Raw genomic sequence first — 60,948 nt, forward strand, 5'->3', positions numbered from 1 at the left:
TTTGACAAAGTTACCAAGAATGTGAATTGTTTTCCCAAGTCATTTCTCAGTTGTTTTCCCAAGATTTTCTGGTTACGGTGCTGTTGGCTGTGTATTGGTGTTGTATTGAGGCTCTAAGTTTATTTTTTTGATGGAGAAATTCCTCCAAAAGCTTTCTGGGAGTAAGAAGTGAATGAGGAGTTGGGTACAGGCACATAGAATTCCTTGTGTGCCTACCTTAAAATGTTGAGAGGTTTCAGAACAGAGAAGAAAGTAGCTGCTTTAAAGATCAAGCATTTTTAACAGCAGTGTTAAGTAGTTCTATTTCCTTCTGCATCACTGGGAAATACTTGTAGCATCACCTTAACTGTGAGAATCAAAGTCAGTGACTTAAGTGAGTTAAAAAGAGATATGCTTGACTGTGACTGCACTGCAAACAGAATTGATGTTTGTTTTCTTAAATGAAATTCTCTTTTGTTACTTGTAGTGGCAGCTCGCGGCGACGGGATTACTATGACAGAGGATATGATAGAGGATATGATGATCGTGACTATTACAGCAGATCATACAGGTGAGGCAATGTTTGTAGTGCTGAACTACTTCAACTGTGTTCTACGTATGTGTGCCAGAATATTTCTGTGCTCAGTCTAATTGTGGAATCTCGGTATACCTATACAAAAATGGCCGGTCAGGACAAACGAGGTTGGTCAGATATGAGAAATACTTTGTGCTGTTTCACTGGAGCATGGTTTATTCTCTAATGCTTTTTTAAATTTATGAAAAACAAAGTACCATTCTGAGTACTCACGTTTCTTGTTTCTCTCCCAGCATTAACATGATGGGAGTACAGGTGACAATCTGATATTTGAGTTTGCATTTTGATGCCAAATTAGTTTTTGAATGTAATAGGCAACAAATAGGATGTTTCAGTGGTCACCATTGAACACTTATGACATCTCAAATGTTGTCAAAGCAAAGAATCAGATACCAGAGGATTACTTGTTCTGTACTGGAAGTTTGTATGGCAAGGCTTTTGTAGCTTACTTTTATCAGCTTGGATGAGGATATTCACCTGCAGGGACTTGTGCTTTTTATTTGTCTGCAGTCTTAGGTTTTCAACAGTACAGTGGTTAGCTTCCCTGAAAGTGCTGAATATCCCAGTGGCAGCATAGGTTGTTGGAGGGCTAGTAAAGCTGATAGAAAATGTGCTTGAAAACTCAGTTGGCACTTAATTGGTTTTGGTGGCACAGCTAGCTCTATATTGTGTTCTGTTATGACTGCCCGGAGGAGTTGTGTCATGTGAAATTCCCAGAATTTGACTCAAACACGTTAAATTGGACACAAAGATGACACATTTCATTATTATTTTTTTAATCTAATTGCCCAATGTACCTTTGGTTGCAGAATCACAGAGCCGTTCTGAGTTGTTTGCTGTGCTTTAATGCATCAGCACTGGGTACATCTGTGACGGTTGCTTGATGACAATGTTTGGAGAAGCATGAGTTTGAATTCTGTTGTTCTCTTATAGCTCACAGACAATGAACAATCTAAATCCCGCAATCTGTGCTTGCAGTGTGCTTTTCTGGATGTTTACATTTGTATGGTCTTTCTCAGTCACTGAGGGCAACTGTTTCCTCTTTCCTGTCCTGCTACTTGCAGGCACTTGTTTTTTCCAGCCTGTCATCAAGGATTTGGTCTGTTTCTCTCTTCCTTGCCTATCTGTGCTTCAGCACTGCAGGGGCTGGAGGAGAATTAAGGTGCCTCTACATCACAACAGTGAATGCTAGAGACACAAGTGCTTTGCTCATAGTTCTGGGAAAGAGTATTTTCTGCCTTTAAAACAATCCATTTCCCTGCTACGTCAGTGGCTTTGAACGTCAGGGTTAAGCTGCTACAAGGACAAGTTATATTAGTTTTCATCTTGCCAGGAATTGTACGTAGGCTTCCACATGAAGTAGGTGAGACCTGAAAGTAGCAATTTGACCAAGCTTTCTGCACAAGGTACAAAAGCTTGCTCAGAATAGTGACAATTATCCTCGTTTTGCTTAATGTCCTAAAGATAATGAAGTGAAATCTAGCAGACAAAACAGCTGAAGCAGCTCCCAAAATTGTTGGGGAGCAGAGAAGTCTTGCAACATTATCAAAGCAGTCTAAGTGGTGCTTCTAGCTTGTTTTTCTCCTTTATTCTTCCTTCTAGGAAGGATTGTGGTAAACTTATAAAAATGGCAAAAGCATACAGAGGCCAGCAAAAAAAACACAGGGCTCTGGAATGTTTGAGTAGAGTTTTATATTGTCTGTTTTTCTTCTTGAACTTGCTTATGGTACAAATCTTCTTTTACACTGGGTTTATCAAGATTTTCTGGCTGTCCTTGCTTGTTTGTTTTTAATATGTAACTTATTCCTCAGTTGAGGTTGTGGTATGACATATGTCTTTACTTTTTGTGGCTCTTGATGGTGAGCTGTGGCTCAGATCTTTTTGTAAAACATTATCAGAAGTTTACATTTTTTTCACCTCTGAATGCATGCTACTGAGAATAGATGCAGAGACTGATATTGACTGTGCATAAAGAAGAGTACATGAATTAGAGAAGGAAGGAGTGAACTGCTTCAGTTAGGAGTGCTGGTTTTAGCGTTACCAGAATTCATAGCCATGCTTTAGTTCAGCTCTTGCAAGCAGATGTGCTCCAGGCCATGTTCTGACCTTCCTGTGTGCTCTCCCATTCTGTCTCTGTCATGTGATATTTAGGGCTTTGGGGTAGAAGTATTCAGAGTATTGACAGTTCCAGCAAGAATGATTCCCATCCCCTAAAATAACAAACCTTTGTGAGGCTCACTGAATAACCTTTCTAATGTCTTTTCAGCTACTGATATTGCAAATATGGAAAAATAGCAGGTAGAGCAGATGCAGAAAGACTGAAAGTCACAGATGTCTGCGTGTGTCTGCTTTACAAATATCATGGTCTTTACTAGTTAAATACTTAGTAATTATCCTGCAGGTATGGGTTGTTTGATGGAGAGAACAGAATAGTGTTGCGTATGCTGTGGGTTCTTCCTTGAATAAGGGAAGTGGCTTATATAAGTTCTAAATCCTGAGTGGCAAGTGTTACACACTGGTACTTGTCCCTAGAAAGTCAATGAGAAATAATTATTTTACATTTTCTTCCTTATTTGCTTTCTTATTTGCTTCAGGCAGTGATATACAATGCAGGATGGAATTGTCATGCTGAAATTCTCCTCATGTTGCTGTAGAATACTTAGCCTGCAAAACAGGGATGCAAAATATGCACACTGCATAAGCTACCAAATGGAGAAGACTTCTTTGGGGGGGGAAGTAAAAGAGGAGTCTGTTGGTTAGAAGTGTAGTGGATTTTTTTGATTGTTGTATGATTGCTGCCTTTTTGAGCTGTGAGAGCTCTGTGGTAGTCACACCTGTTCCTCAATCCAAACTTGATTCAGCAGTGCTTTTCTATATCTGAGTCTGTGGAAGTAGTAGATCAGCTACTGCATATTGTTTCAGTATTATAATCTGTTGCTAGGTGACTTCTGTATAAGTTGTACCACTGTTCTGAAGATGCCTTTGTTGAAGCATGATGAAGTGTTATGGGTGTCTGCCTCAACTGTGGCATCAACTTGGTCATCTTTCCTTAGGACAGCAGTCTGATCTCACTGCTTAAAAAACAAATAAGATTGTATGCTTTCAATGGTCAAGCATCTGAAAATAGAAATGCCCTTAAAAGCAGGGGCTTTGTACTGCTCTGAAATCACTGCTTCTTGAAGAGTATGATGTAAAATAGAGTATTAGCCTCTAAAGCTGCATCTTGCCACTGTACTCAGCTAACTAATTCCTGGGAATCAAAAATGAAGGTAGTAGGGAAGTAACAAAGCACTTATCTAGTTAAGCAACCAGATGTTTTCTTATCTTTATCATATGTTTGAGCATGTTTTTCACTTGTATGGTGAATTTCTTTGTGAAGTTTTCAAAACTGCTCTGCTTCTGTATTCACAGAGGAGGCGGTGGTGGTGGAGGAGGAGGATGGAGAGCTGTTCAAGACAGAGATCAGTTTTACAGGTATGCCAGGAGATCATCTGGTGTCGGGTAAAAAATAAATGGAAACGTTCTTCTACGTGGCATCTTTGGGATGTTTGAATCAAGTTTGAGGATATCTTCAAATGCAGGAAGAGCAACAGGGCAACTGTTGAATGCTTGAGAATCTTGGATGAGCAGTGGAATTTATTTCAAAGGCTTCCTCGTTATGTGAAGGGGTGAGGTTAGTATGGAGGCAGGTTAGTGCAGCTTTACACAAGAAAAACCTGTGATCTGTGCCAAGAAGTTAATGTCCTGAGTAGTTTTTGGGAATTACTGTTAAAGGGATTAGAGAAATGAGGTAAAGAACTGAAAAACTTGTGGTTGGATTGAAAAGCTATCTCAGAATTTTGAGGGTGGGATTTGTTGGCAGCAGTGGCTGCTGTTCAGATTGATTCTTCATCTAGACAAGTATTTCAAATTCAAAGTTAAAGTGTGATTGGGCTTTTGCTGCTTCTTTGGGATGCTCTTGGCTTGGAACAGAAAATTTGTCCATAGCCAAGTGTGAGTGTAGGAGAGCTTATTTCCTTTATTAGTCCAATGCAATGGCCCTCTATTCATAAAAAGACTTCAATAAAACTCAAATGTCGTCTTTGCTCTCCAGTAGAAACATTGATCAGGTCTTCATAATCATGTTAGCTTTCCTGAGTACATTATTGATTGAGATAACAGTATCTACATAGAGCTGCTGCCATTCATCACCCATGGGATTTAACAGAGGGATTGTTTCTGTTGCCTTCTTTTGCAGGAGGAGATCACCATCCCCATATTACAGCCGAGGGGGCTACAGATCTCGATCCAGATCTCGATCCTATTCACCTCGTAAGTAATGTTAGAGTTCTTGTGTCAAAAGCTGATTTTCACTTCACCTGAACTTCTTCCTTTGAGCTTTCCCATCCCTAATGACTTCAGTGTGGTTGTGTTTATGTTGTTAGAAGTTTCCCTTTAAAGTTGCACTGAGCATGTGGCAACCTTGAGGGTAGAGCAAATATTTAGTTTGCAACAAAATAAACTAGGTAATACTGCTTTTTTTTTCTATCTCTGAGGTGGCACTTCTCTCTTGGGAGTTGGACAGTAGTTTGTAGCGCATTGAGAGCTTGGTTAAGTGTAGACCAGTAAGGCTGAACTTTCAAGTCTCAGAGGTTCTGGTATTGGATCTAAATTTCCTGATGCAGTGTAGAAAAGGGGAGGCTAACTTAATCCAGGATCTGAGTGGTGATTTTCTTCAAAATAGCTTATTTGCATGACAGATAAAGCTGTATTTTGGCAGAAAGTTAATAAGAATGCAGTGGCATTCCTAGCATATTCCCCTCATAATGGATAGAATGAATGTGCTGTGCTCTCAGCATTCTCATATTTACCTTTTGTGTCTGAAGGAAAAAAGGTGGAACTGTGCTTTTAGTGGTAGTAGGGAAACTGGCTTCAGCCCCAGCTATAGTTGCACATACCTGCTGTGTGCTGAAACGTCAGCCCTGAGTCTATCTGACGTGACTGGAATTTACTGACGGAATCGTGCTGATGTTAGGGAGATCAGTGGGCACTTAGGAAGCAATCTGAAGCAGACTCGGTGTGCAAGTGAAATCTTTTAAGATCTACTAGTATTTGGAAGTCTAATTCTGTGTATTTCTTTTTCTTTCAGGTCGCTATTAAAGCATGGCATGTAGAGGAATTTCTAGCTACAGCCTTTGAGTTGAAATTGCAAGTTTGTGGACAATATTTTTATTGTCTCTTCTGTTTAAACAAGTGAACAGTGCCTAGTGAATAGGTGACTTTTACACCTTTTATGAAGAATACTTCTGTGATGCTGTTTCATCCTGCATATTTGTGTAGTTTGGTGCTTTGTTCCAAGTTGTGTTTTGAAAGGAGTATGTTTTGCATGTATTTTTTTAGTCTCAATTTTGACTCCTGAAAGGTTTCTATTGTAAAAACAAACTGTTCAGTTAGTTTTTTTCTACTGATTCCAAGGTATTGAAGATCAAAACCTGTGTAAAGTGCTTTCAAAAAGTGAAAAATAAAATAAAAAAGTTTGATTTTTTTTTTTTTCCAATGCTTTTGACAAGTATAAATGATGGGTTGAAAAGGGACTCCCACATGTACATGATATTCCGTAATCTATGGCACAGAGTTCATAAGTAAAGTTCACACTCAGATTGTGTTGTTGGGTAATTGTTTTCTAATTGTAATACCTTCAGGTATATAAATCCAGTGCATAGAGAAGTCCTGTAGCATGTACAGTAGCAGGAGGAAGGAACATCACTCAGTGACGGTGTACACATGGAGCAGGACATCTTAGAAACTTACGGTAATGCTGCTCAGCTTTGGTTGGGGGGGAGGACGGTGAGCTCCTAGCAGATGCTTTATCCCATATAAGATGTAATCCTTTAAGGAGAGCTCAAAAGGGGGCAGAGGGTTTCCTAGGAAGTAGATATCTACACGCTTATGAAAGGCAATGTAATAATTCTTAGGCTATGTTGATTTCACTTTTTTCTTTTTGGAAGTACATCTTTACCTGCATAAGAGGCTGAAATGCTGGAGGCAGTATGATTCAAATAATGCTTTCCTTTCACTTTTCTACTTAAAGCAGTCAGAAGTACCATTTTTGCTGACTTAGATTCATGAATATCATACACTTAGATATTATTTGCAAGATTTGGGAACAGTGTGGAACTATGTCTAACTAGAGCAGCCTCTCGCCTGGTAGCATAGTTGATCTGTATCTTGCAGTAGGTCTGGAGTAAGTGCAATTTAGTACTAGTAAGTCAGAGAGTTTCTTCCATTAGGTTGCACCAGAGGGAGAGGATCAGTGATTGGAAACTTGGGGCTGCAGTCTTACTTTTGAGAATACAAATCCTGGTTCTATGGTCTGCTGTGCAGACTGTCAGCAATAGAGGGTGCCACCAAGGTCATCGCAAGTTGGGATTTAAGTGGTGAGACATCAGTGTGAGCTTGCTTCCTTCCCCTCTCCAAATGCTTTAATTTAGCAAGTGCTTATCAACCGATGTAGCGTCTGAGCTACAACCCAGTTCTTTTCAGAGGCAGTCATTTGACCCTGGATCTGTTAGATGTCTAGAAGACTGGGCACATACCATCTTACTGCACAGTGAGTCTACGTAGTTGGATCCACAAGGTAATTATTTTTACTACATAGTAGAAAACACATTGAGTTTTCCATGTTGGTTTACAGTGAGTATATGTCGTGTAGATTTAGCAGTATATTCATTTCTGAAGTCAATTATATTCTGTACTGATGTAGGAAAAAAACTTGCTTTCCCCTTTTGCTCTCTGAAGCACATTTCTGCACATTCTGTGCCAATGCATGAAGTAAGAGATGGTATTCTAGGGCCTGAAGAAATGAGCCCTACCTGCAGCATCTTTGCAGAGGCCAGCAATACTGACATCAGTGTGCCAAACATCTTGCAAAGGGAAGTTTCTACAGCTACTGAGGTATTCTTTTATTTCAGTTTTTATTGTATCTGTAAGAATTGTTAACAAGTTTTCAGCACTGATTATTTTTAATGGAAGTTAGTAATAACCTCTCTAACCCAGCCTATATCTCCATTCAAACCTATAGCAGCGTTCTGTGCTGGAAGATGGCAGACAGCCCTTTACCCATTGCAGCTTGAATCCTTGAACATTGTTTCTGATTAATGCAATTTCTAGGGCTGTGGTTACAGACACAAGAATGGGTTTTCCACCTAAAGGTGGAGTTGCTGTGTGGTGTGGCCTTTATGCTTTGCAGAGCAGGGAAGCTGTTTATTCTTTGGACCACATTTCATTAGTCACTATCTTGTACATCCTTTGACTCATGAAACTGGGATTGACGAATGCAGAGTCAGGAACTTGTGTCCTCCGGTAAGCTTTTTTGTATTATAGTAAAATGAGGGTTTCACAATCTGCAGCGTGCCTGTTGCTGCCGGAAGGCATCCACCTACTCCTACCCCATATTTTTATACCTGGTAATTCTCAGAAGTCCTAAATCCATGCTAGTAAGATCAACTGCATCCAGAACTGGTCAAGATGCATCTCAGAATAGCCTCTTGTCTGGGTGTTTCCTGCTGCTGAATCACTCGAGCTGCTTGTCAAGCCCAGAAACAGCCCCTGGTGAGATGCCCCCCAGTGTGTGTAATGCTGCCCTGTTGGGTAGGAGTGACAGATTGCTGTGGTATGTGATGCACTTCTGAAACACGCCTGAATCACTGTGGGATATCCTCATGCTCTGCCAGCACTGAGCACAGGGACAAGCTTATCCTTAACTTCAGGAGAAGCTGGATAGTGGCAATGCATTTATGTACCAGAGACTGCAGGGAAGGATGGAAACACATCACAGAAAGGCTGCATAAGATAGTCCTGACCTCTACCATAGTGGGGGCTGCAGAATGTAGGCACTTCTCTGTGCAGTTAGCTGAGAAGAGGCCTTCAAGCCCTGCTCAGGAGATGCCACCAGTGACACTGAGTCACACTGCTATAGCATAATCAAAGCAACATCTGTCGGGTGGTTGCGAAGCGCCCTGCGTTGACCCTCTTTCCTGCAGACACTGCAGCAAACAAAGTCTTATAAGTGCGTGGGAAACAAAACAATGGAAAGGTTACAGGAAAAGCTGATAGGTAGCTGTGATTATGTGAGTCAAGGTCTGCACTGGGGGCTGGACAAAGAGCTGCAGAGCCAAGATGCCAGTTGGGTGAGGAGCTGCCAGGCTTTTGGGTTCTAAGGAAACCAGGTGATGTTTGTGCTGTTGCATCTAACCCTGTGAGGATTAGGCAGTTTCACAGAGTCAGTGTGGTTCAGCTTGGATGGGACCTCGAGAGACTCAGCCCTCTGCTGTGAGCAAGGCTATCTGTGCTAAGGGGGGGTGCAAAGTATCTGCTCTCACTTGGATGTGAGGAGGGGACGGGGTTCTTGTGCTGGCCTGACTGTTCAAGCTGCACCTTCACGTGTGCGGTGTTACATCACAGCTCCCTAATTCAGCTTTGGGTAATTTTGTCATTTGTGTATTGGTTCCAGTAACTGCAGCAGAAAAAATAGAGGTTTGTGTGAATGTCCTGGGTCTGCATCTTGGGATATGGCTTTTGCTTCAGAGACTTGATCCCCGATGCTCATGCCTTTAAGGTCATGTTAGGACAGCCATCAAAACCCTTTGGACTGTTGTGAAAGAGCTGTTAGTGCATCCCTACCGAATCTCTGCTGTGTTTGGGTCACGCGCAGCCCTGGAGGAGGTGTAATTCCTGGAGACCATCGCAGTCCTCCTCTAGGATTTTTCCATGCTCTTTTGTTACAGCCAGGAAAGCAGCTTGATAAATCTTCACTCATGTCCTCGCAAACAGTGGGCAAAAGTACTATATGTATCTTCCAACCAAATTGTCCGCTGCCTTCTCAAAACAGGACTAACAACGCTCTCCGGATGCTGTAGTGCTCAGTGCTGGTGACTGCAGCTCTTCTCCCTCCCTCTCTCCATAGCAGCTGCTCATTTTCTTGCTAGATTTCTTAAAGCCCAAAGGATGGTTTCGGGGAAGCTCACCGATGAGATCTGAGAGTTTGCAGGCTGCTCCCTTAACAGCAGAGTGCCAACATTACTATCACCTTCCTGCTCCTTGATACTGTGCAACTTGGCTAGGAGTGGATACACACAGAGTTGGGAAGAGGAGATGTTTGTATCACAGTTCCTGAAAATCCATCCCTTGTTAGGAGCTCTGGCAGGACCAACAACAGTTTATTCTGTGAAACTGATGCTGTGTTTCTCAGACTGCCCGTGGTTGTGCTGGATTTGCTCTACCTTGAGCCTGTGGGTCCTTGACACGTGTCTCAGGCATATCACTGCAGCATATTGTGGCACCTACAGTCACCGCTGCTGCTTGACCAGGAAGAGAAAATAAGTGAGTGTGCAAAGGAACCAAGTCAGTTTGGAGGATGGAAGGATTATTTGGGGGCTATTTGATGCCTTCTGTTTGGCACTGCCCCTCTGGCAGATGTTTGCCTGCCCGCTCCCAGCATCTCCAGCCAAGGAATGTCCCCAGCTCCTCTCCTGTATCAGACCAACCACGAGCTCCCTTCTCCCCCAGATTTTCCCTGTTTTTTCAGAGCAGCCCTTGACACACAATACAAGCCTGCTATCTCCTCCTCCAGACTAAACAATCCCTCCTTCCACCTTCCTTTCCTCTCACCTTTTTTTTTCCTCCTTCTTTTTGTCTCTCTGCTGCCTCCCAGATGTGTTACACAACCTATGTCTTCTTAGAGAGGCACGATCTTATTGCATCCCTACCTGCACCGCTCTTGGAACAAAACCTGAGCCCTGTGCCTCCTCCTAAGGTCCATCACAACACTGGGATGGCATCAGAAAGAAAGCAGCGAGCTCCTTCTGCAAAGCCCAAAATGGTGGGCAGGGGGATGAGCTCGTGTGGGAGCTGTGCGTGAAGTGTTTGGGCAGGATGAGCTGAATATAGGCACGCAGCATCGTTATTTTTCAGTTCAATGGAGGCACGAAGCCGGCAGCTGCCTTGTGCCCACGGGATGGGAAGCACCAGCTCTTACCACCTTCCCTCCCCACAAGGCTCCTAGCCCTACAAGCACCCCCAAAACGTGGCTCCCAATGCTAAGACTGGCAGGAGCTGCGCCGGGAGCGAAGAAGAAGAAATTGGAGGAGAAAGGATTCTTCTGGCTTTGCATCATCGCAGTCTGACCACATCTATTTTTGCTGTATGCATGGCATCAAGCACCCGTCACCGCTATTCCTACCCGGTCGCACCGCCGCATGACGGCCACGAGCAAGGAAGGGGCTTTGCTCTCGTTGGCTTTGCTGCACACCCAGGGAATCCACTCACTGCCCCGCGGCCACCGGCTAAGGACAGCTGGCAGCAGGCACTGCGCTGCCCTCCAAGGACACTTGTTCCATCCAGCCAGGCTGGACTCAACCACTTTAATTTAGGCTCCACTCTCAGCCGCTTTCATAGAGATCCGGCCTTGTTGTCACAGGAGCAGTGGGAACTCCTGGTTCCTTGGGGTGCCCACGGAGCATCCACACTCACCAGGGCAGCCCATGGCATTGGGCTGAGGACAGGAGCTGCTTGTTGCAGGGGTGCCTGGCCTGGGGGCTTTGCCAGCAGCATCGGGGATGTGCTGGGCTATTAGCCCCTTGGCTAGAGGTGTGCATGGCAGCAGCATCCAAAGCAGCACGCTGACTGTGGGCTTCCTTAGCTCTCCTTCCTTTATTTTCCCTTTTCATTTATTTCTTTAGTTTCCCCCTCTTTCACCTCTTTTCTTTTGTTTTTGATTTTTTTCCCATTTGTTTTCCCTTTTAATCAATCCTTTTTCCCCTTTTCTTCTATATTTTTTTAACCTTTACTTTCACTTTAATTTCCCTTTTTGCTTTTCTTCATTATTTACTTTTCCTTCTTTCATCTTCCTTTTTCCATTTCAATTCATCTTTTCCATCCCTTTCTCTGCCCCCTTTCATTTTTTCCTTCCCTTTTCCACCTCTTTTCCTTCCTTTTCATTTCTCCTTTTCCTCTCCCCTTTCCCTTTTTTCTGTTCCCTTTTTCCCTTCTCAATTTGCCTCTCTTCTTTTCCCTTTCCATCCTTTCTTCTTTTCCCTTTTCTTCTTTTCCTTCCCTTTCCCCTTATAAATCTCCCTTTCTTCCTTCCATCCCTTCTCCCTTTCCCTCTTCTCACTTACACTTTTTTCCCTTTCCTTATCCTTTTTCCCTTTCCCTTCCAACGTACCTCTCCCTTATTTCCTTGTACCTTTCTTTTCATTCTTCATTCTGTTCTCTGTCCACCGTTTTCTTTCCCTTTCCTCTTCTGTTTTTTCTTCCACTTTTCCCCCTTTTCTTCTCATTTCCCATTTTTCTCTTGCCCTTCCATTTTTCTTTCCCTTTCCAATATATTTCCCTTCTCTCTTTATTACTCCCTCTTCTCTTTCACCTTTCCCTTTCCTTTTTCTTTCCCTGTTTTCCTTTTCCTTCCCTTTTCCTTTTTGCTGTCCCTTTTCCTTTATTTCTTTCCATCTTTTCCTATTTTTCCCCTTTTCTTTCTTCCCCCCCCCCCCCCCCCCCACCTCTGTCTCCCCCTTCCATTCCACCTCCCCTCTCTCCCAGCTCCCCACTTTCCCTCTATCTCCCCCGCTCCCCATCCCCGCACTCATCCCCTGCCCGCTCCCTCCCCGAGGCGGGGACAGCACGGCCCATCCCCGCCGGGGGGGCCGAGGCTCCACGTGCGGCTGTGGGTCTGGGGGCGGCGGGGCAGCGCCGGGGTTCGCCGCGCTGCTGGGGAGGCGGCTCGGGCCGGGCTCGGCTCGGCTCGGCGCGGCTCCGCCCGCTGCCCGGCGGCGGGGCGCTGTTGCAGGGCTGCCGCGGGCTCGGCCGGGCGGGTGGCGCAGCGCCGTGCCGTGCCCGACGCTCATCTCCGGCCGCCGGGGCGGGAGGAGCCGCGGGGCTCCCCATGAAGCGCCGGAGGATGAACAAGCTCTACATCGGCAACCTCAGCCCCGCCGCCACCGCCGACGACCTCCGGCAGCTCTTCGGCGACAGGAAGCTGCCCCTGGCCGGCCAGGTCCTGCTCAAGTCCGGCTACGCCTTCGTGGATTACCCGGACCAGAACTGGGCCATCCGCGCCATCGAGACCCTCTCGGGTGAGCAGCCCCGCGCGGCCCCCATCCCACCCCCCGTTCCCCGTTCGGGCTCCCGGTCCCCCCCCGGGCCGCCCCTCTCCTCCCCGCTCCCCCCCACCCGGTTTCTCCGGCCCCTACGAATTTTTCGCTGATTTTTTTCTTCGATTTTATTGAGGGGCGACCGAACGACGGAGCCCGGAGCCGGCCGCCCCCCCGGCACCCCCCCGGCCCCGAGCACCATTTTACGAGGTGCGCTGCCCCAACTCGCCGGGGGCGCGGAGCGGGAGGCGGCCGAAGGGGCGGCAGGGGGGGGGGGGGCGGCGCGGCGAGGCGGCCGCGGGCGTAGGGGGGGGAAAGCAGCGCCGTGGGGCCGCGTTCCGCGGGGTGGGGGGGATGAACTGGGGATGGGGGATAAGCGGCGAAGGGGTGCCCAGGGAAAGGCTTCGCCTGGGGGCGGCCCGGGGCGAGGGGTCGGGGGGTGCGGCGGAGGCGAGGTGCTGAGCGCGTTTTCCCCGCAGGTAAAGCGGAGCTGCACGGCAAAGTGCTGGAGGTGGATTACTCCGTGCCCAAAAAGCTCAGGTGAGCGAGGAGCTGCGGGGAGAGGGGGCGCGGGGCCGTGCATATGCACACACGCGCACACGCGTGGGGGGGGCGCGGGAGCGGCGCCCGCTTTTACTTTCGCTCCGCGAAGCGCCGCGCTGGGAGGAGGGAGCGGGGGAAGGACGGTTCGGGCAGCAGCACGCGGGAGCGGGGTGGGGGTGTCCCCGTCGTTCTCCCCACGTTCCACCCGCGGGGAACATCTCTCCTGCCCCGGGTGGGCCGCAGCGCTCCGCTCCCCTAACGAGCCCGAAAGCGAGCGCCGTGTGTCCCGGAGCGCGGCGCGGCATCGCAGCATCGCGGCTCCAAGCCACGTTTTCCCCACCCGACGTGCGAAGCGAGGGCTGCAGGCTGAGCCTCGCGTGTGCCTGCGTGGGTTGTGCCTGCCTGGTTTGTGCCGTGGGCTCGGGGGGCAGCGGCACTCCGGGGGCGAGACGCGGCGATGGGTGCTCGCTGTCGCATCCGCACCTCCCTATACCTCAGTTCGTGGTTTGCGAGTTGCAAATCGGTGGTTGTGCCGTCGGGATGGGTTTGTGTGCGTCTGTGCTGAGTGTCAGCGGGTTAAATGGTGTGTTACAAAACTTTTTGTTTTCTTTTTGGGGGAGTATTTGGGAACGCGAGGTGCGATTTGGTTTCTGCAGGGTAATGCAGCTCTGCTTACCGGCACCGTCGGGGTGCGCTGTTGGTGTGCCCCTAAGGGTGGGCTGAGCATCCCGCTAATGGGGGGGAGATGGGAAAGAACAGGATTATAGTGACAGCGTTAATAATTGTGATATTAATAGTAATGATAGCAATGATAATGATGTCGATGATAGTAAAACACCCGGAGTCCAGCCTGGGCACCACAGCACAGCCTGTGTCCCAGTGCTCTGTGTGGGGGCACAGCCCCACTGCAGCTCCCACTGCAGGCTGGGGAGCCTTTCCTTTTCTGCCCCCACCAACTGAACTGTTTTTAAAGGGTGGGGGGGGGCTCCATGCTGGGGGTCGCTGGGATCCCTTGAGCATCCCTGATCTTTCATTCCATTTGAATCCATTTTATGTTACTTTATTTTTCCATCCTTTCTGAGCTGCAGCACCTTTTGGAAGGTGGATTATTTCTTCTCACTGGCGCAGGGCAGAGCTCGGTGCTCCATGCCCCCAGCCCCATATTACCACTGTCACAGCTTGGCAGTGGCTGCGGTGTTCCTTTGGGGCAGAGCTTTGCGGGCAGAGCCTCGAGCAGCACTACACACGTGCTGAGAGCAGGACAGTGTGCTGCCAACCATAAATCCAGGGCAGAAAAAAAGCAAGATTTTCAGCTCATTTGGCCACCAATAGCTTTGCTCCGGGTTCAGAACGGAATTCAGAGCGAATCAGTGGGAGGTGATGCTGCAGTGGGGACCCACACGCCGATCCTGGTGCATTGCTCTTGTGCGGTATTCAGTCTTTTTGGTGGTGCAGGACTTAGATTGCAAAGCCCCATGTTGTACCTGTGGGCTCTGCTTCCAGTGCCACTGTCCCTCCCCAAGGCACAGCATGTGGCCACCGCTGGGGCTGGGAAAAAACACTGTGGAGGAAAGGGATAACATGGAGGGTGTGTGTTTGTTTTCTTTTTCCTCCTCCCCCTTCTCCCCCCCCTTTTTAATCTGGAAAAACCGTGGCAGATGGACACAGCAGCGCTCAGCCCCACGCTTATGCGTCCCCAGGGCTGTGCTGTCACATGTGCAGGGGGGACCTTAATGCCTTCAGAGCATCGGGAGCAGCCCCGGGCACTGTGCTGGTGGATGTGGGGCAGTGCAGTGATGCCCCTCCCCATGCAAACCTCGTATCCAAATGGGAACCCCAAAGCAGGAGGGGGGAACCTGCAGACCTCAGCATCTGGGGTCAGTGCAGGTGGGTGTCACCCTGAGTGCCCGTGGCTTTGGTTCCTGTTGCCAGCGCTTGCTTGGTTGGTTGTTTTTTATTTCTCCTCATGTGTTTGTGATTTGTTTGAGCAAAGCTGTGGCAAACAAGCAGGCTTTGCTTGTGTGCCCGTGCAAAGGATTTACCCGTTCCCCCAAGCTGAGGGTAGTAGCTCGCTGCTGTGGGGCTGGCAGTGCTTGTCAGGTGCTTGTCCTTAAACCATCGTTAGTGATGATGGCTATTATTGTAATTGGTTCCTCCCAGCCTACTGCAAAGCAGGAGGGGTGCAGGTGTATTCATCGTGAGGTCTGCTGTTAGAGTTTGAGGGGGCTTAAATTAGCCTGAGGTGCTCCCAGAGATGGGAATTAATACAAATAATGATGATTATTAATTAATTAACCCTCTGATCTGTAGCAGTGGCTATCATGATCCAGCACTGCTTCAAGCAGAGGTCTGATGTACAGACTAAGTGGAAGTAATACTGGGATGGGGTGGGGTGGGCTGTAATTTACTGTAGGGATCCTGTTTTAGCAGGGGGTTGCACTGTATGTTCTCCAGAGGTCCCTTCCAACCTCTGCAAGTCTGATTCTGTGGGTGGGATGAATCAGGATGAGATGAGTTGAGGTGTGGTGGGGCGGGTGGGATGCTGTGGGACAGGATGAGTGCAGTGGGATGGGGTGATTGAGACAGGATGGGTGGGGTGAGATGGAATGTGTGGGGTAAAGTGGAATTAGGTGGGATAATGTGGAACAAGATGAGTGTGATGAGATGGGGTAGAGTGGGATGAAGCGAGATGGGTGGATTGGGGAAGGATAGGATGGGTGGGATGAAGAGGATGTGGTGGGATGAATCTTTCTCCTTGCCATGGAAGGATCTTGCAGCTGTGCACCCAACCCTGAAATCCCCCTGGTGACAGCTGGGACAGGAGTCTATGGCCACTTGAGGGATCAGGGTTTGGTAATGCTGCAGCAGATGGTGTGTTCTTTGACTCTGGCTTCCCCATATCTTTCAGTGCTCCATTTCTCCTATTGGCAGAGCCTCCTTTGGAGGAACCTGCAATGTAAAGAGGGTCACCAAAAGAGGCTGTATATTAATGGTGTTTTGCAGAAGTATTTTGGGAACAGTGACCTAAAGCACTGCATCCCCAGCACGCCTCCACCTGGAGCAAGGGCAAAGCTTTGAAAAACCTCTGGCTGCTGGTGAGTCCCCAGAGCAGGCTATGGATTCCCTGCACCGGCCTGAGCACTCATGCAGCCACAGGGAAAGGCGGCTCTGTGAGGTTCTCTGAGCTGAAAAAGGCAGCAAAAAGGGGAAAAAAGAACGCCTGTTAAAACACTTTGAGGTGCAGGTGACCCAAAGGGAGAAGTGCAGGGATGCAGGGCTGTGTGGCAACAGCACCTGGGCTGCACAGGCAGGTGTGTGCCTGCATCCTGCACTGCTGTGGTGCGCGGAGGCTGTGCCGAGAGGTTTCCTTGGAAACACATCGTCTCTGTGGGGATGGAGCTTTCCTGAGATGGCTTCAGGCCTGGCAGGAGGTGGCCGGGGCTGGACTTGGGGCTGTTCCCCAGGGCTCTCTGGACAGCGAGGTGCTTTAGTGGGCTGTTGCTGTCTCCTTCCCAGAAAGCCCCCGTTATGGCTGCCTACCCGCCACCACAACTCAGGGCTTTCTCTTTGCAGGAGCAGAAAGATCCAGATCCGAAACATCCCCCCGCACCTGCAGTGGGAGGTGAGAAGTGCCACGCTCGCTCTGTGCCCCCTCAAAGCACCCATGTGGTCTTCCATTTACCTTCCAGTAATCCCAGCTGGGAGGTGGGAAGGGCTGGGCTCCCTCCTGTGGTCACTCCGGAGTGATGGGGTTTGTTTGGGTGAAGGTGGTGGAGCTTTTGGGTGGAGGTGGCTTAGAAACAGCTCTGAGGAGCAGAGGAGTCCCCCCAAAAATGGCTCATCCTGAAACTGACTTTGGGAGGAGGTGGGGGGTGAGGCAGGATCTGAGCCTAACTGGTTCCTGCCCCACTCTTCCCACTCGCTGCTCTCTCCCCAGGTGCTGGATGGCCTCTTGGCTCAGTATGGGACAGTGGAGAATGTAGAGCAAGGTAAGGTGTTTTCAGGTTCTGTCCATAGGGTTTGGATTTTGGATGGTCCTGTGTGGAGCCAGGAGCTGGGCTCGTTGATCCCCTTTGGTGCCTTTCAGGGTACTCTGATTCCATGGTTTTCTTCTTAGCATGGTCCCCATCTGTGCAAAAGCCCCAGTGCTGACCCCAAGCACAGCCCATGCTGGAAGAGCCGCCTCTTAGCAAATGTAAATGTGGTTTTCCCAGTGACTGAGAGATGGTTTGCCTTCTGCTGCAGTCATAGGGTACCAAGGGATGGGCTGCTGGTGCTGGCCATCTCTTGCTATGCACTGACACTCCCTGTCTTGCTTTTCCCCCAGTTAACACAGACACAGAAACTGCAGTTGTCAACGTCACATATGCAACGAAAGAAGAAGCAAAAGTGTAAGTGGCTTCTTTTTTTTTTTTCTTTTTTTCTTTTGTCTGTGTTTTCTTTGTGTCCTGGGAACGTGGTGAAGCACCGTGCGTGGGCAGGGGTTTGCCCCATCAGCCACGTTTGTTTCTATCCATGAGCCATAGAGCTGGTGGAGGCTGGTGCATCTCCATGTGAGGGGGACAGGTTTTGTCCTCATTGCTGTGGCACTTCCCATGGAGAGCGGTAGCCCTGCAGCATCAAGGGAGGGGAGATCTGAGATACCAGCCCCATTGCCCTCACTGAAGACCTTCCAGGCAAGACAGATCTTCAGACAACCATGTGAATTCTCACAGCAAAGCCCAGTTACATTTTCCAAGCCCTCAGCCTCCTTGGGTTGTTTTTCATCTCATAGATCTTCATATACCTTCAGGGCTGCCCCATGGCCCTGTGCTTGTCCCCTCTGTGCCTTCTCCTGTCCCCAGGCAGTGCTCAGCTGCGTCCACTTGCAGTGCCCTCCACACCCTGTCTTTCCTACAACCCTACAGGTCTCTGTGGGTATCAGCTCAAGGAACTCTCTTCCCAGCTTGGAAGTCTAGACCTGAACTGGGAATGAGCTGTGTTACCACCAGTACAACCAGCCTCAGCTGCTGGGAAGGAGGAACACTGAGAGGAAGGTGGGGAGAGGTGCTGAAGAACCACAGTGGTGGTGGGAGTCCTACATGTACCTCTCGGCATCTGGGGACAAAGTCAAGTTGGAGACCCAAGCTGGCAAAAGCTCCACTTCTGCTCCCTGGAGTCATGGGAAGCATCTGACTGACTTATAGAAGGCATCCCTTTCACCATCCCCTTCCTTCTCTGCCTTGCAGAGCAATTGAGAAACTCAGCGGCCATGAGCTTGAGAGCTATTCCTTCAAGGTTTCCTACATCCCGGATGAAGAGGTGAGCTCCCCTCCGCCCCCACAGCGATCCCGCCGCGGGGGCCACGCTGCCAGGGAGCAGGGCTCCTCCCCGGGGGGCTCCTCGCAGCCCAAACAGCTCGATTTCCCACTGCGGATGCTGGTGCCCACGCAGTTTGTTGGTGCGATCATAGGAAAGGAGGGCTTGACCATAAAGAACCTAACTAAGCAAACCCAGTCCAAGTAAGTACCTCAAATTGTTTTCTTTCCTTCCACAGGACTCTGTAGGTTCCCTTGCTTTTGACTGTTGGCAAATGTTGTATTTTTGGGGTGTAGCTTCAACGGAGGGCAGTGAGCCTGTCCCATTGTCATGGAGTCCCATGGGGTCGGCCAGATCAACCCCACACCCCAGATACATCCTTGCTGGCCCGGGGGGAGTCTGCTTCCAGCAGGGCTCTCAGAGGGGAGCTTGTACTATAAATAGACAAAAATGGAGATTTCAAAGCTTGGTGCTTTACAAAGCAGGAGAGCACTGCCAGCTCCAGTGCAGCCCCAATATGGATGCGCTCACTGCAGTCAGCCAGCCAGCATCACTTGGGTCACAGAACTCTCACTCTGAGAATATGGTTTAGGCTGAGCACTGGGAGAAAATAGGCAAATCTGGGGATAAAATGGGGATCTGAGAGTTGGTGACTGTCTGTGCTCAGGGGATTTGCTCCTTATTGGTGCTCTGTAATGATAAGAGGTGTCAGATAGGGGTAAATGGGGTGATGCACAAGTGTTGCGTGAAGGTTGGGCTTTTTGTAGCAATTGAAGTCTTTTTTTTTCCCCTGCAATCTGGTATTTTTGCTTTTGAAGAAAAAGGGAAAGCAACAGAAGAACTGTCTTGTTGAAGTTTCCCATGTTTCTCATGTCGATGTTTACATTGATTGCATGGTTTTCCTGCACGCTTTGTTTCTGCCCAGATTTGTTTGTGTTTCACCCAAAGCTGTCTTCTCCCATGTTCATCATCCTGAACCCGTTGATCCCACAGGATATGAGCCTCCTGTATCAGAACATCCTCCAGAGCACCCTATTTCTCAGAGAAGCTTTTAGAGGAAATTATTTAAACCTTAATAGTGCATCTGCTTGAGCTGAATTCCTTCCGACACCAGCTGGTGCTCAGCTGTCTCTGAAACGTGCTGACCGCTGCAGATCTCTGTAATATGTTCTCCTGTGTTTGTGGCCTCGTGGTCTGCAGAGCAGAGTGGTGTAGTGCTTGCCATAGCTCAGGAGGATGCTCTTTTTGCTGGTGCTCACTCCTGCCAGCAGTAGGCAAAGACTGGTGCCCATCCTGCCCATTCTGGTATGAAAAGTTAACCTCCAGCCTGGGTAAGAGAAATGTTTGAAGGTCTGTGTGCATGTGTCCCTTGGGCTGAACTTAGAGCTTGAGCTCTGCTCATCTTGTTTGCCACCATCCCCTGCTCCCAGAGCTCATGGGCGCTGGTTTTTAGAGTTGTTCTGGTGGACAAAAAGAGGTTTGTATGGAGAGGGGGCAGCACCATAAGGAGGGAAGCATGGCCACCTCGTAGCTGTGAAGGCACCTGCTGCCCTCCCAGCTGCAACGTGTGCTGCATTTTGGCTCATCACAGCCCTTCTTCTCCAGGTGAGTCCCTGAGTGTGTTTAGCAGTGGGTGTGCCCTCACCCTTGCCACCTGAGACTGGAAAGTTTTCCTCTGCAAGCCCTGATTTCTGCCCCAAGATGTTTGCTGCTGTGTGGGCAGTTTCTACTGCAAAGTTGTAGGCTTCTCATGCTTGCTTCCATGCTTAGCAGTGGCCAGAGATGCTTCCTGAGCTCAGGGGACAAAACCAACCCCAGGGTGAATCATTCTCTTCCATGGCCATCCCCTTCTCCATCCTCCCACTGGACTTGACCTGTGCACGGTCAGTACTGGGTTGTGCTGGGATGCCCGGAGCGCTCTGGCTGTATGGGGAGGACATACCTGGATGCAGCAGCCTGTTCCTGGTGTCCCATCTCCTCTCGGCTCATCCTCACTCATCAACATTTGGGATGGATTGTAGGCAGGCAGGAAATCTGGCCTATGTTTCTCTTGGATTCTCATTGTTTTGGAGCCTCCACTCAGCTCATTCGTGGCTCTCAGCTCTGCTTTGAGACCAGGGCACAGCCACGTGCCCCATCTCCACCAGCCTCAGTGGCCTGTGAGGTCAAGAAGGTGCCCAGCTCCATTCTCTTTGCAGTGGCCACAGGTTCTTCCTTGTATCCCCCCAGCAGTCACACCAAGCTGGTGTAACACAGCACCACCATGCTGAAGTACAGACCTGTTACCCCTTCTGGTATCACTTCGTGATCCTTTTGCTACCCCAACTGTGTCACAGGATGGCAGGGGACGTCCCCATGCTTGCTGAGCACTGCCTCGGGCCTCTGAAGGAACAAGTTCTCCAAGTCAACCTGATGGAGCTCCACAGCCTGGAGCAGCTTGGAAGGTGTCTCATGTGAGTGACAGCGAGCAGCTTGGTCACTGTGTGCCATAGACATAACTGAAGCAGAGATGAAATCAACCAGTGCTTCTTTGTGTACGGTCCAAGCAGGACCTGTGTCCTCCCTGAGCAGTTCTAGCCAGAGCTATAGGAGATACGCTGAAGCAACACAGTCTGCCAAGCCACCAGACTCTGCTTTTCCACTTCAGTGCTTGGCTGAGAGCACCCTCAGGTTCGTTCCAAAGCTGCTGTAGTCCAGACCTTTAGCTCAGGGAAGGCTTGCCCAGCTGCTTCCCCTCCCTATAGATGAAGCCTTCGTGGTCCTGTGTGCAGGTTGGTGGGCTCCTGGAGGAGATGACCCATGTAAACCTGCCGTGACCCCCCATCAACCAGGCACTGTGCTGGGGGACACTCTTCACACTACAACACTTGGCCTTGCTTACCCTGCGGCACCCACAAACAGTCCTGTTTGGGACATGGACCTCATAGAAAAGCAAGAACTTGGCTTTTCCGATGGAGCTCAACATGTGATGCTGGTGACATTTGCTTAACAGCAAGTACGGCACCTTCCAAGGAGGTCAAGGCTGGCTGCAAGATGGTGGCCTCACAGCCAGCAAGATGGCTGCACCGAGTTGCCCTCTGGGGGGACAACGATGCGTTGGAAAAGGAGGAAAGCTGTTCTTCGAGATGTGTGGTTCGTGCCCGGGAATCTCCTACCCTGCTTTCCTCTCTCCTCTCTCTCAGGGCCCTTGCCAGGCACGGTGAGGCCCGTGCCTCCTTCCTGCCACCTGCCGAGGGAGGAGCGAGGAGATAAGAGCACAGGCTCGGCCAGTGTGCAGGGGAAAGCTTTCTGGTCTCACATGGAAGGGCGTGAGTACAAGAGCTGTTGTTAACGTGCGTGTGTGACTCCAGGCCCTGGAAACCACGGGTAAGTCGTCCCTCCATCTTGGAGGCCGTGGCGGTACTGCACGGCCTCAGGTGTTGTGCAAAGAGATTGAGGTTGGCTGGAGGGCTCTGAGCCGATCCCTGCTCCAGCAGGATGAGCCGCAGGGTCAGAGCTGGCTGCTGAGGGCTGTGTCCAGCAGAGATCTGTTCAGCCCCATCTCGGTGCGTTGTTGGATGGGGGTTGACGTCCCGCCGTTCCCAGGCAGATGGCAGAGGCACATGCAGGCCAGATGCAATCTAATCAGTGGAAGCAAAACGCTGCTTCCAAGGGGCAGTAGATGTACATCAGCTTTGCCCAAAGACGGATCAGATGTTGATATGAGCCTGTTTGTGTTTAGCAAGCTGAATACTATACTCTCAGGTACCTTCTTGCAACACCAGCCTCGTCTCAGGGCCTTCTCTCTGCTGGTTGTTTCACTGTAGGGTTGACATCCATCGGAAGGAGAATGCTGGTGCTGCTGAGAAGCCCATCACCATCCATGCCACACCAGAGGGCTGCTCCGAGGCGTGCCGCATGATTCTTGATATCATGCAGAAGGAAGCTGATGAAACCAAATCGTAAGTGCCCCTGTCTGAGTCACGTCATGTCAGTGGGTTTGGTGGGCGATGTCGTGGGGTCCAGAAGCTCAGGTGGCTCTAGAGGGTGTGTGTAGGTGAACTTGGAGAGCAAAACCCTTCCAGTTGAAACAAGTCTGCTATTCCAAACCATGTGAAACACAGAAGTGCCATTAGGTTTGAGAAGCCCCCAAACTCCTGTTCCCCAGAAGCTGAGGAGATGCAGTGATCTGTTCCTTCCACAGGTTGCTGCTGCCCTTTGCTGGAGAATGGTCTCTGGGCCAACTGGGCCATGAGATTTTGTTTTTCTTCCATGTTTTAGAGCAGAAGAGATCCCCTTGAAAATCTTAGCACATAACAGCCTGGTGGGGAGGCTGATTGGCAAGGAGGGCCGCAACCTCAAGAAGATTGAGCAGGACACCGGCACAAAGATCACCATCTCACCGTAAGTGCTGGGTAATGCCGGGTGGTTCCCCACGTCCAACACACCATTGAACCCCACAGCTACGTCCTCCCATGTACATTCCTTGTCAGGGATCCATGGGGGTGGTGGGGAGGAGCATCGCACCTAGTCCTGTGCTGTCCAGAGGGTGATCCCTATTTTCTGCTTTGGAAGTTTTCCTTTCTTTTTTGGCATGAAATGTAACAGCATCTCCTGTTCTGTCTGAATGTGGGCTAGTTTGCAGGATTTAACTATTTATAACCCTGAGAGGACCATCACGGTGAAGGGCAGCACAGAGGCTTGCTCCAATGCTGAAGTGGAGATCATGAAGAAGCTGCGAGAGGCCTATGAGAATGACATTGTGGCCGTCAGTGTAAGTTCCCAGCCCACCCCTCTGACTGCTTCAGAGCCACTGCTGAGGCAACCAGAAAACAAATGGAGCTGTGGGGGACAATCTGTTATGGGCAGGGCTTTGCTATTGGTTAAAAGCCTCAAAAGCCCACTCAACCATTTGCCCATTTCTATGTGTCTTTACTTTTCTAGCAGCAGGCCAACCTGATCCCAGGACTGAACCTTAGCGCTTTGGGGATCTTCTCGACAGGGCTGTCCATGCTCCCATCCTCAGCCGGGGCTCGAGGTGCTGCTGCAGCCACCCCTTACCACCCTTTTACAGTAAGTGCATGAGAATTTGGGGTGTGGAGATTCATTCTGTGGGAGCCCTCATAGCTCTTGGGGTTGGGTTGATGCTGTAGCTGTGGGAGGCATGGCCTGGGGAGCCTTGAGCAAGAGCTCCAGCTCTTGGCTGCTTTGGGAAGATGCTTATCTCTAGGTGGAGAGGATGGTGAATGCCTTTGGCTTGTCCCACTTTGGCTTTCGCTCCCTGGGTAGATGAGCTGTGTCCTGGTGTTGTGCTGAGCTCAGTCTCACCTCTACCTAGGACTTGCCGTGTCTTGAAGGTGCTTTTAACCCACACTATCCACATCCTGTGTGTCACAGCCAGGTGGTGCCCTGCAAATGTGGGCACACCTCCTCCTGAGGGGGGCTGAACTGTGGCAGGATCTGTGGGCATTGCTGCCAGCATGCTGAGTATGGCTGGGATGGGGAGGAGCAGTAGTGACTCCTGCTCGCCCTAACACTCAGAGGGTTGTGCTTACTGAGGGTGTATCTTCAGAGAGAAACACCACTAGGAGCATTTCTTGTTGACATGACACAGGTCCTTCTGGCTTTTCCTGAGGTCTTGTAACTGGTAAATGCAGGTACAGCCTTAGGAAGGAGATGTATCCAGATGAGTTCAGGTATCTGGGCTGTATTGCCTACTGTAGTAGAAATGCTAAGCCATAGCCTGAAGCAGTGATTGAGCACCAGGGGAGCTCAGTTGCATGCAATGCAAGGGTGCAGCCAGGATCCAGCCCTTCCCACACTTTGTTTAGGGGTTGGCAGCAGAGGCAGGGGTATCTCTCTTGAGGTCCCTGCCTAGCTGAGGCATTCTAAAGGTAAGCAGCGTCTGTCCTTCATTTCTGCATCCATGGCTGCTGCGTTTGGGCTTGTCCTCATGTACTGTAGCGAAAGACTTTGCCACCCCACTATTATCGCTGTACTTCCCATCACATTATAGTGTTACATCTATATGTGTCCCTGTTGAGCTGCACAGACACACACCAGGACATGTGGAAGCCAAAAACCCACAAGGATGGTGGGCAGGGAGGACACCAGGCCCCTGTAGCAGTGGTGAACATCCTCTTGTCCCCCAGCACCTGTAGGGTGCAAACCTGCAAAGCCAGCCCAGCTCCCTGTCTGTATCTCTCTCTGTGTGTTTGCTCAGATGCTTTAAGTGCAGGGAAGATGCCTCGCTGCATGTTCATTTACTTTTGTACTGTTTTCTTTTTCTGGCAACGCCAGCAGCAGAGTGGCAGGAGGAGAACGGTGAGTGCTGAGCCCATGCTGGGCTTGTGGTGCAGAGAGGTGGCTGAATGTGACCCTGGGGCTTGTGGCCATGTGTTGGTGACACCCAGAGGAGTCCCTGTCCCCTGGGCATTGCTGAATTCTGGGCTAAGGAGCATTGGAGCAGGTTGAAAGCAAAGGGAACCCCTTTGTTTCTTTCCTGCTTTCAGCCTCTGGAGCAGCAGGGGGGTGTCTCAGCACACTTCATGTCTATGGGGTGCTTAGTCAGTCTGTGTGTCCATGCATCCCTGGGAGAGGATGGGAAATACAGATTGGTGCCTTTGGGAAATGCAGGTTGGAGCATCTAATTTGGCAGCAGCATTTCTTGCTTCATGGGCTGGAGCAGCTGTCAGTTCTCCTTCCAGGCAGGCTCCTGGGCTCCTTTACCCAAAGCCATGTATTTCCCAGAGCAAACCAACACTTAAGTAGGGAGTTGGCTCCCAGGCAGTTTGTTGCCCCCATATAACCTGTTTCACATGGAATCATAGAAGTCATTACAATTGGAAAAGATACCCAAGATCCCCAGGTCCAACCCCAGCCCGCCCCACTGTGCCCGCTGCCCATGACCCTCAGTGCCACATCTCCACAGCTCTGAACACATGCAGGGATGTTGAGTCCCCCATCTCCCTGTTCAGCACCTCGCTGCTCTTTCTGAGATGAAATGGTTCCTAATATTGCATCCATGTCAGTGTCAGAGTGGTGATTGTGGTGGCTGGAGCTCAAGTCCTGAGCTTTGGAGAAGTGTGTGGAGCACAAGGAAGGAGGTTCATGGTGTGAGTTGGAAATAGGGAAGTGCTGAACTCCTCGTGCCCCTGGGGCTGGGCAGGGTGTTGTAGTGCGGGAGATGATGCCTGTGGCTGGAGCGCAAGCTTGATATAACCTTTATCTCCTCTGACACTGAGAAACATGTCATGAATCTGTGACATAAAATGGTCACAGATCCAATTGAAACCCAATCTTCACCAAGGACCACTGTTGGTCACAGCATTGTTTTGGTGTTGGTTTGCAGACTGAGGGACATCCCCATGTCCCTGTCATGGGGTTTGGGGACACCCCTGACTTTTCTCCCTGTCCCCTTGCAGAGCTCCTCGGCGTACCTCTCAGGGCTGTATGGAGCCTCCCCAGTTGGCGCCTTCCCACATCAGCACCCCGTAAGTGCTCCCACATCCCCACAGGTCCCCCTTTGCTGTCCCAGGGGCAGAGATGCGGCTTTGGGCAGCGCTTGTCCCCACAGAGCACTGTGCTGCTGCTTGGGAGGCTCTGGATGGGACAGTTTTGGGGGTCTTATGCCAACCAGCTTCAGTATCAGGGGAGGCAAATGGAAAAACACGGGAGCTGAGGATAAATCTTTGTGCTCTCTCCAGCAGCTCCCGGAGCAGGAGGTTGTGAACTTGTTCATCCCGACGCAGGCAGTGGGGGCCATCATTGGGAAGAAGGGGCAGCACATCAAGCAGCTGGCACGCTTCGCAGGGGCTTCCATCAAGGTGAGCAGCGGCCTCACATCCGGCTTTCTCCTCCATGGGGATGGGGGAAGGGGCTCCTCCAAAGAGGTTGTGCCCACCGTGGGGTGGTGGTCCTATCCTTGTAGCTCTCTGTGTGGCTCCCCATGCCTGGGGCATGCTGCAGCACCCTGATGTTCTCCAGGCACACGTGGGTGGCAATGGCTGGATGTGCACCAGAAGTGCCAAGGAGCTGAATCACCCCCTCCTTGGAGGGGATGGGGGTTTAAGTAGTGTCTGCAATCCCAGGCATCCCCATGGAGTGCAGGGAAAGCACCCCCCAGGTGGGTCTTTCCAAAGCAGAACCTGCTCGCACACTTATGTCCCCCTCCCCTATTTTACAGATAGCCCCAGCAGAAGGTCCTGATGCCACTGAGCGGATGGTCATCATCACAGGGCCACCTGAGGCGCAGTTCAAGGTGTGCTCAGTGCTGGGAATGGGAGCACAACTCAGGGGCATCCCCTGGGTCCCTGTTGTGCTGGGCCTGGGGGGCTCTGCTTGTTGGTGCTGGGGTGCGGGCTACTGCTTTCCTGTGTTTCACACCATCCTCCCACAGGCCCAGGGGCGAATATTTGGGAAGCTGAAAGAAGAGAACTTCTTCAACCCGAAAGAAGAGGTGAAGCTTGAAGCCCACATCAAGGTGCCTTCGTTTGCAGCTGGCCGTGTGATTGGCAAAGGTGGCAAAACGGTACGGCAGGCGCAGCAGCAGGGCTGGGTCCTCCTGGGTATGGCCACCCCAGCAACACAGACTGACTCTGCCTTCTGCTGCTGCAGGTGAATGAGCTGCAAAACTTAACGAGCGCGGAGGTCATCGTGCCCCGAGACCAAACCCCGGATGAGAACGAGGAGGTCATCGTTAAGATCATCGGGCATTTCTTTGCCAGCCAGGTGAGGCTTTTCCTGTGTCTTCTCTCGCCTCCCCAGGTTCAGCCTTCCAGATGCCTACCGTATGGAGCATCCTTTCCCCGGTGGCTCTGGGAGGCACTATCAGTGTCTCAGCAGCTCTCCCCAGTGGCGGAAGTGTTGAAATTAAAGACGAGCTCCAGCCGGGTAAAGCACACATGTGGGCACCCTGTGCTCCCCTGACGCCACCTCTCACTTTCTCCCCAGACTGCACAACGCAAGATCAGGGAAATCGTCCAGCAGGTGAAGCAGCAGGAGCAGAAACACGCTCAGGGAGCCCCTGCCTCGCAGCACAGCAAGTGAGGCTCCCTCCCGGCACGCTGATGAATGTAAACCCTGCCACTGTGGGCAGGGAACAACCAAAGAGCACCCTGGGGTGAGGGGATGGCGTGGGGACGGCCCCCTGCACCCTGCAGCGCCCGGCCCCTCCATCCCACAGCCTCCACCTGACTCGATACCCGACACTATCCCTTGAGTTGGACTAACATAGGCAGAGGGGTTTGGGATTTTCTTGTTTTGTTTGTTTAGTTTTGGTGGTTTATTTTATTTTTTTCTAATCATTTCTATCATTTTCCCCCCAAATGCCCCATTTTGGAACCATTCCCTGGCCAGGTGTGGCTGGAGGATCCCATCCGGCACCCGGTGTGGGTCGTATCTTTTAGGATTAATATATCAATAACAAAACGTAACACCGGTTTTTAATTTTTTGTAAGAATTTTTTTAATCATTTTTCTTTTTTTTTTTTAATTGTCAGAGGGGTTGGGCTGTTTGTTTTTTAGTCAAAGCAGGCTTTTCTAGGCTGGTTCTCTCACGCATCATAGCGCAGAGTTGTAGGATTGCCAGCAAGAGCAACAACAATTAAACAGGTGTTAACGAGCGGCTTCTGAAGGGCTGTGAGAGCAGGGCTGTGAGAGCAGTGCCGCAGGGACTGCCTGTATGAGCCAACAGAAGGGATACCGTCTCCTACCAGAGAAATCTCTCCCTTCCACCCGCCCTTTCCTCTTTGCTTCACAGAGTCCATAACTGGGTTTTGCATCTATTCTGCCCCCCTCTCCCCCCAGCCCCATCCATCTCTTTGTCTCCATCACTGCCAGGCAAAGCTGTGCTCAACCTCAGCACCCCAAAACCAGCCCGCAGAGAACAACCCCCCCACCACCACCCTCCTCCACCTCCATCCCTCTTTTGGGGGATAAATTGCTTTTTTGGGGGGCTTTATTTTTGTTCATAACGGAGGGAGAAAGAAGGGGAAAAAATACCTTCAAAGCGTTGTTGGCCCAGGGCTTGAAGAAAGAACAAAGACCTTGCAAGAGTCTTTACAAGAACACAACACACACACAAAGAACTACCTCAGGTTTTCGTACCTCAGCACCTTGCGCTTGTGTTTCCCTTTGAGAGGTTTTTTTGTATGCCTTGTAAAACTGAGAGTTGGAGCTTTTTTCTTTTTTCTTTTTTTTTCTGCTTTTTTTTTTTTTTAATTATTATTATTTTTGTAATAAAAACAAAAGTTGGAAAACTCTTTCGACCAAAGTCAGCTGCGAGGCGGGAGGAGGAAAACCAGCCCAACGTGTCCCAGAGCTCTTCTGTAATCTGCGTTTAGCCCAGAGCCCGTTGGCCGTTCCTTCGGAGAAAGCTTGGAGAACCGTTCAACAGATGAGATTAAGAAAGCACAAAAGGTAAAAAAAAAAAGCCAAAAAAATATAGAGCATAAGGCCAGGAAAGCCAAAAGGCCATGAAAGCCAAAAGGCCATGAAAGCCAACCGGCAAGAGGAAGGACCAGGGCCAAGCGCCCGGCGAGGTGCTGAAGGCTGAGCTGAGTGCCAGCGATGTACCGACAGACTGCAAGGCCAGTTTTTGTCTGCTGCAAAGTGTTCTGTGAGAAAAGCCGCCGATGACGAAAAAATGCCCACAAAATATATCCAGCTAACAAGAGCCCTGAGCTTGCTCTGCGTTGCTTTCTTTCCAGTGCCCTGTGATGGCTGTGCTGAGCATAAGGGTGGGCGCACAGGCCCTGGGTGGGGAAGGGTTGGACAGCAGGGCTGCAGTTGGGGATTCGGGGGTTTTGTTGTAAAGCCAGCAATACGGAGGCCCTGATGGCTGAAGGAAGAGGTGTGTTGTCCCAGTCAGCCTGCATTGCATTGTGCAGTGTCTTTGCTGCTGGCTTTGGGGCTGGATGTTGACCCCATGGACTCGGGTTGAAGCCCAGTCTCCCACATCCCACCCTCTCAGGCTGCAGCAGCCTCACCACGGCCAAATTTCACCTCCCAGATGAGCTCTTTGGCTCGTCTTTTGAGGAGGGGGTTGCAGACAGTGGCAGCAGTTTTACAGACTTCCAGAGATGTCACCACCATTAAAGCCTCTTCTTTTTGCGCTGAAACCACCGCCATGCCTCTCCAGTTGGCAAAGCCAAAATGAGGCTTCATCATGTTTTCTGATGGACCACCAGTTGTGCTTATGCAGCCATGGCAATATCTCTTGCTAAGCAAAAGTATCAGCTCTCAGGAGCAGAGAGCAGCCCGGCTCTGGGCATTGGTATGCAGTCAGTACCAAATGGGGAATGGCCCTAAATGGGGCTCAAGCTGCCCCTTGTATGAAAATGGGGAGCAGAAGCATCAGTGGGAGCTGTGTGCATCTGTGATTTACTGCTAGTGGGAGGTGTGTGCCTGGGCAGCAAGGCTGGTGTCAAAAAGACAAAGCCCAACTCACAGGACCGGGCTCCTTCCTCTGGTGCACCCATCACCAGCAGCTCCTAACACCAAAGCATGGTGCTCGTGCCCACGTGCTCTGTAGAAGCAGCCTCCATCTTCGTGTTGCAGCAGCAATCCCCAGGTCTGTCCCCTGGCCCCCAGCTGGCCCGTAGTCAGCCGTGACCTCTCCCACCCCCACGGATCACCCACACTAACCTCGGTGACGGGTTTGATCCTGACGCATGGGCTGAGCCCTCCCGAGGTCCTCCCTGCCTGTAAGGACTGCATCACGTCACAGCTGACCGCATCAGCAGAGCTCGTGGCAGGATGAGAGCAGCCCCCTCTCCCTCCCCCCTCCTCACCCAGGGAGCTCTTGGTGTGACTCACACTGCATCACAGACCCCAGGCACGCTCTCAAGGCAGCACAGAAGATATAAGAGATGATTTCCCACCAGAGGACGTTCTTAGAGCATCTTAACAGGGACATAAGGGCAACAGTCCACAGGCAAACTGGAAAAGGATGCTTCAAGCAGTCAGCTACTAACAGTAATCAACAGCTGAAATCCCTCACATCCTCAGGGAATCCACAGAAGATTAAGTATCTCATGTAAGGACAAACCACAACAGATTGCCTTTGTAATAGTTGCCTCTTCAGGGAACCTCCTCTGATTTGTGATGGATTAAGCTAATCAGTTTAGAGGCAAAGACTGATCCAGCTCCTGGCCACAGCACAGATAAATCCACTCCCCTAGGAAAGCAGCCCCATTGGCAAGCAGCAGCCTGAAAGCAGATCATTTCACTCGAGCACAGAGGGGACATCCCCAAACATCAGCATCTTCACCCCAGAGCTGAGGGAACTCCTTGTCACTGGTCAGGAACCGCCTCCCAGCCACCATCTGACATGGTTCTTAATAGCACCATTCCAACAGGCAGCGCAACAGCCTCCCCTCTGCAATAGTACACAGGGAACTCAAAGACCCCCAAACTTACTCCAGTTAAAAAGCACGAGCTCAGCAGGATACAAACAACAGACCAAAACCAACTGGACTTAATAAGACGTTCTCACTGCCCCTTCAGGATTTCACAAGCATTGCTGAGAGGCTTCCATGCTCTGATACTCACCCTAACTAGAGACTCCTTCCTCACATAAGCAAGCAAAAACCACTCCGATACATCAAATCTTTTAAGAAAGAAAAACTCCACTCTATTTCATCACCAGGTACAATTTCTTTCCAGTAAAGCTCTTTTATATAAATTACATATTTACTTTAATAAAGACACAAAATAAATACTTCTCTTTTCACATTAGGTAATTCCCTGCAGACAAAACAAACAAAAACAAAACCACCCCAACTACGGGGGCTTTCACTACAGATTTGTTACAAATCAAAACGACTGTAAAGACTTTTTTTTTTCCTTTCTATGGTCATCACAAATCCAGTTATAGGAATCAAGTAGATCATAGATATTCCAGAAACAGAAGAAAACTCTCCTTGAAGAAACAGCAGCTAAACACATTGTCCTTGGGGGAGATCAGATTGGCTACCACGACTGTTACCACCATTCAGAGTCCCACTTGTCCATCAATGTGGCCACGTGTGCTGTGAGATGAGAGCCCTCCATCCCAACGACAGAAGTTCACACCATTTCTTCTCAAACCACTCCTCCCCTGGTGAAGTCCCAGCCAACTCTCAAGACTTTCACTCAAGGCGCATCATTTCAAAGAGAGGCACTGTCTCCGAAATTGAGGAAAAAAAAAACAGTTAACCAATACTTTATAGCTTAAAAGAAGAACATTTTTAAGTGGCTGCTGCCTGTTCAATAAGGCGTCGCAAAAGTAAGTAAGATGATAAAATAGGAGTTAGTGGCTGCGAGGTGATCCGCAGTGTTACTCTCTTGACGCTTCACGTCTCACAGCAGCTGCTGGTGGATGATTTCCCACACCATCCTCTTGCGGAAGTAAGGCATGTTTTTCTGAAAAGAAAAGAACAAACCCATTAAATGCGATAGCAGGGATTGACAGAAAACACGTATCGTGTTCTTTCACATCAAGTTCGTTTTAAGCACCATCAACGCAGCCACCGTGAGTACAACGTGGTCTGCTGTGTCTCACCCCCCCTTGGTGCTGCATGGATGAAACACGACAAAACCACGTTTATATGACTATTAACAACAGCTTAAAACAAGCTCTGACTTTGGCTCACCTCGGTGAAGGTGAATGGTTTGTCCCTGGAGACGTAATCTGCGTATTTGCACATAAAAACTCCGCAGTCACTTCCATTGGATTGCTGGGGGATTTCCTAAGGAATGGAAAGAAGGTGGAGAATTTTTTCCATCTTAAAAGAAAAGCGACTTGGAGGCAGCACCACCCACCACCACCACATTGACTTGTGAACCGACACGCACAGCCCATCTCAGCCTGGCTTCCTAATCCATTTGCAGCCTGAGATGCTACCTGACAGGAATGAGATGCTCTTTGAAGCTTAGACTTAGTAAGAAAGCATTAAGGCCTTTGTGATGAGGAGTTACGGGTTCACATTTCAGATCCCGGTAGTGCTCACATACATGGGACTCCATGCTGTGAAGAGTCCACTCCGAAGACGACAGCTTCACTTTTTGTTTCTCCCAGCTTTCTTCTTGCAGGTATTGGCTGTTTAAAACAAAACAAAACAACTCTTCACCTCTGTACTTTAGGCCAACAAAAAAAAGAGAAAAAACCAAGGAAGCCAAATGGCTGGACAATGAAATATCAGCGGATCTTTAGTGCCATAGGTCTGCATACACTTCATGGTGACGCTTTGTACATGCACATACTGGGAACCCAGACATGTATCGCGCATGGAGGGGGTGATGTGAGAACGGTTTCTGTTCCCTAACTACAAACAAAGCAAATGCTTCCAGTTGTGCTACAGATACATGGTGTAAAAGCACTGAGCAAACAGTTACTTACAATATAGTTTCACAAATCTTGGTTCCTTTCTTTCCAAACGAGTCAAAGTATGTGATGGTTTTCTTTCTGACATCGACAACCTGTTAATGGAAAGTAACCATGAGACACCGCACAAACCCATGCAGCAAACAGAACAGAAGCTGGTTGACATTTCTTGCTTGCTTTCTTTCTACCAGCTTAATTCTTCAATTGAAATAAAAAAGAAATCCAGCATGACTCACCACCAGTGTCCAGTGTGATCTCAAGTGAATAGGAACCAAAATGATGTCCTGGTTGAACAGATTCATGTTTCTGGTCCATCTTCTCACTGCTCTGTAGCCTTCGGAAAGAAGCTTGGGATAGAAGAAAGTACTAAAAGCAAAGACTGTTGGATAGTCATCATTTTTGCCTCTTTCCACCAGAAGATTCATGTAGAAATTAATGACCTGCATGGTAAAAAGCAAACATGAGATGTAAAATAAGACACTGCTCACCAAAATGAAAACCGAAAAGCACAAAACTAAAGAAGCAATGCTTCCAGAAGACTAACTTCTAGACTAACCCAAGAAATACAGGAGCTTCTAGAAACAACCAGCCTTTATATACCTAAAATAAGACTGGACAGATGTTTCTAAGTTCTGCAGTGAGGGTCCTCAAATAACTGCACTCAGACACCTGTACGCAGTGAGGACATTTTAAAAGACATACACAACAGGAACATCATGGTGCCACAGCTAGTTTTACCTCATCATTTAGCCAGCGAAGGTCATTCAGTGTCTGGATGTCCTCACGGGTGATCCTGAGTTTGAAGGCACTGCTCATGATCTCGTCCGATTTACCTTCGCCCAGCGCAGCCATGATCTCTCTCTCCATGGCCTAAAGCAAGCAATCAAATGGGAAAGGACCTGTGAGCACACCAACCTGTGGGCAGCTCTCAGTCAAAACAAGGTCTGCTAAATGAAGGCTTGAACAATAAGACTACAATGAGTGGTGAATGCAAGCTCCTCACACTGCAGAATAGGCTCAAGAATCGTCTGCAAAAAAATGGAGCTACCTGTGGATGTTTTACAGCTTTCTAATTTGAACAACAGTCTGACAATGGTGGTACCTCTGTGAGCGGAGGAAAGATTTCTCTTTTCTCAGGTCCTGGGAATTTCTTTTCTTCCACATCATGGACAGATGGTTTTCTGGACAGAACAGGCGCCAGGTGCAATTCAAAGGAGGCCTCCTCTGAGTTTTCATCTCCAAACTGTCTCAGTTAGACAAAAAGAAGCCAAGCTAGCAAGCAGATTTGCTAGGGGATAATGCAAAGTCTTGCTCATGTATAAAACTGGAAGTGTATTTTGAATATGCATCCATACATCTGAATAACAAGCTTACCCCTGTGCTGGCTCGTTTCTCCTGTCCTTTCTTGTCTTCCTTTCCTGCTGGTGTGTAGTAACTGCAAAAGGAAACAGAGAGAAGCAGGCTATAGTAATACCATTCTGCATAATTCTTACGTATCCATCTTCTGGTTAAGGAATGCATTATCATAGATCAGCTACACAAAAATCTCTCTCACTGGCTGTGCTTACTGCAACCAGACCTGAGCTTCCTTCAACAACACAGAGCCACCTGCACTCATACTGCTGCTGCTCAGATGGTTCATAAAGAAGAAATGAGAGACGCAGCTGTCTTGCAAGTAACTCCAGAGCCACAAGCTAATTACTCCCATGCCACATCATTGAGATGAGTATGACTGTTCTCTTTCTGGGCACTGCTGAACACACAGAACAAAACCAAAGGGGAACCCAGACTCTACCTGGTCTCATCGTTTTCCAGAGACTGGCGTGAGCTGCTGTCTTCTGCACAAAAAAAGCATACAAGAAGTCAACAGTTAATGAAGATCAGGCAAGAGTCTCATTATGATGGAAAAGACAAAAAAAAAACCAACCCAACAACCCTGCTAATAATGACTACAAGGTTATAAAGTTTAAACTCTGTCAAAAAGGCCTCCTAGATATTATGTGAAAGTGTATGAGCTCTGCAGGCCAGGATCTAAAGTCACTTTCAGTAGTTACATTCTTCAGCTTAGCAGAGAAGATGATCTACAAGAGAAACTAACTTGTTATAAAGCAAAGTGCTGTGCTAATCCAGGAAAAAAGCAATTTGCTGGTGTATGGGAACCACTGATTGAGCACCTGGGCAAAGGACCTGGTCAGCCCTGGGAGCACAGCTGAAGGCAATTGAAGGGGTGGAGTCTGGCTGCACCTCTCTTAGACCCCACTTAAGGGCTGACTGTCGCTGGGGAAGGATCTCTGGTTGGAGATTCCTCCCTTATGAGCCTACATCTTCAGAGACAGGTGAGTGCTTTTTCTTTTGTAACGCCATCTCATTTCATGCTAGTCCCTTTTGCTATTTCATTTCTGTATTGCCTTTCTGCTGTGTTAATCTTTCAGATTGTAACAGCTGGCTTAGTGTTGAAGCTGTGGTATCATGGATGTGGTCATGTAAAAAGGGGTCAGGCAGTAATGCATCCTCCCAACTCTAAGTGAGGTAACCTAAATGGCACACGTGCATCAGTGTGTCCTCCTGTTACTTCTGCAGTTAAGAACATCTCTGGTACAGTACTGGCATGGAGGTACAACTTTAAACAAAGCTTTTCACTTACAAAGGCACTTTAGATAACAACTACCTCTGGTTTTGCTCTCCCTTTTCTTTCCAGAGACAGCTCATTTTGTTTTAAGAGCCAATGTAAGCTATAGCAAGTCTGGCATAGCACAAAATATACCTTCAGGACTTAAATACTCTATTTGTAAGCCTAGCTATAAAACAAAGCAGCTAGAAAGCAGGGGACACTCACCGGTTTGTAGTGTCACAAGTGGAGGTGCATCCCCTGCACATTTTTGTTCTTCCAGGTATCTTGCAGCAATGAATGGTTCTTTGGAGTAAGCTTGAACACTTTTGTGCAGCAGGAAAAAAAAAACAACAAGAATCAGAATTTCTATCTGTACAGTATATTATTGGTGCATACCAATCCGCACGCAGTCTGTGTTCTCTAGGACAAGGCAGCATTCTTTGTCACAGTCCCTGACCAACCCTTTTCAGTCTATTTATTGAAGCTGATGCTGTCACTGTGAATACATTGTCCGCACAATGTGCATTTCTGGGGGCATTTTGGTTCAGATCTGCTCTCCCTGGACTACACACTCATCTGCAGCTGGAGTGCATTAGGTGCAGTCTGCAGGAACAACCTCTGGTTTAGCATTCTCTGAGATGAATCTCCTTCATATCCTTCAGGGCTGCTCTGAGATATGAGCCAAACCACAATAACCAATGATTGGAAGATCAGATGCCAAAAGCAGTATATTGATCCAACCTAAAATGCTAATGCTGGTACACCTAAAGTCACCCAAAATGTCATTTTCATGCACCAGAATGTTTAAGCATGATATGCTATTCGTGCTATTCTGATCTGAAGCCCTGTGTTTCCATGTCTTTTAGCTGTGAGGTAAAGCAGAGACTGGGATTTTTTTCTAAGCTCTGCTAACAATCCACATTTCACAGCGTTCACATGGCGTTTCCTACTATCTTACTGTGCAGAAAGGCACGCTGCTATTTCAGCACCATTTTGGCATCAGTATTTTCTAATTAGGCCCCTCGTACAAAGCTTTGGGGTGTAGCTATTCCACTGAGATAACAGCTATTCTTTTTGTGTTTTTCCTGGTGTGGTTAACTTTGTGCAATCATTTACACAGCAACAGAGATATCAAACCCACATCACTGCTACTCATGAATCAGATTTATACACAAGTTCCCTCTTGTAGGTTGCATTCAGAACAGGAGTTCTGTATGGAAGACTGAGATTTCTTCCTTTTAGTCTACTGGGCTTTTAAAACTCAGTTTATGCCAAGACCTGCCCTAGGACACTGGCAGGAGCCCTGAGAGTGCAAGAGTTGCATTTTTTTTCCCCTCTGCTTCCCCATGTACAACAAAGTTTATATTCATTTCTTCCTATAATTAATTACTTGCAGCTTGTCGGCTTTGGAATAGGGCGGTATTTAGCATATTTGTCCTTCAGTAGTTTCAAGAGTTGCTTGTATTTCTCTTTTTCTTCTCTCTGAACATCCTAGCAGAACAGAGGGGGAAAAAGAACAAACAGAACAGATCAGAATCATTGCATATGAAGCAAATGCTTGTCGTCTGGATTTAGCGCAGCCTGCACAGGTTGCTCTCTAAAGAAGCTCATTTTACCAGGAATTCCTACACGTTTGGTTTGTGTTATTCCCCCGTGGGAAGGATTTGTGCCCCACTGTAACTCTCAAAATGTCTTTTGCAACCATTTCCTCAAATGTGGGCCTCTTATCTGCAGCTGCGGTCTGCACCTCTTGCATAATAATTCAGGCTAACATGCATTCCTGTCAGTACACATAATGACTGCGTGCTATGAGTCCCCAGGATATCTTAATCATACCTCACTGCTTGCCACAGCCTGCTTCCCCACTACTTCAGTCTGAGACTTTTTTCCCAGGAAATCTAGGTTTATTATGTGTTTTCTAATAGCTGCTTCAGACATTGGAAGGGCAGGGAAGGACCTCTTGGTGTTTTCATAGCTGTAATTAGTGAATGGTTTGACTTCAAAAAGCCTTTCTCAGCCACGTACCTCCTCAACAGTGCGCCAAGGCCTCCCTGTTTTGCCTATCCCTGAAGTAGAAGGTTTTGGCTCATTGTGCTCCTTAATGGGTGGCCTTGGTGTTAAAGTGTCATCTGCAGTAGGTTTGGAGTAGTATTTGCCATTCCTGTTTGAGCTAAAATAAATAACAAAGGCAAAACAGCATCAAGAAAACATTCAAATAAGCACCTGTGATTAATTTGGATAACTATTATTATGTGGACAATGATCCACGTGTTTGGCAATAGCCAGTAAGTTCAAGAATGAATGTGAAAGGTGTTAAGCCTTTACAGAAAGTCAAAGGAATTGAAGGATTTTCTTACCTCAGATGTGGAGCTGCCACAGGAGGAAGGGCCAGTGTAACCCTATCAAAGTGAGCATCGCTTTCAAAAGGCATATTATCTGTAACAAAGGAAACCAAAGTTTAATGAGTTTACAGTAAAGAGCTTCACCAGTGAAACAGAAACAGAGCTCATGTGCAATATTCCTAGATATTACATACTGTGCCTGCAATAATCTGTATGTAGGCCTGAAGTTGGGTCATGTGGTACACAAGGATGGGTGAGAAAGAAATGAGTTAGTGACCTGATGTCAGTCTTACCAATTTGCAGCTTTTCCAGCACAGGGCTTGTTGGTATTTCAGATGCAGGGTTATATGGAGCAGCTGGAGGCTTGAATAGAAACACAGAAGCATTGCTGTGAGTATAACTTGAATGCAAATACAAGCAAACATAATGTTCCTGAAATGTAGGCACTCTCTATTAGGACTCAGGGATCATGATATGCCAGTTCAGATTGCAGCAGAGTGCAAATATTTGCAGGATCTCTGACAAATACATTTCTTTTAATACAGGAGCTCATGTGTGCAGTGATTAAAACAACCCGAGTCTAACCTTGAGTTGTCCTCAGTCAGCTCCTAACCACACTGAAATGTGAGTTTGGGTCCTAACAATTAAGTTCCTTATGAGAAACTCTCTCAAGAACAAACAGAGCATAGCAGTTTCTTATTCTTCTCTTTTACCAGTGGGCTATAAGAACAATAACGCTGCAGCTTTGAACCAAACTACAGAGAAGAACAACATTGGTTATTTTCACAGAATCAAAGTCTTATAGGCATCCTCTTGTGGTCTGGTGGCTTAACTTAGCAAAGAGGCCTTTAGCCACAGCAACTAGGCAGTTTTTCTTGCAAGGTGATGCACATCGATCCCTTACCTACTAGCTTTAGAAACAACCTGTATACACAGTAAGACTATAGATATGAATGACTATAAAGTATCTGGAAGACAGCAAAGATTGAGCTCCTTAATTACAAGAGCACAGTGTGCAAACTTGAAAAGGCAAACCCAGCCAACAGGAGCTGCCTGCTACAAATAGCAAAGAAGAACCTACTGCTGCTGTACAGGCTTCATTATGCAGAGAAGCTCCTTCCTTTTGTCTCTTACAATGCATCACAATGGCCTACTGTCAAAATCCTTGCTAACCTCTTCTCCCAAGGTTGTGGTTGAAGTTATGCTGTTGTCTGAAATTTGCCAGTGATCATCTGGTGCCCTGGATGGCAAGTTCACCTCAGCAGAAGAGCTGGCTTCTCCTGGAGGCTCTAAGTCTTAAAAAAAAAAGATATGACAGCTCATGTAAGAACGTGACTGAAAAGGTAAACAGAGATTAAGTGATACCAGAACAGCATGCTAACAGTTCAGCATTAAATTAGGGGAGCCATGGATGGCCTACAAAGCTCCGTGTCTCCCCATAAAATCTGTGCTAGGAAATGTCCCACAACATAAAAAGCATCCATTTCTCCCTCTTCATCTGACTGAAAAAGGGAAACTTTGCTCTCAAGCTGTGATCCATGCAGTGAGCAATGAGGCAGCAGAGCAGCGTAGCTGCAATCGCTCCTATGTCCCATTTTATTCCTCTGCCTGCTATCACTTTAAAGGTGCTTTCTTTATGATCCACAGCTATTTTCAACTGGCAGATGTGAAACACCATGAATACAGGAGGGAGCACACAGCTTTGATGTACGGAGCTCCCTGTGCTGATGTGGATGGGCTTATGGCTGGAGAGATGTGGGACATCTCCTGCTGGCAGTAAAAGTGCACCTTCCTGCCACAGCACATGACACAATGCTGCCTCAGGCCATTGGCTACACAGATGGTCACAATGAAGAGAAATGGCTCAGAACTTCAGTCTTTATGCTGAAGAACAGAAGCCAGTTTTATAAGGTACATGAAACCTAAAAAAACCCAATAATCAGGTGTATGAATTACATCTGTAATGCGCAGTACCTGGTCTTCTCCTTTTGGGTAGAGCCTGGTCAGGATCTTCTTGCGGAGGTGGCTGAACACTGCAGGGAAAAAAACACACAGATCAGCATTTAGGAACTGCAGGTGAGTTTCTAAGAGACTCATTTCCCTGCACAGGACCCAAACTAATCCTATCCCAGAGCTCTCCAAGCACCTCTAGGATCAGCCTGGACAGAAACAGGTGGCAGCATCTCCCATTGATGTCTCCCATCCAGCAGAGCACGCATAGGAAAATTAATTTACCCACTAAAAACTCATTAGGCCCCTTTCTCCAACATTCAATCTATACTTTCTATCTGTTACAAGCAACCAAAAACTCTTAATTAATACACAGGCCTGCCTCTTTCCTGAAGGAAAGAAATACGCCAGTGATTACTAAGCCGTGTGAGTTCACTACAATGAGCTGCAGAGGGGGAAAAAAAAGCCTAAGTAGGACAGGAAATATAAGATGGGAAAGCAACGTGTGTACACCCACGTAAATAACTCACTGCTCAATCAGTGCTTGCAAACCACTCACTGCAATCGCTCTCAGCTGCACCCCTCCTTACTAAGTGGTAGCTGAAGTGCTGCATCAGTCGGCACAAAGATAAAGTCTAGAAATCTATTTGTTAACGTTAGGAACAGTTCGTTTCTATATGTTTATTTTTTTTCCCTATTAGTTTCCATAAATGCAATGTGATGTTTCTGTCCTGCCCCCCGTCCCTGCATAGCGGGGACTCTTTGGTCCTTCTGTGATCAAAACCAGTTCTAACTGTTACACATCCAAGCCCTGCCCATCTCCCCCCCCTCTGGACAGACATCCCTCCACATCAGGAAGACAAAAAACAACTTCTTAACTCTATATTTGATGTAACACAGAGGACATCGGTCATTACAGCGCTATTAACGTCAGGCAGAAAATACCAAGGAATACATGGTAAACACAAATAATTCCGGACAAAAGTGCTCTTACTCAACGTATTTAATATTCCAGCAGACTAAATTAAGAAGAAAACAACACCGCTTGTATCTTCCCATCCATTTTTCTAGCAACAGCTGCCTTGCATTGGCAGGCCTTCAGCAGAAGGCTCCCGGCTTGAACCTGCTGCCCGGACGCAGCACCACGCGCCCTCCCCAAGGCTGCACCCAGGGCTAAGAGCAGGTTAAAGCCCCGTCTATGTTACCACCAGCAGCTTAGAAAGAGAAGTGCCTCCCTCCCCCAGCTCCAGCCCAGCACCCGGTACCTGTTAGAATGTCGTTTTTTCCGTTTACACTTAGTCGGATGCTTGGGTGGTTTGGGTTGTTTTGGGGGCATGGCCGGATTAGTTCGCTGTCAACGACTCAGAAAAAGGCTATAAAAACCTTCAATGTCTCCAAGTTTTCTCACTCCGGATAAGAGCGAGAGGAAAAAAAAGCTCAGCTACGAGTCTGTAGCTGGAACGCGCAACTCGCGAGGAGTTGAAGCGGTGCCCCTGTAGCAGGGGCTCCTCTAAGGCTCCGGGTGAAGTAAAAGCCGAGGTTGTTGAGCAGTAGGCACAAAAAGGTGGAAAAAAGCGCTGCAGGAGGCAGATGTGCGTCTGCCCTGCACACCGAGATGGGCTCAACTACCCCTGCGATACCGTGGCAACAGCCTAACATTCTATTCCCCCCCAACAGCAAGGGTGGGGGGCGGGGGGGGGTGTAAGCAAGGTGTCACAAAACCCCACTATTTCTATATACACACACCCGCGTGCGGGCCGCTCTCCTCATCCAAACCTCCTCCTGCAGCACTGCTGGGGGCACTGTGTGATAGTTGACCATTTGAAGCTGTAAAAATCGGACTTTTCCTCTGAAATTCACATGTTGGTGTAACGCAGAGTTTAAGAGCAGCTCGTTTTTACCCGCTTTCCCCATTACTTTCACCGCTGATATCCATATTTTTTCCTCTTTCTGTTGTGGGAGACAACCTTTCTGCCCAAGCAGCAGGCATAACATAAAAGGGAACTTGTGTGTAACTTCACCCCATGCTCTGCCACTTCAGATTGGGAATGGGGCGTGCTCAGGACATCCCTGCACCCAACACTTCAGCTGGGCACGCTGTCCCATTCACCTACATTTTGATTGCACAGCACTCATGGAGAACTGAGGCTGTGGATGCCCCATCCCTGCAGGCATTCAAGGCCAGGCTGGATGTGGCTCTGGGCAGCCTGGCCTGCTGGTTGGCGACCCTGCACATAGAAGACGGTTAAAACTAGATGATCACTGTGGTCCTTTTCAACCCAGGCCATTCTATGATGCTGTGATTTTCTTGTGGAGCCTCAGACAGGGAGCTGAGAACACCTTTGTCATTTTAGAGACAAGCAGCATTTCAGACCTTATTTCCAACAGCTCAGCTGTTGAAGCCACTTCAGCAGTTCCACCCTGCTTTGCTTCCCTCATTTGCAGTGATCTCCCAGCAAAGCTGAGTGTGGCAAGCAGCCCACGCTGCTCTCCCTATAGGAAGAGGGATGGGGCAGGGATGGCTCTGCTGCGTGCCATCCAAAGTACTGCCTTTCCTTTCACTTTGCACTGAGTTGTAGAAGCTGGGAGGCCCCTTTGGAGATCATCCAGTCCAACCACCTATTAAAGCAGGTTCCCTATGGTAGAAAAGAGCCCAGGATTTTGAGTATCTCCAAGGGAAACCGCACCACCTCCCTGGGCAGCCCACAGCACGGCTCTGACACCCTCACAGGAGCTTTTTTTTCCCCCTCATTTTTGTATGAAACTTCCCACGTCCCAGTTCACTCTTTAGAGAAGGACTTGGGTGTCCTGGTGGCCGGCAGTGTGTCCTTGTGGCCAAGAAGGCCTATGGGACCGCGGGGTGCATAGCATAACACAGCACAGCACAGCACAGCGGCCGAGGGAGGTTCTTCCCGGTGAGGCCACATCTGGAGCGCCGCGCCCAGTTCAGACAGACAGGGAAGTGCTGCAGAGCCCAGCGGAGGCCGGCAGGGACGTTCAGGGCCCGGAGCATCTCCCTTAGGAGGGGAAGCCGAGAGCCCTGCGGCCGTGCAGCCCGGACCGCGCAGCGCGGCGGGGCCGGCCCTACAGCCCCACACCGGGGGCCGAGGAGCGGAACCCTCTGTCGGCCCGGCACCCCCTGACGCCTGAAGGCCGGACGCAGCGCGGAGGGACACGCGGCGGAGCGCTGACCTGCGGACGGGCCGCTTGCGCGGGGCCGGGGTTGGCGCGGAGCGGCGCGCGGCGGCGAAGAGGCTGCCGACGGCCGCCAGCAGCCATTGGTACATAGGCGAACATGGGGGCGCGCACGGCCCGGCCGCCGCCGGCGGAAGTGCGTACATCTCGCGCGACCGAGAGCCGCCGGCGCGCAGGCGCAGACGCACGGCGGGAGGTGCGCGCGCATTTGCCTCGCCCCCCTGCGGCGGCTGCGCGCACGTAGCCTCCGCGCGCGCTCCCGGCTGGGAGGAGCGGTGCGCATGCGCGCGGCGGAGAGGCCGCCATTGGGAGTGCGCATGCGCAGGTGTAGTTTTAGGCGTCGTGAGGGAGAAGCTGAGCATGGCGCTGCTTGCTTTCATCCCGCGTGCCTCCGGTTAGCGCCTCCTGCTCCTCACACAGCGCTGTGATTTCTGGAGCTGATCAAACTGCTCCTAATGGGGGTTTTACTGCGTCCGTGTGGCTGGCAGAGCAAACCCTGCCCCACAGCACGGCGGCTGTGGCTGCTCTGGGGCCTGTTCCGTGTGTGCTCAGGCTGTGGTGGGAGCGGGGCAGGCCTTCTGTCCGTCGGAACGTTGCACGGTGCCTCACAGCAACCCAGCTTCAGGTTAGAGCAAGTCTTACCTCATGCTCAGCCTATCACGGGGCTGTTGGGCTTATTTGGAGCTTTGTGTGTGTGGAAACAGCTCTGTTGCCCCTCTAGTTCAGAGAGGCTGTGCTTGGTCTTTGCAGGCAGCAGCGAGTTAAAGAGTCCCCAACTCTTTAACCCCAAGGGCTGCTGCTTTGTTGCCTGTTTCTTATGAACCATCTGTTCCCAAAGCGCCCAGCGGTTGTTCGGGGATAGGTATGGCTGGAAGGCAGGCAGGGAAGCTGTGGAGCAAACTGGCTCAATTCAAGAGCTCGTAGCAGAGCTAGCATTTCCATGGGATGTATTTGTCACGGGAGGTCCTGCTGGTTTTCTGTGCCTGCAGGGTGTTGTGTTTTAATTAAGCGACCTTCCTCATTTCTTAACTGCTGCTCCTTGTCTGTTTCAGAGCTTTGGCCAGAGGAGATGGCAGTGACCTCAGACCAGGCAGTGACCTCAGACCAAGTTGGATGTGGCAGCCAAGCTGTGAGGACACAGGCAGGTGTGCGAGCAGAGCGGTGAGGGCACAGGCAATGTACAGGCATGCATGGGAAAGGGTGGTCTGACAGTCAGACCAGCCCGGCAGAGGGCACGGCAGCACTGTGCAGAGCCTGCAGCTGAGAAATGCTGCTGTGGTTGCTTTCCCTTCCTCCCAGTGCTCACGGTTTAACCAAGTTCTGCAGCAGAGAGCTGGAGGGGGCGCAGGGAGTTTGTTTGCATTCCTGTGTTGGAAAAACTCGAGGTTTTTTGTCAGCTTAGTCCTGCAGGGCCAGGACTCATCTGCAATACTCCTGCTGCTTCTGTGTGCTGTCAGATCTGCAGGTAGAAGGCAAGGGCGCTGAGTCCAAGAGACAGTGTACTGTGAACTAGGAATTGTGAGAAGGTGGGAGGATGCAGTGAGCCCTTCCCTGTCCCATAAGGCTCACACAGCTGTCCTGCACTGCTTGCAGGTACTGGACATCTGGACATGGAGCAAGGATGGTACCAAGGTTTCTCTTCTGCTTTGGGACCCCACCATGTAGGTGTGAGGCCCTGTCAAAGGGGAACGTCAGCAGGGAGCTGGGTCCAGCCTTAGGGCTGCAAGATTCCTCCAGCAGGCATGGTTACCCCCACTGCCATTTCCTCCTCCCGTTGCAGAAAAACATGGAAATCTCAGGAATTCTGTTTGCTATTTTAAGCAAGTTTCTCTGTCCCTCCTGATATCACAGCTTCCTTATCACCAGAATAGTACAAGGACAATGATTTTAATCCTTCACACAATATTAAAGGCTTTGAGCTGCTGGAAAAGTGTCTGTCCATAACAGTGGGGTTTGTGTGACTGTGGGACTCATCCAGCCTCCAAATAACCTGCACAGATCTGTGCCACGTACAGTTGAGACTGTCCTGAGCTATAGAGTGCAGTCCCTGCCCTCACCAGGACTAGGCAGGCTGTTATTCTGTGTGCTTGATAGAAGCAGGTGCCCTCTTGCAGAGTTTAATACAAGGAAAAGATGATAATAATAGACATACCTGCGGGAGGTTATATATCGTAACACATCCAGTGTCTTTACAGGTCAGTTTTACAACAGTTGCATTTCTCAATCCCTGTAATTTAATCTGTTGGTTAACTTCATGACTTAGTTCTTTACTATGCCTCTGAGCTTCTTCCTCAGTATGCTGATGCGTAGTGACTCAAAATGATGGCATTTGGTGCATGTAGATCCAGAATCCTGTTACTGGGCATTTAAATACACAGAGGTTACCTGTGTCCCATCCCTGATCCCGGTAGTGAATGCCTTGATTCCAGTTAACACTGATAGCGTGTTACCCAGAGTCCTTGCCTTTATAGCAGCGTCAGTGTGGAAACAGTGTAATTCACTGATCTGGATGCTAAAGAATGGTGAGTGATTTTAGGTATATAAAGAATAATACATGTAATCTGTCATTAAAATCTCTTTATTTCCCATGTGTTGGGGATGTCCAGGTGGCATAACGCTGTACCCTCAAAAGCTCTTTGCTTCCTCATACCCCCTACCACACCCCTGGTCTAAAGCCAACGGGGCTCCACTGAGCTCAACAGCCACAATCTACGTCATCACTGTGCTTTGGCTCTGGACCTTGTGCCCTACAAAAACAACCCCGATAAAACCCCCGTGTGCAGTCTATCTAGCTGCTCAGTGCCCGTGCTTTCACTTCACTCTGTGCAAATATTGGTTCCAGATCACATAGAGGAGGGGTTTGGCACATGGGCTTGCAGCGCAGCTCTCCCAAACCAGCAGTACGAGTCTCAGCAACATGAGCTTGGCAGCGCTTTCACATTGCTCACTCGCTAATCTTCCAAATTCTTTGCCTTGGGTCTAATCCCACAAAATATGATTCAATTTGTCAACATAGCTACCTTATGACTAGTGTGTGTTTAGCTGGTCAGCCCATTTCGTACGGTTGCTATCAAGTGGAATAGTGTGCGACAGCAGAAGCGGTTGGAAAAATACTTTTCACCCCAGATAGCTCAGAGGCTGAAACTTACTTGCTGTTTTCCACTGCCCCAGCTTGCAAGATTACACTGTACAATACAGTGCCTGTAGTTAAGGTGCATTTAGAATAGTGTTTCACGTCGGCTGCGTTTTTCATTCCCTGTAATTTACATAGCTGAAGGTTAACTTCACGGCTTAATTCTGTATTATCCCTTCGAGTTTCCTGCTTGGGACAGGAATAAATCTAAGCCCATTTCTGTTTAGCAGAGTGTGTTTGTAGTTCATCATAGCAAGCTGGGCATATTTCACCAAGTGGCCCCATCTCCAGCATGTCTGGCTGGGTAATCGGTCTCATGTGGACACCACGTGTGGCAGCATGTTGTCAGGACAGAGGTGACTTTCCTTTGAGGACCTCATAGTATGGCCCTGTGTCCCCCCCCCCCGAAAGAGACAATTTGGCAGGCAGAACAGTCTTGTGTCTTATACCCTAGTGTCAGTCTGGGCAGAGTACAAAGAAGCCATTCCTTGAATAATAGATGTCTTTAAAGCACCAATTTCTGTTCCTCGGGATATAGAGCTGTGGGACATTGACTCAACTCCTAGCTTAGCTAAACAGGGCAAGTCTGAATTCATGCCTGTCTTTTAGGCTGCACACTGACACCTCCCAGACATTCCTCCTTCCCTGTGGACTCTGTGTCCTTTATCACTCAGCTCAGAGGGGACTGTGCTGTCTCCACAGCCTCATGGACCAAGAAAGACTGGGCAAAAGGGCTTGTGTGGAGGTGGTATGTTGTCTTGCCAGACCCCAGCTGTGTGTCACTGAGGCATCTGATCAAAATCCCATCTTGGCAGAGCAGCTTCTCTGAAAGGCAAGGCTTGTGCTGCAAAGTGCCGTGCTCCTGGCCAAGGCCAGAGAGCCAGGCCCCAGGCAGCAGCCCCTGGGCCATGCATTGGAAGGTTATTGATGTGCCATCCTCTATGCCTGCTCTGATTGCAGCCAGTGGTGGAGTGGCCTTAGGACCTTGTCTGACCGTCCATCCCAATTTGCCTTCAGGGAAGGGTGCCTAAGGGTAGGGCAAGGCAGGGCAAGAAGTGCCCAGAGCATCCCTTGTCAGCCCTCCCTTTGGGATGTCTCATTGTCCTTAATATTGCCCCCTCACCTCCACTCCCCACATCCCCAGCAAGGACACAGGCCCGTGTGAGCAACAGCACCAGGCAACGTGATGATCCTGAGGAATAGGCTCTGTGGGACCTCTCTCAACCCAACACCACCTTCTGAGCAGCGTGAGCAGTGGCTGTCGGGCTGCAAGGAGTGATTTTGTTTACCATTCCTAATGAGCCAGATCTTGTTATCATGGGGTGAGCTGGATGTGTCATATTTTTACGGTCAGGGGCAAACAAAAATACCGCGGCGCGGATCTCTACGCTGAGAATATCTGTGAAAACAAGGCTGGTGATGATGACTCACATCTCTGCAATGCCACGTTAGATTTGCTAAACGCAGATGGCTCGTGGTGTAGCACGGGAAAGGCTCCACCCCAGCCGTGCTGTGGTGGCCCGGCCTCAGCTGGCAGCAAGAATTTACAGAATCAGAAAGGACGGTTGATGTCAGTAAGATCTGCAGGGGTGAGCAAATGGACACCAGGAGCCATCTGTGGAAAGAGCAGATTTTATGGTAATTTCTCATGCCTGGAGACACGGAACTCCGTCCTGCACTGCGCAGAGCCTGCTGTGAACTGAAGCATGTGCTGCACTGTGTGGATGCGAATTAGCAAGCTTGCACTTACTGTTAGGAGAATCCTGCTGGGAGAACCATCAAGAAGCAAAGTTAAAACCACAAGCAAGGAAAGGGGTGCAGACACATTAAAGCCAGTTGCAGTTATTGGGACAGAGCCCATTCTGTAAGGATAGCTTGGTATCCAAACAATGCATCAGCACCAAAAGGTCTCCTGAACTCCTTGGCTGGTGATGAACAGAGGCAGGAAAGACAGGAGACAAAGAGTATAAGTGTCTGGACAATACACTGAGGTGCAAGCTCTTGATAGTTCACCCAGATCTTACAGAGCATCCTTGCTGTGGCTGCAGGAGGGGAACTGTGGTGAGCTGTTGGGACAGGTGGCCCTGCTTGTGCCTATGGATGGGTTGTGATTTAGGATAAGCACAGGGGGCGACTTGTGTCTGCTCTGCTTGTGGACTTGTTGACTGGGCAAATGAGTGTTTTTCTCTAGGATGTTCTTAAGCATGTGCTTGTCTTTAACACTCCCTCTCAGCAGATGACGTATTTCCTTATCAGCCCCCCCCCCCCCCCCCCCACAGCTCTTCCAGAAGCTTCCAGGATATTTCCAGCCCGTGGTGATTTCTGACCTTTTTTACTTTACTGTTCTTCAGTGCTGCTTCTTCTTCACTCAGAGATACAAAGCCATCAGTAAGTCCAGGTTATTGCTCAACATCCATGGGCATCGTTGTGAATATGCTGCATATATTCCTTTGACAGGGAAGTACAAGAGAGAAAGGGGAAGCACATAATTCAGGCTGATTTTTTTTTTTCCTGTAAGCAAACTTAGCAACTTCAAGAACTCTTTACCTTCCGCTTTTCTTCTGTTTCTTTGCAAACCCAAATCCATGCATGCAAAAATATTGCTGTTCACTTCATCAGGTGGCAGCACTTGGGAAGCAGTTGGCATTGCAGCTGGGCGAGCAGCCCAGGAGACACATTGTCCTGTGGAGGCCACTGGGGAGACCAAATTCTGCTGTCATCCAACCCGGACAGTGTTTGAGGAATGTATCCTTAAGCTGAGATCACCTCACTTTGGAGGAGGTAATATGTGTTGACCTGGAGCAACAACCGCTGCTCTCCAGCTTGTGGTCTAGGCAGGCAGAGCCAGAGCAGTATCCTCTGTTCCACTGGGCTGGAACCAGGTGGTGCACTGGTTCAGTAACTCTTGCCTGGATTGTGAAGGAGAGAAGCTGAAAGTTTCCAAAGACAAACTCATGTAAACTCCTTCTGCAAGGCTCTGGTGTCCACAAAGAACTGGGCATGGGGTGGGGTCAGCCCTGACCTTTCATGTAGCGAGGGCAGCCCCCCTCCCTGCCCCTCTATAGGGGCTTCTCCTATGCAAGTCAGGTTGTTCCACGCAGAGCTTAGGAGCTGCCTGCTAAATCACACCATTAAATCCTTGAGTCCGGGTTTTAGTGTTTCCATGTGCCGAGAGTGTCTTAATCTGGGCTGCTTGGGGAATTTTTATCCCGCGGATCCTTTGGTATGCCTGGAATGTTTGCTTTTCCTACTGCGTGCGTGTGTTTGAGGCACTCCTGTAAAAATAAGAACTTCCTGGCCGCCTTGTAAATCTTCCCTTGACCAGCACAGTCGCCGTGGGTGATTAATAAATGGGCGAGCTGAACCCAACACCAGCGGGGAGCACGACAAAGGGACCTCGAGGCTGGCCTCCCTCCAGAGCCCGCCCAAGGGACGCGCGTGGTGACACCATTTTTCGGTAAGAGCCTGGGAGAGGAAGAACGAAACGGAAATTCCAGCGAGCTAAGGAAATGCACCAGTGGGCCACGGCTTTGCAGGCCTTTTCTATTGTATCATCAAGCAGCTAAAACACACAGCTCAGATGGAAGGTTGCTCTGCCAGCGTTGCGACTCGGTGTCGGCACTGCTGGTTATATTGCTGCTCAAACTCAAGGTGCTGAGTTTCTTCTGAGGTCAGCTTTAGTTGAGTTCAGTATTGCTGTTTTTCCTTCTTATCTCCCCACTTCTCCCCTTGGATCCTCTTCCATCCGTGCTTCTCACAGCGGTCAGTCACAGGGCTTCTGTTTCGGTGCCATTATGGAATATACGGAAAGAAAAAGCATTGTTAGAGCCTACCTCCCCACCTGCCCAGATGTTGCTCTCACAACCATCGGCACACAACACAGGAGGTCAAAAATCTGTGACAAGGGCATCAAGGGACATTTCACACTCTTTGTGCCCATGCAGGGTTTGCCTGGAGCTGCATCTCAGTAATGAACCTGCTGGCAATTACTGCTTTTGAGCAGTGACAGCCTGGTGTCACCCTCCCCATCAAGGTGAAGAGATCCTTCAAGGTGAAGGATCCTGTATTTGAGATCCTTCAGTGTAGAGCAACCCCTGCCCAATGCTCTCATTTCACCAAGCCAGTGCACCTGTTGGAGATGGCTGTTTTAAGTCTACTTCACGTGTTGCCATTAGGTACAAGAGGCAACATCCCTTTTCTTTCCCTGCTTGCCGTCCCTTGGCCAGCCCTGATCTTCCACAATGATTAGTTCTCACTTAAACATCCAGGAGCACAACACCAAGAGGATTCTGCCATGGCAGGTTACCCCCATGGTGGGGAAGATGCAAAGTTTCCTTAGCAGTTTGGATGCGTGTGGTGATTTCCATCACAGAAGAGCAATAGGGAGCAGGGTGGCCAGCATCCTGCTGCCCCTCTCTATGCAACCCCCACTCCTTGCCCACAGGGCTGCGAATGTGCCATGAGTTCCTCTTGTGTCACCCCACAGCCTTTCTCTGTCCTGGAATCCCCTCCCTGCCAGCCCTCCTGCAGGCAGGAAATCACACCCAGAGATCTGCATTTCTCAGGAAAGAGCGAAAATGCCACAAAGGTGAGAATGTGGCCAAATTATTGCTGGCGGGAGCAGAAAAGGACAAGTTAACATTCAGGAGTGGAAATTACTCATTTCGAGAATGGGAGGGATGGGAGGAAGGAAGTTAAAATGCAGAGAAGGACACCGAGCTGTTTCTGACAACCACATAATGCTGCCAGAAATCCGCACTTTACACTTTGATGTGAGGACAGAAGATGCCCGTGTGTGCTTCAGTGCGGTAGGAGCTGTGTCGTGGGGGATGGCTGCCCATGGGGACCAGCCCTGGTCCTGCATCGCTCCATTTGAGCCCCCACTGAGATACAAAAGTGGAACCATTTTGGGATGATGATGGCTAAGAAGGAAGAATGGATTATGGGGCAGAAGTGCTGGGTGTCAGCCAAGGCTCCAGCACCCGGCCTGCACCCCAGGAAGACGTGGCATGGCCCTGTGTGTGTCAGCCAAGCTAACACGGGCTGGAGATGTCCCCAGGGACATTGTTGAGGTCTCACTGTTGGGCTGTTCACAGAGCTGTTGGGTTGACAGCCCCAGTGGTTTGAGCCCTCATGGATCCTGGCATGAGTAAACAGCACGGGAATGGGGAACGGGTGCTTGCATGGCTCCTTGAGCCTTGCTTTTAATTCTTGCTTTGAAGCAGGGATTTGTGAGAGGGCCAGGAGGGAGCTTTCGGCATCCCAGGGCTCGGTGGACACGGCACCGGGCTGCCCATGTGCCGTCACCATCCCTCCACAACCATCTTGCTGGCCACAAACTTCTCCATCACACGCATCCTCCCCAGCTTCGGGGCTCGGGAGTGGCAGCTGGGAGCCGCAAAGAAAGCCAAGGTGATCTCATCCCACGAGTATTTTCTTGGCTCATTCAGCTCGCTCCAACGCCTCACCGATAAGGCTGGACGATGAGGTCAGCAGCAGGGTTTGGCATCGCCGAGCTGTGTGTCACTGAGAGCCCAGAGCTCCAACACCTGCACTTAGCCCCGTGTTTTGGGGTTGGGGCTGCAAGGAGCTGCTTTCTCCCCACAGTGAAACCACTTCCGTGTCTTCTGGTCCATAAGCCTGTTTGTACATCCTTCCACTAAAACGACCACCGGTTCAGCCTGTCCGTTCCTACAAGAAGAGATACCGACACATCTGATATCTAATCTCACAGCTAAGAGGATCTCAAGCTCTGGGATGGCAATTGGCGGCCACAAGCATTCCGAGTATGTTGCCTTTGACCGAGGGCATGGCACAGCACCGTGCATCTCCGTCTCCAGCATCAGCCCCTGCATCCCTGCCCTGCACAACAGCCAAGTCTGGGCTTTGTGGGCTGCTTTCACCTTTCCATGCGCTTCACCTCCTGATGAGAAGCAGGGAGTCTGCGTGGGTCTGTGGATGGGGAAGGTCTGTGTGAAGCAGCCAGCAGCTGGTCAGGCTTGTCCAGGGGAGCATGGAAAGGTGGAAGCTTCCCATATCTGCCTTATTAGAAGGAAAAAGAGGAGCGGAGGGCTTTTCCTCTTCAGATCACTTTCCAAAGCGCTGTTATCAGCCCAGGAGGGGTTTCCTGCTGCCAAAAATAGAGCGGTGTTGAGATAGGAAGGGAAGCGGGATGACGCAGGCATAGATAAGGCTGCTGGATGAGCCGGGGGGGGGCAGCTGGGACCTCCTGCATGCTGCATGTCCCCATCCCACTGATGGTAGGGTTTGGGATCTCACCCACACCTGCTCTGTGTCCGGGGCTCTTGTTTCTCAGCCCCGTTATCAGTCAGCGAACGGCTGGGTGCCGAACGTAAGCCCAATGCCTCCATCGTCGGGGGCCGGCAGGGGAGGCTGGCCCATTCTCAGGCCTGCAGCGGGTTTTGGCCGAGCATTCCCCGCAGCCAGTCCCCTTCCTCCCCCCAGACAAAGCCCCCCAAGGATGGCAAAAGGAAGAGCCCGTCGGCGCGCTCCGGGCTTTGTTCGGCCTTTGGAAGGTGCCAAATTCCCTCTCTCAAGAATGAGAGCTTAATGTCCCGTATCTAATTAGCAATTTTCCCTGCACCTGCTCCTCGGCCGCCCCTCGGGCCATCTGCCGTCTCGGGGCCCCGCGGGCGGACGTGCCTGGCGCTGGGGGTCCCGCGGCTCCTCCGCTGCGGCCGCACGACGGAGAAGCGGCTCTGCAAACCCGGTCAGCCCAGGGCTCCGTGCCGAGGGTCCCGGCCTGCCGCACCCCACAAAGGGAAGGCGCCAAGCACGCGTGTAGCCCGGCACGAGAGGCGGGGGTGAGGGGGGCTGCGCTGGGGAAGGGGAGCGGCGCTGGCAGAGGGCAGAGCAGATGGGGCCGCGGTTTTTTTTGTAGGGCCGGGAGACAATGGCGCGTCTCTCGGGGCCGGGATCAGGCACGAAGATTTATGCAGGCGGGCAGCTGGCGGGCAGAGCCTCGAAGCCCCCCCCGGGCGGCAGCTGCCGCCCCAGCCCCCGGCCCAGCGCTGACACCGACCGGCCCGGCCCGGCATGGCGGTGGGGCGGGCGCTGCTCCCCCTGGCGGCGGAGCGAGGACGGGCAGGAGGTGGCGGCGGGGCGGGGCGGGCCCGGCCCCGCATTCCGGGCATAGCAGCGCCCGAGCCCGGCCCCCGCTACCGGCGGGGCCCGCAGTCGGCGGTGGCCTCGTTCCCCGAGCGGCAGCACGGCCTCGCCGCTCCGCCATGCCCCGGTGAGTACCGCCGCCCCCCCCCCGTCCCCGTCCCGGAGGAGCCGCACAGCCGTGGGGAGAGCCGCGTTCTTCCAACCCCCCTCCCGCTGACGTCCCCGTGTCCCCCCGCAGGTGTCCGCGTCGCTCGTAGAGCCCCCAGACGGACGGAGATGAGGACGGCGGAGGACTCGAGCGGGACGGTGCTGCACCGCCTGATCCAGGAGCAGCTGCGCTACGGGAACCTGACGGAGAACCGCACGCTGCTGGCCATCCAGCAACAGGCGCTGCGCGGCGGCACGGCCGGCAGCCCCCGCTCGTCGCTGGAGAGCCTGACCCAGGAGGAGAGCCAGATGGTGCCGCAGTCTGCCCGGCAGGAGCCGCAGGGCCAGGAGCACCACGCCGACCACCTCTACTCCGAGCACGGCGGTTACCGGCCGGCCCAGCCCCAGCACAAGGGCGAGGAGCTCCCCAGCTACGAGGAGGCCAAGGCGCACTCGCAGTACTACGCGGGGCAGCGGGGCGGGCAGCAGCACGGCGGCACCCGACGCCCCGACGACGCCCTCAAGGACCTGAAGCACGGCCACGTGCGGTCGCTGAGCGAACGGCTGATGCAGATGTCGCTGGAAAGGAACGGGGCCAAAGCGCACGGCCCCATCAGCTCGTCCCACAGTTACCCGCAGCTCTCCCGGCACTACACCCTGCGAGGGCAGCGCCCCGAGGGGACGGAGCCGCGCGGGCCTCCACCGGAGTATCCCTACATCCTCCCCGGCCAGGAGGCGGCCGTCGCTTACCTGTCCCGGCCCTGCTCCCGCGATGGGGCCGGCTTCCAGCACCCCGAAGTCAGGTAACCCACAGCCCTCGCTGCTTCTCGGGTGCGGGTTGGCCCCGGTTTGCCTCGGTTGGTTCAGAATTGCCAACCGGCAGTGAAAACTCCACTGCTCTGGGAGGGATTCGGGGTTAATTCAGGAGCTGGAGGCAGGTCAGGAAATGGCTAAATTCGGAACAGGCATGAGCCAGCGTGGAAGGAAAATGTGCTGCTCGGAGTGGAAAAAGCTGCCTGGCGGTCCTGGGCTGAGGGTGCCCCTGGCCCCATGCCTTCCAGCAGTGTGGATGGGAGTGTTGAGCTGTGCTCCTTCCTTCCAGCCCATTGACACCTCCAGCAAAACCTGGCTCTGCTTGGAGGTCTGTGGGTGTGGAGATTTGGGCATCTCCTGGTGCTCAGGGGAGGCTGGGAAGTGTGGTGTTCTGGCATGGAATTGCTAAATGCAGGAGCTCCAAGCTGACTTACCAGGGCAGGGAGTGATAGCATCTCTGGCAGGAAACAGCTCTCCTTCCAGGGAACAAAGAGGGGAAGGGGAACTGTGAGGAAGATGCATTTGTTCTTCCTCGCTCCTGGATCACCCCATAGGAATGCGGGCTCCAGCACGGCGGCCGCGTGGCTCAGGATGGCTGAGGCAGCCACGGGATGTCGAGGAACTCTGGGTGATAGAATGAGGATGTATTAACAGTGTGGTGGCAAGGCTTTGAGCCAGGAGCCCTCTCTTTGCCCAGCAAATAATGAGGAGAAGTGGTAGTGCTGCAGGCTTCCAGCATGCGTCTTTGCTGAGGTTTGTCTTGACTGCATCACCCAGCAGCAGGGTGGTACCGAACCCCCCCCCCGACCTAGCAGTCAAGTCCTGATGTTCTCAGGTGCTTAAATGCTGGGTATGGAGGTGCTCAAGCTGCAGGCAGAGCCGTCAGATGGGCTTTCCTTCGTATTTTGTGTGCTCATGGATGAGTGCCCAAAGCCAACCCTTCCCAGCTGTGCAGGGCAGGTTGAGCGCTCATCCTTTTGAGGATGACCCACAGGCACCCAGCACATCTTTTGTCCAAAGGTGCTGCAGGAGCTCTGTATATCCACATGGGTTGGTTGGCAGAGGAGAACATGGGGGCAGGGTGCTTGTGGTGGCCGATGTGTCCATCCCCACGGAGTGGCTGAGCACCCCTCTCTTTCCCCCCAGCAGGCTGATGTCAGCGCCCGTCCCCACAGCATTCCTGCCCTCGCCGAGCACGCTGGGCTCGCTCAACCCAGCTGGCGTGGAGGCCCTGGTGAGTGCACAGGCAGCCTCAGCTGGCAGCCGGCTGGCCCAGGTGGATGCGGTGCTGCGGGAGAATGAGAGGCTGCTGCTGGACAATGAGAGGCTGCGACGGGAGCTGGAGAGCTGCACGGAGAAAGCCAGCCGGATCCAGAAGGTGAGCTGGCCTCTCCTTCCTGTCAGCATGCTGAAGATGCAGGACCCCAGCCCTGCCATTTATTTGGGATGTGGGCAATGGGTGCAGATGCTCGGCCCACCTCTGTTTCCGCACAGTGCCTCACCCACCAGCATCCATCCCTTGGCGGGGAGGGAATGGCTCAGTGACCTCCTGCCATGTCACAGGCAGCAGGTTTGGGCTGAGAGCAGGTACACCTGGAAATGGCTTCATCTGCACAGCGTGGCTTTGTCCCTTGTTTTTGAGCGAGCTCGTGCATTTGCTTCCTTGCTGCCTGGGGCAGGATCAAGCAGCTGCTGTGAAAATTCACCCCCTTTTGTGTTTTAATCTCTGCCCCTTCCCTCTGGTGGCTGCCCCCCACAGCAAGCAGCTGCGCTTTAGTGGCAGCGCAGCTCCTTGGCCAAGTGTGGAAGAGAGGGGAAAAAGAGCCCATTCTGAGCCTCCAGTAGCACTCAGGCTGTCTCCACCCGCCCCAGGAGCGTGCCCGGCCACCACAGAAAGCCCTTTGTACAGCTTTGCACAAGGACAGGGCTGTTCCCTGCCGGACAGACGGACACTGGGAGGCACGGGGAGAAGCTGGGCCAGCCCCGGGGGGACCACAGTCAGCCAAATCCATGCTAAGGCAAGAGAACTCCCTCTGTGCCCACAAGGCTGAAAGCAAAAGGAAAAGGGTTTTTGCCCCCCAAACCTGTGTTGTTGTGGGGGTTTCTCACTTTGCGGCTCCTGCCTGTTCTCTGTGGGTTTGCTGAGCCTTGTTGGCAGTGCGGGACGGGTCCTGAGCCTGGGCAGTGTTTCACCAGCATCTGCCTTTCTTTTCCTCATTCCACGAATATCTCACCCCCGCCCATCACTTCCTCCTCCCCAGCTGGAAACGGAGATCCAGCGCATCTCGGAGGATTACGAAAACCTCATGAAGGCATCCTCCAAGCGGGAGGCACTGGAGAAAGCCATGAGGACCAAAAGAGATGGGGAGATGCGGCGGCTGCAGGACTTCAACCGAGACCTGAAAGGTGAGAGCAGCTGTGGTCTGCAGGTCCATTGGGTGGCTCCGGTGCCTCAGTTCCCAGTTCCAGACCCTTCCTCGCCCCTATTCCTGCAGGCTCTCTCTGTCCATCAGCCTTTCCCCAGTATGCTTCTTTTTAGCAGTTTTATTAGTCTGAGTGTTTTCACAGGTGGGAGGGGGCAGGCGGATTGGATTCTGCTTCATCTGTCCAAAACAGTCTTTTTAAATCGAATTTCTTTTATTTGTGTTTTTGCACCAGAACGCTTGGAATCAGCCAACAAGCAGCTGGCCAGCAAGACCCAGGAGAACCAGGAGAGCAACCAGGGCACGGTGGCAAAGCTCCTAGCGCAGAGTAAGTCCCCAAGGACTCGGCTTTGCCTGACTTGCCACAGCAGGGACTCAGTGCAGAAGCCTTTATGCTGGAGGAAGAGGTGGGGGGGGGGGTGGGAGGGGAGTGTTTTGCCCTTCCCCAGGGATGGCTGTGCTGCTCCGGGCTCTGGATGCGAGCCATTAATCCCGGCCGGCCGGCGGGGTGACCTGCATTCTCCACATTCCTGCTGCCGTGTGCAGGCTCTTCCAGCACAAAGTCCGCACTCCCTCGCTGTGCTTGCCCAGCCCTTCCGTGCTTCTCTCCTGTGCAAGCTGGAATTTCTTTTCTTGGGGGAGAAATACGGCGAGATTCATCTCTCTTCATTTTTCCTAAATGTTATTTCATCAGAGAGCTGGTGTTGGTGTTGTGAGGGACGAATCGTGTCTCATTCCTTGCAACAACTAGGTGTAACCTAGGATGGATTTTCTCATCTCAGGCCACATTTTTGGCTGGAATTTGCCAAAAGGAGCCTTTCTGTTGCAGCAATTGTCACAGTCATCAGGGCAAGACCATGTTCTGCAATGTGTGCTGCAGGGTTGCCCCTGGCTCCAGCGCACCTCGTGTGCTGGCTGAGGGCTGCTGACACCACACAGCCAAGTGGAGACCCATGGGCACAGCCTCTTTTTTTGGGGGGGGGGCTCTGTGGGCCTTTTAACCCCCCTGCATCGTGTCTCTGAGTCTTAGCCAGGTGTTCTTTTGCAGGCTATGAGCACCAACAGGAGAAGGAGAAGCTGGAGCGGGAAGCTTCGCTGCTGCGCAGCGCCAACGAGGACCAGCGTCGGCGGGCAGAGCTGCTGGAACAGGCGCTGGGCAGTGCCCAGGCACGGGCAGCCAAGGCAGAGGCCGAGCTGCGGAAGAAGCGGGCGTACGTGGAGAAGGTGGAGCGGCTGCAGGCAGCCCTGGGTCAGCTCCAGGCCGCCTGTGAGAAGCGGGAGCAGCTCGAGCTGCGGCTGCGCACCCGCCTGGAGCAGGAGCTGAAGATGCTGCGGGCTCAGCAGGTAAGGACATCCTGGGGGCTGTGAGGTGGAAGGAGCCAGCCATCTGCATCCCAGCATCTCCTTACCTTCTCTCCGGGTCATTTCTTGGCTGCTGCAGAGGCAAGTGGGAACCACAGGTGGAGGGACGCCCGAGCTGAGTGCCCACAGGCTGTCCGAGCAGCTGAGGGAGAAGGAGGAGAAGATCTTGGCCCTGGAGGCTGACATGACCAAGTGGGAGCAGAAGTACCTGGAGGAATGCACCATGAGGCAGTTTGCCATGGATGCCGCCGCCACTGCTGCTGCCCAGCGGGACACCACCCTCATCAGCCACTCACCACGGCACTCACCCAACAGCAGCTTCAACGAGGACCTGCTGCTGGCCAACCACAAGCACCAGGAGATGGAGAGCAGGTACCCCACCTTCCCAGGGAGCTACTTGTTGGGTGCTGCGAGCATCCTCAGTGCGCCGAGTGACCCCAGTGAAGTTTATGGCTTTGATTCCATCACAATGTCCTCCTTCCTATCTCAGCTTCTCCCTCTTCGTCTCTCCAGATTAAAAGCCCTTCATGCCCAAATCCTGGAGAAAGATGCCGTCATCAAAGTCCTGCAGCAGCGCTCACGGAGGGACCCCAGCAAAGCCCTGCAAGGCTCCCTGCGGCCGGCCAAGTCTGTACCATCTGTCTTCGCTGCCTCTGCTGCAGAGGGCTCATCCCGTGGCAGCACAGGTAAATGGGGATCCTGGCCCTCTTTGCCTCCAGCAGGGAGCAGCCCAAAATTTCCCCTTGCCGATCTGGAGTTGGCTCTCAATAACTGGGAGTTTTGGGAGTGTTTTGGGTGGGATTTCTCCCATGCTGACAAATTCCTAACGCTGTCTCCTCCAGCAGGCAAAACTGCTGCAGATGAGGCAGCATCGGTGCCCACCGCTGTGCCTTTGCCCTCCCACACCAAGCACGGCAGCAAGGATGGCAGCACACAGACGGATGGGATGGCACAGAGCCGGGGTGAGGGTGCAGAATGCCCAGCCAGCTCACCAGGTGAGTCCTGCGGTCCCCAGGGCCGCACCAAGGGTTGTGGGGGGGCACAGAGAATGGGGCTGGGCTTTGTGTTGCAGCTGCAAGTGACACTGGAACAGTCCCAGCTCCAGGAAGGCAGCTGTGCTCCTTTCTCCAGATCTCACATTCTCACTTCATTTCTCTACAGAGAGCTCAACCATCCCCAGAGCCCCAGACCTGTCTGACATGGTGGAGATCTTGATTTAAGGCTCTACTGGCCTCTTGGCTTCGACTTTCCAGCTTTGGCCCGGGAGTGCCACCGTCGTGATGATGGAACCGGCCAAAGAGGAGCGGTGACAGCACAGTCCTCCACGTCCCATCTCTGCCACCGTCCCCACCGTGTGCCCTACGCGTGTCCCCAGGGACACTGGAGTGCCTGGCCCCTGGCGGCCCAGAAGATGAGACTCCCTGTAAATACACCCCTGTTTTGTAGGACAGGAGCAAATGTATTTATCACTTCAGCCTCCTTCCCTTCCTCTCCTGGGCTTTCTTCCCATCCCTCCCTCGTCAGCTCCTTCCCGTCTCCATCCCCATCTCAAGGAGCCGCTGGGAGAGCCCTGGGCGCTTCCTCACCCAGGGAGAGAATGGGGAATAATGAAACAAAAAAAGGAAAAGGAATGAATAATAGAAAGAGAAAGCCTGAGGATAAACGTGCAGGAGGTGAGATGCTCAGAGTGGAGCAAGCGCCTTCCATGGCTACCTGGGATGTGCTGCTGCCCCGTGCCCCTCCTCTACTGGCAGCTGGCTGCCTGTAGCCAACACCGAGCTCTCAGCTCCGATGCTTCCCAGCCCTGCCCTTCATCCATCCCTATGTAGGGTTTCCTTTCTCCTCCAAACGAGTGCATTTGCTGGACAACTGCATTTTCTGTTTTCTCTCTCAGACACGTAAAACATGCGTCCTGTTCTCATGCATTGTTTACAAAGTAGAAAGCAAAACAAGAAGAGGAACTTCCCCCCCCCCCCCCTCTTTTCCCCCCTCCCTCCCCATCCTCCCACAAGTTTAATATATTTTCTATTAATATTGTTATTTCTTTTTAAGTATATATATATATATTTTTTGTGCTGTGAACTTTTGTTTTCCTGCCAAAGACGACGAGTTCTTGTTTGTGAGTTTTAAGTTATCTGAAGTATTTAAACAGAAACCTGGCTGTCTGGTTCTGCCGCCCTTATACCGAGCTTGCTGGAGCATTCTGCTTGGTATAACAGTATTTTAATAAAAAAATCAATACCAAAAAACCCCCCTCCTAGAGCTCAACCTTTGGTGCTCCTTTAGCACGCGGTGCCCGAGGCTGAGCATGTAGGGGTTCCCGTGGCTGTAGTGTTGCTGGATGGGTGGATTGGAGAGGCTCAAAGCGATGGCAAGGCCTGAGCCTTCCAATGGGACTCCTGCGGCCTCCCAGGGCTGTACCTGTGCTGCACACCCCCCTGCTGCTCCCTACAGCTGCCTGGGAAGGGCTGCAGCATTCCTGGCATTCCGCAGTGCTCACACCCCGCTCCTTTTATTTACCCAAATCCGGATGCAGGTCTGGTTGGATGCAGGTCTGGTTGGATGCAGGTCTGGTTGGATGCAGGTCTGGTTGGATGCAGGTCTGGTTGGATGCAGGGCTGGTTGGATGCAGGTCTGGTTGGATGCAGGTCTGGTTGGATGCAGGTCTGGTTGGATGCAGGGCTGGTTGGATGCAGGTCTGGTTGCTTTCGCAGGCAGCTTTTCAAGAGCTGCAAAGAAAAAAAACCAAAAGGAATGAGGATAAAGGAAGGAAAATCCCCCAAATCACTTGTAAATGGAGCAGGATGGGGCGGGAGGCCCCGGCTTCTCCTGAGGATGCACCAGCGCGGATGAGCTCATTTGTTTCATAGGGTTGCTTTTCTAGCTCAAGGAGCAGCCTGATGCGGCTCAGTGTGTGTGCCCAGGAAAGATGGAGGAGCTGAGACCCACCAAAATCCT

The 60,948-nt window shown here is 50.9% G+C and overlaps 4 protein-coding genes and 1 long non-coding RNA gene across 13 annotated transcripts in view; 4 read left to right on the top strand and 1 right to left on the bottom strand.

The window, feature by feature from the left end:
- The window catches only part of TRA2B (transformer 2 beta homolog), a 17,935-nt gene extending 11,825 nt beyond the window's left edge, over positions 1–6,110 (top strand). Inside the window, exons 6-9 of one of the 2 annotated variants that reach the window (XM_072344478.1) lie at positions 467–550; positions 3,986–4,048; positions 4,812–4,885; positions 5,703–6,110. In XM_072344478.1, coding sequence (XP_072200579.1) covers positions 467–550; positions 3,986–4,048; positions 4,812–4,885; positions 5,703–5,713 — 232 coding nt within the window. In that variant the 3' untranslated portion in view covers positions 5,714–6,110. Of the gene's footprint in view, positions 1–466; positions 551–3,985; positions 4,049–4,811; positions 4,894–5,702 lie in introns of those variants that run through there. The other variant, XM_072344479.1, reaches the window with a different exon arrangement.
- Positions 6,111–12,260: 6,150 nt separating this feature from the next.
- IGF2BP2 (insulin like growth factor 2 mRNA binding protein 2) lies at positions 12,261–29,200 on the top strand. Of its 5 annotated transcripts, XM_072344742.1 has the most exons (18): positions 12,262–12,684; positions 13,182–13,242; positions 16,819–16,867; positions 17,183–17,234; positions 17,573–17,636; positions 18,474–18,546; positions 18,679–18,746; positions 22,350–22,484; positions 22,804–22,926; positions 23,161–23,296; positions 23,467–23,595; positions 24,823–24,846; positions 25,947–26,015; positions 26,229–26,348; positions 26,708–26,782; positions 26,921–27,052; positions 27,139–27,252; positions 27,475–29,200. In XM_072344742.1, the coding sequence occupies exons 1-18, from the start codon at positions 12,495–12,497 to the stop codon at positions 27,568–27,570; spliced, it is 1,710 nt and encodes a 569-aa protein (XP_072200843.1). In that variant the 5' UTR covers positions 12,262–12,494; the 3' UTR covers positions 27,571–29,200. The 5 variants fall into 5 exon arrangements, with proteins under 5 accessions (XP_072200841.1, XP_072200843.1, XP_072200839.1 ...); XM_072344740.1 differs by having other exon boundaries at positions 12,261–12,684; positions 18,474–18,746; positions 23,470–23,595; XM_072344738.1 differs by having other exon boundaries at positions 18,474–18,746.
- A 1,936-nt stretch (positions 29,201–31,136) lies between these two features.
- On the bottom strand, positions 31,137–43,140 carry SENP2 (SUMO specific peptidase 2). The gene is made up of 17 exons (XM_072344613.1): positions 42,982–43,140; positions 39,814–39,872; positions 39,013–39,134; positions 38,133–38,202; positions 37,855–37,933; positions 37,523–37,667; positions 36,888–36,988; positions 35,723–35,820; positions 34,682–34,724; positions 34,261–34,321; positions 33,989–34,129; positions 33,625–33,756; positions 33,123–33,326; positions 32,902–32,981; positions 32,517–32,601; positions 32,156–32,251; positions 31,137–31,925 (listed from the first exon to the last, which is right to left on the bottom strand). Exons 1-17 carry the CDS (start codon positions 43,128–43,130, stop codon positions 31,863–31,865), a joined length of 1,728 nt encoding a protein of 575 aa, XP_072200714.1. The 5' UTR covers positions 43,131–43,140; the 3' UTR covers positions 31,137–31,862.
- On the top strand, positions 35,189–38,984 carry LOC140256253 (uncharacterized). The gene is made up of 3 exons (XR_011904671.1): positions 35,189–35,222; positions 38,385–38,463; positions 38,556–38,984. It is a non-coding gene; the product is annotated as an uncharacterized lncRNA (long non-coding RNA).
- A 232-nt stretch (positions 43,141–43,372) lies between the features above and the next one.
- Positions 43,373–60,219, top strand: AMOTL2 (angiomotin like 2). 4 transcript variants are annotated; one of them, XM_072344609.1, is made up of 11 exons: positions 43,373–43,609; positions 44,037–44,129; positions 53,484–54,195; positions 55,352–55,583; positions 56,467–56,611; positions 56,864–56,956; positions 57,677–57,972; positions 58,070–58,362; positions 58,504–58,676; positions 58,833–58,985; positions 59,152–60,219. In XM_072344609.1, the coding sequence occupies exons 2-11, from the start codon at positions 44,054–44,056 to the stop codon at positions 59,208–59,210; spliced, it is 2,232 nt and encodes a 743-aa protein (XP_072200710.1). In that variant the 5' UTR covers positions 43,373–43,609; positions 44,037–44,053; the 3' UTR covers positions 59,211–60,219. The 4 variants fall into 4 exon arrangements, with proteins under 4 accessions (XP_072200710.1, XP_072200712.1, XP_072200711.1 ...); XM_072344611.1 differs by having other exon boundaries at positions 58,836–58,985; XM_072344610.1 differs by having other exon boundaries at positions 55,355–55,583.
- The last annotated feature ends 729 nt before the right edge of the window (positions 60,220–60,948 follow it).

Source organism: Excalfactoria chinensis, chromosome 9, assembly GCF_039878825.1.
Source record: "Excalfactoria chinensis isolate bCotChi1 chromosome 9, bCotChi1.hap2, whole genome shotgun sequence".
Taxonomy (NCBI): domain Eukaryota; kingdom Metazoa; phylum Chordata; class Aves; order Galliformes; family Phasianidae; genus Excalfactoria; species Excalfactoria chinensis.

Coding starts and splice junctions, on each gene's coding strand:
- IGF2BP2 (XM_072344738.1), top strand. CDS start 12,495: ATGAAGCGCCGGAGGATGAACAAGCTCTACATCGGCAACCTCAGCCCC. Junction 26,016..26,228: donor CCTTCCCACATCAGCACCCC/GTAAGTGCTCCC, acceptor TGCTCTCTCCAG/CAGCTCCCGGAGCAGGAGGT. Junction 27,053..27,138: donor TTGGCAAAGGTGGCAAAACG/GTACGGCAGGCG, acceptor CTGCTGCTGCAG/GTGAATGAGCTGCAAAACTT.
- SENP2 (XM_072344613.1), bottom strand. CDS start 43,130: ATGTACGCACTTCCGCCGGCGGCGGCCGGGCCGTGCGCGCCCCCATGT. Junction 36,989..37,522: donor CTTGGCGCACTGTTGAGGAG/GTACGTGGCTGA, acceptor CTGTTCTGCTAG/GATGTTCAGAGAGAAGAAAA. Junction 34,725..35,722: donor ACTTGTGACACTACAAACCG/GTGAGTGTCCCC, acceptor TTTTTTGTGCAG/AAGACAGCAGCTCACGCCAG.
- AMOTL2 (XM_072344609.1), top strand. CDS start 44,054: ATGGCAGTGACCTCAGACCAGGCAGTGACCTCAGACCAAGTTGGATGT. Junction 55,584..56,466: donor AAGCCAGCCGGATCCAGAAG/GTGAGCTGGCCT, acceptor CCTCCTCCCCAG/CTGGAAACGGAGATCCAGCG. Junction 56,957..57,676: donor GGCAAAGCTCCTAGCGCAGA/GTAAGTCCCCAA, acceptor GTTCTTTTGCAG/GCTATGAGCACCAACAGGAG.